Raw genomic sequence first — 72,089 nt, forward strand, 5'->3', positions numbered from 1 at the left:
TAATCGGCACACAAAACATGACATCAGCAGAGCCACTGACTGAAGTGTTTACCTGTTGGTGATGATACACCTGGCCCAGCAGTTGTTCTAGTTTCAACAACCTCAGGACCAGTCCCTCACCTCGTACCATGCTGTTTCTGCATGCTAATGGCGGTCATTCACGTTGGTCACATTTCTTATTTATCTCCATGTTGTCTATATGCAGACAGTATTCAGTCTCTTTGATCCCCCCTTGAACAGACTCGCACATAGAGTTTTGTTCTCTCTTCCAGAGTTGAGCTCCTGGTTTTGTCGTTGAACCACCATCAGCTCATATAGTTTACATTTGTTATAACAGAGATGGCTTGTGGTGTTGTCACAACTGGTACAGAACAAAAAGTATGAAATGCCAATGCTGGAAGCATGTGCTGCATGCTAATCCAGGCAGAAGCAGCGCCATTCCACCATACTGGAACTGACCTCTTGTGAAGATTCCCAAAGTTGACAAATGGGAATCTATGGATAACAGTCTGCACTGATTACCTTATCCATTATGCTGAATGTCAAAGTCCTGGGAATTGCATAGTTCCTTGTATAAGACATCATTATGAAGCAAGGAGTACCCCATGTGACAATCTCCAATTATGGAAAAGTTTTCCATTTGAAGCTAGTATAAAAGGTAATTTCACTTTGCAACATCACTCACAGGGTGACAACTGCCTACCATCCACAGACAAATGGCTTCACACAACACTTTCATAAGACTTTGGCGGATTGGGATACAATATTACACATTGTGACATTCACATATAATACAGCAAAGCAAGACACTGCATGCTTTTTTTTCTGCTTCACAATTGCAAGACCAAATCAACAATGGATACACTGTTTCCATTTTAACTAGACAATGCACAGGTTGACTGATGATGCAAGGCAATTGGCTCACATTTGGACCCAGGGTGCCCAGGAGCAGGGCAGAGAGCACTATAGCACCAAGTACAGGTCAATGACATACAGCCTGGGATACTTGGTGTGCATTTTTATGCCTGTGCAGAAAGTGGGACTATCAGAAATGCTGCTAAAGAGTTACTTTGGGCCACATCTTATCCTTCGTTGCTTGTCGTATGTCACATATGAAGGATTATGAAGCTTCATCAACAAAACAGAAACACAGAGACAATGTTCATGCCCTCAATTTGAAGCGCTATTACAGTCCAGAGGCATAGATCAACAATGTGGTATTCAAGGAAACTGAAGAAGCACTTGACATGAAGGGTTACCTTTGATGCTCATCGCAATGAAGAGGATGTAACAGCACTACCACAATGTGATGATCCACCAGCGCTGCCATACAGAGTACCGTTGACAGCATCTAGATGCACGGTGTGTTAGTCAACTCCAATGATAATTTCACTATTTCTCCAGGAGAGGGAGTAATGCCACAACTGTGGTGCATGCAGTGTGGCATAGTGGGTAGCGTCACTGGCTGGTGTGTGGCAGGTTGCCAATTTAAGCCTAACCACCAGCAATTATTCGTTATTTAGAATTTATCATTTGAAGGTTTTTGAAATATCTTATATTTGTAATATTTGCATAGTTTAGAAGATTCTATGTTTGTACAAATGGCTGCACACTCTGTTCAGGAGGTAAGTTCTATTCTTGCTGTACATTGGTGTTGGTGATAAATGTGCTTTCAGTACTAACTGATGAACTACACTGACAACGCCGCCTTTGGATTTGGATCCGATTGTGCTTTTTACATGACAATAAGAACTTATAGTTTTGAAGGTCATCATGATTTTCCATTTTTCAGATGGCTGTGTATGAGAAATTTTGTTTTATTAAACTCCTTGGTATTTAAAATGTAAAATTAATAAAAAACAATTTATTAAAAATATGACTCATTTTGGCATCTAAGAGGAGGACACCTTCAGATAATGCATCATCTTGCTGAAGATGATGACATTTGAACAGCTGTGCTGACCCCAGTCGCAAAACTGCTTGTGGTGTAATGTTTTGCATTCTCTTCCAAATTTCTTGAATCAATTTTCTAATAATATTTTAAAACAATAACAATTAAAAATATCTGATACGTATGAACTGTCTTTTGTGTTGTCCCCATTCTCTTTTATCAGAAATAGTAGCCCCTCCCTCTCCCTCTCTGCAACAGCCCAAACTCATTTGATTTTTTTATCTACTTTGTCAGTTTCTGATGATGTATAAACATTATTTTTTCACAACTTTTAATGAAATGTTATAATACTATTTATAATAATAATAATAATAATAATAATAATAATAAACATGAGAATTTTCACCTGTTCCAAATATTTTCTAGATTTACCTCTTTTGTTCTGAATCAAGTCTGATACCTGCAGTGATCTGAGATTTTTTTGAAGACTCTAATATTGTATTTATTTTTGGGGGTTTCAAAAATTGTTACAAAATGGTATCGAGTTGATTTCTGGTTGAGGCATGAAACTGCACTGTGTGTATCCTCACAGGTGAATAAATATCAGAGTTAAAGTTGCCCAACTGTTCTTAACTTTATATTTTAAGTGTGTTAACTGGAAACTTTTTGTATTAACATGTAATGAACTTAAGTGTCTTGAGTTGTAAACAGTTATTATAAATACTATAATCATTGTTCTGCATATGATTTGGGGGGTTGGTTTTACTGTAAAATGAAAGAGACAAAGCTGTAAAAATATATTATATAATACAATACTGCAACATGTACAAATATTAACAGTTACACCAGAAAATACTGAACCTATACTGAACTTATGATTTGCATGATGTGTAAATGAAACTTTAAAACATCCACTCTGGCAAGAATCCAACAAATTGCGTAACCATGTACACAAATAAATGTGGCAATGACAGTCAGCTTCTAACCTTCCGATTTTAATTAAACTGACATGAAACCTAGACAAATATCACTTATTTTTCTGTCATGTGACGCCAGTCCACTTTCAGTGGCATATACATGAAGTATTAAATTTTACTTCAAGTTAGTATGAGTGCTACAGCATAGAAAAACATTGCACGATTGGTGATGTACATGAGCATAACCTTGCATATTAAGTTTTCAATTTCATTGCAGTTGTGATGAGTCAAATTTTCATTTAAATACTCTGACTGCATGTTTCAAATCCAGTATTCTCTTAATCTACCAGCAACTCTGAAATTATTTATAATGCTATTTTCTCTCATCAACAAAGAAAACTGCTGCACACTTCTTATACGACTCCTAGCAATCCCAATAATGGAAAATTTTACTTAAACACTGTTTTACAGAAATTAACAGCAAACACACTTCAACACGCAGGCCATCCTCACCAGAAAATGCTGGATCCATTCCATTAAACTGGCAGAAGTATCTACTTTTATAAAAATAAAATGCAATGATGACACAGTGAGAAACACAAAAAATTTTGCAGTAAACATCTTATAAAAAATATATTCACTTTACAGATGAGCATAAAAAAGTAGAAAATATTTTCACATAGCCATCAACGTCATGGTTTCTGTGTGTAATTCTGAAATGAGCATTACAGCTTTGATTTTAGCTGCCCCATTAATTTTTCCAGTTTAAGAGCTTTCTGCATGTTTCCTGTGATCTTCAATTTCCCAGACATGAATGCAGCTGCTGGCTTTAATTTTCCTGAAACAACATTTTCTTCATGTTAAACTCTTTCTGGAATAACACAACATGACTTTTTTTATCTCCACATGGAAAACAGTGTGATTACACAAAGATGAGAAACATATTCTAATAAATATGATCAACAACAGTTGAAAAAAGTTTCACTCTTTCTTTTTCCAACACTAATTATTTCAAACAATGTAAAACCAATGATAGTGTGAGAAATAAATTAAAATGCTTTCTTGAGTTCACTGCTCTTCACCGATTTAAACCAGATGATACACAGGAACTTAAACTCCCCCTGTTTCATTTTGTAATCATGGATGAAAATTACTTGAAAAACATTGAAACAGCTCCACCTGGTGCAGAGTTGCACAGAAGGTGCACAAGGGAATACCTGGAATGGAACCTGGATCAATGTCATCATGTTCTCATCACCAAAATGGGCAGGATTTGTTTTACGTGCGACTGTCCTTTAAGTGTGGGGCCGCTACCCAGTCGCTAGACAAACAATTTTAAATATTTAACAAAAGTAATGAGAAGCAGCAAAGAAGCTACGATGGGGGATTGAATTAACAGCCATGAGTAGGTAGCTGCCAGTATGGTGACATGTAGATCACAATATTGAACATGCAAAGGGATTGCGCAGAGGTGACAGCTGAGCTCAGCGGCAAGGGGTGCCACGAAGCTGTAATCTTGTAGCAAGAGGTGTGGTGTCACCACACTAGGCAGAGTGTCCCTATGGAAGTGAATAGCACACTTCATACACTGGAATCACATTATAGATACTTATATTGTTCTAAAATGACCAGTTCCAACAGTCTTCTGTTGCCATCTTCTGATGTTATGGAACTTGTCAGAAAAGTGACATGTTACACTACATGAAGTCAAAGCAAAAAAGGCACTCCACACATACACACAATTTGATCAGTAACACATAGCTGACAACACCCTCATACCATCCACTCATATCGGTGTCAGATATGACTCTCCCAAGCTTGCAACATGACTTGGGTGCTGAGGGGCCGTCTCCCGAGTGGAGCACCATTGCAGCACAACACAGAGTGCTGTTGACATCAATGGCCATGGCCTACAGAGGCTGCTGGCATCTGCAGTGTAAGGCACCAGCTCCGCAGCATCAGGCAGAAGCCCCTGCCCACTCATCAGCCCCAACCAGAGTCAACGAGGAGAGTCATGCCTGCCTCACTATGCCGTGTATGAAACTCAACAAAAGTTCTATGAAATCGTTTACAGTGTTTGCCCTTGGCTCCATGGCATGTCACCACCACTCACCACCCGACCGCTTCAAAAGAGTGTGGAGGTGGCAAGGCCCTAGCTGTCATTTTCTTCGCAATATGAAGAGCTGCAAGAATTGTGTGTGCAGACTAATTCATGGAAATACGTTGAGTGGAGGTCCCATCTGTCTGGTTCTGGGTAGTGAAGTACACAAATCCAGCACTATGCTTTCTCACTATCACTACTGTCACCAAACCAGCCTCTCTCCACAATGCTTGTGTATGTACCAAAAACTACTTTCTCTCCACATGAATGTGTAATCAAATCATTCCACAAATACAAGTGGGACTGTCCAATCTCAGTGTCGCTGACTCCACAACGAACAGCTTCCTCTGTGAAATGCTGGGTGTGGAAAACATAGTGCAGAAACTTACGAAGAAACTGTACCTCCCGAGATAACTGCATTTCCTGAAGACAACTGTCTTGCAGACTCCTTATGCAGATCTCAAGCCCAGTTTCAGGTGTAATCTGTGATTTACAATTATTGCACACTTTTATTTCCATTTCAGTTTCTTCCAGACTAATGCTTAGCTTTCAGACACTACTTTTTTGGTCACGTATTTGCACTGACATCCAACAAATATATCCAAAATGACAACAAATGAACATAATAGTAACAAAGATTTGTCACCCTTTGAGAAATGATGTAGATGTCAATGTAATTGGCATAGATCACAAGAGAAAAGAATGAAGACCTTTAACAGTTGAATGTTTTTCCTTAAACAGTTCCTTTAATGTGAAATTCTTTAACTTTCTATTTGTGAAATTTAAGTAAGTTTTGGTAGCCCTCTGATACAAATTAAGATATCCTCAGCAAGAATTGATGAATAAACTATTTTAAAATATTTATCTGTAACTGACCTGAAAACATATTGTAAAAATCAGCTGCATCCATTGATAAAATCGCATCAGGATTTGAAGCTGGCTTGCCTTTTCCTGCCGCCCCATTTCCATTCTTCAAGTCTATATGCCAAACACCTTCCTCAGCACCTATTAAAAAAAAAAAAAGAAACTGCAGCAGCTACCTTTTCTTATACATAAAACGTCAATCAAAAGTTACAGAGAGCAATATGGCTGTAGCTTTAAAGTGCCATAAGACATACTATGCTAATGAGTTAAAGGCTGGTATGAGTGTAGATTACCAAATTTTAACTTTGTATAATGCTGGGTAGAAAAGTCTCAATATGTAATTTAGACTCAATGGACCTAAAATCAATAATCACAAAAGATCTTTTGCAATTAAATTTTAAATCATGCAGGAACAAAAAATAATGTATACAGTTCACAGACAATTCAGAATATGATGAATTTGAAGTTAATCATTGATGCACATATGATCAGTAAATGCGTGCATGTACAGAAGTAATAAATCAGGATGGACAGTCTGCAAAATGACCATCTATGTTGTTTTGGGACATGATAAAGAAAATGGTACATTCTAAAAGTCACATTAGTGACACAGCAAAGACAGGATGTTATACTGTGGCAAGTGGTCCCAAAATTTCCTATTCAGTGCGACATTTTATAGTACATGTTAAATGAATTACTTTTTTTCAAATGGCAACTCTTTCTTGAGTAACATTCAGAATCACTTTCTAATAGTATGGGTTTTGAGTATGTAACAGAGTAGAAGCAGTGTAAGAGCTGCCGAAGTTGATCATTCCCATGATTAGGAAATATAATTTTGAACAACATATTTTATACAAGTCATAGCTGAAGTAGTTTCAGGCAGCAGACTACATACACTGAGCTAGCTTATTTGGCTTACATGTGGAAGTACACACTGGTAAATGTTGCTGGTAGGGCATGAGCATGTTAAAAACCACATGAGGCACCTCATCCTGCTTCCCAATAGGCCACTGTTAAGCAAGTTATAGAGGTATTCTTATGTGGGAGGATGTTTACATGGGAGTAAACACACATAATCTCGCACATATTTAGTGGTAATACAGACAAGTGACATAAAATGGGATTAACATATAATATCGGTATCAGAGAAAGTGAATGGATGTCTTAGATTTGTTGGGTTGAAGGTAAATGTAGTGCATTTGTAATGGAAATCAGACTCAAAACACTAAGTGTGCCCAATTTTATTATTTTTCTAGCATTTAGATCCCTTATCATGTACACATGACATCAGACATTGCCTAAGTTCAGACATGCACTGCTAATAATTGTAGAAAGTCTGACAAGCCCATATGAAAATTAAACAAATGTTAGGGGGAAACAAACTGAAATCTTTGGAAGAAAGGTGAATTAGTTCGTGCAAAACACAGTTGGGTAGTAAATTATTTGAGGGAGACTAAACAACAGTTCTGCTACCACCATCATGTATGTCGTGCGAGGATCAAGAGAGATTAGAGCACATACACAGTAAATACACACAGACATGTTTCCCTCTCTAAACACATAAATCCAACAAGACAAAAAATTAATACCGGTATGACATACACTCTGCCGTGTACAGTACAGTCACTTGTTGAGAATACATGTAGATAACTGACTGGTGAATGATACAGGAACAGACTACTGATTGATCATATGATGTGCACCTTCAGCAAGGCAATGCACCCTTCTATTGCTTCTAATCTGTGTAATAATGGTTTGAGAAAAACAATGCAGGTGAGAGCTATCCTCAATCCTATTGAGTATATCTGGGATGCTACTGAGCAAGAAGTATGAACTATCTGTGAATTGAAGGTAGCAGCAAAGTGATCATTGATCACAATTTTTTCCCAATGCTTTCAATGTTTCGTGGAATCCACCGCTTTCAATGTTTCGTGGAATCCACCACAATAATTAATTACTTGTATTGTCAACAATGTGTGTGTGTGTGTGTGTGTGTGTGTGAGAGAGAGAGAGAGAGAGAGAGAGAGAGAGAGAGAGAGAGAGAGAGAGAGCGCACAGGCCTGGATCAGAAAAGGGGGGGAAAGGGGGGGAAAGGGGGGAAAGGGGGGGAAAGGGGGGGAAAGGGGGGGGAAAGGGGGGGAAAGGGGGGGAAAGGGGGGGAAAGGGGGGGAAAGGGGGGAAAGGGGGGAAAGGGGGGAAAGGGGGGAAAGGGGAGAAGGGAGGGGCGGGGAAAGGGGGGGAAAGGGGGGAAAGGGGGGAAGCGGGGGGGAAAGGGGGGGAAAGGGGGGGAAAGGGGGGGAAAGGGGGGGAAAGGGGGGGAAAGGGGGGAAAGGGGGGGAAAGGGGGGGAAAGGGGGGAAAGGGGGGAAAGGGGGGGAAAGGGGGGGAAAGGGGGGAAGGGGGGGGAAAGGGGGGGAAAGGGGGGGAAAGGGGGGGAAAGGGGGGGAAAGGGGGGGAAAGGGGGGAAAGGGGGGGAAAGGGGGGAAAGGGGGGAAAGGGGGGGAAAGGGGGGAAAGGGGGGGAAAGGGGGGAAGGGGGGGGAAAGGGGGGGAAAGGGGGGGAAAGGGGGGGAAAGGGGGGGAAAGGGGGGAAAGGGCGGGGGTGGGGGAAAGGGCGGGGGTGGGGGAAAGGGCGGGGGTGGGGGAAAGGGGGTGGGGGAAAGGGCGGGGGTGGGGGAAAGGGGGTGGGGGAAAGGGGGTGGGGGAAAGGGGGGAAAGGGGGTGGGGGAAAGGGGGGAAATGGGGGGAAAGGGGGTGGGGGGAAAGGGGGGAAATGGGGTGGGGGAAAGGGGGTGGGGGAAAGGGGGTGGGGGAAAGGGGGGAAATGGGGGGAAAGGGGGTGGGGGAAAGGGGGGAAATGGGGTGGGGGAAAGGGGGTGGGGGAAAGGGGGTGGGGGAAAGGGGGTGGGGGAAAGGGGGTGGGGGAAAGGGGGTGGGGGAAAGGGGGTGGGGGAAAGGGGGTGGGGGAAAGGGGGTGGGGGAAAGGGGGGAAAGGGGGGGAAATGGGGGGAAAGGGGGGAAAGGGGGGGAAAGGGGGGAAAGGGGGGAAAGGGGGGAAAGGGGGGAAAGGGGGGAAAGGGGGGAAAGGGGGGGAAAGGGGGGAAAGGGGGGAAAGGGGGGGAAAGGGGGGAAAGGGGGGGAAAGGGGGGAAAGGGGGGGAAAGGGGGGAAAGGGGGGAAAGGGGGGAAAGGGGGGGAAAGGGGGGGAAAGAAACTGCCTGTGTCTCTCAGAGGAAGGTGCTTTAAGTGACTTACGGGAAATAGAGAAAATCTAAATCTTTATGGCTGTACAGGAATTTGAACCAATGTCCTCCTGAATACAAGTCCTGTGCCTTTTCACTGTGCCACCTTGTTTGATAACAGGGAGATCAACGAATTTTTATAATATTGTCTCTGATGGAATCTCACACACACTGCACAAGATTCCCAAAACAGGAAGTGTCAGTTAAATGAGATAATACTCAACATCAAGGGCACATAGTACCAATTTGCTTATTATCGACACATGGAGAAGATTAACACTTTCTTTTTGGTGTTTACATCATGAAATACTTGTAGTAGTGAAGGGAAGTTCCTTTAATCAAAAACTAAAATCTGAAATAATAATGATGATAAGGAAAATGATACTACTATGAAAATATTAGTCTCAGCTATAAAAGCCAATGTTGTACCATCTCACAAGAATTTGCAAATTGCATTATGAAACCACCACACAGGTGCAGTAAGGATAATATCCTTCATTAACAACTAGTTTTGATCACTCCGACATCATCTGGCTGAGAATAATTGTAAGTACAGAATTCTGTGTGTGTGTGTGTGTGTGTGTGTGTGTGTGTGTGTGTGTGTCCGCGAGAGTGCACATTTCCTGAATATAATATGTGACTGGCATCAGCAAACACTGATTAATCATATAAACTTTTTGCGGTATTGTATTGACAGCATAGTCACTATACTTAATGCCCATGGATTTCCTGTGTCAGTAATTCCTGTACCGATCATTTATGCCAATCAGAATCTGATACCTTGATCCAAACCAGGTGTCTATAAATTGTATAATACATACAGCAGCTTTTTGGTGGCTTCATGGTGACTTTTTCAAACACCACACAAATGTAGTGAGCAAACACACCAAGGTCCCTGACTGCTGTACTATATATAGGCTCACATTTAAGTTTATGAAATCTATATGTGAAATATATGCTGACTATACATAGGTACCATGTGCCCAAGCGCCTGACAGGTACTGCATACAAAATACCCCCTAAAAGTACACGACAAAGATCTTTGTGATAGGTCTTTTGGTGAGAAAACTGTTTCCCCAACATTCTTCCACTATGTGACCACTACCTTTTCCCATCCTCAGATATACATGGACAGTCCATCATGCATTTCTTCAAATAGTCTCTCCTTGGTATTTGACAAATGTATCTCAAATACGTGATTTGCTTTAAAGGGCAGAAATTGAATGACAATGTGACTGTCTCTCTAGGTATGACTATAACATGTTTACTTGCAGCAGCATAACACAATGCAGCTGTACATTTACTTTCTGTAAGCCCTTCAGAGTTTTGTCATTGTTCGCTCATATTCTTCAACACACTATGAGTGTGCATGAGTTACTACTGTTGTCTGGTCTGTAAATGATGGGTAATCCCGTGTGTGTGTGTGTGTGTGTGTGTGTGTGTGTGTGTGTGTGTGTGTGTGTGTGTGTGTGTGAAGAGCTACAAACATGTGCAGTCAAGAAAACTTGACATCGCTATTGCACACTATCTACTCAAACGAATCCGGACACCTGTTGGTGGGCATTAACATGGGGTGTGTCCACCCTTCGCCTTTATGATGGCTTGAACTCTGCTGGGGACACTTCGAACGATGTGTGTAAGTCTTCCTTTAAAGCCGAAACCAGATAAAGTGGTAATGTTAGACACTTGGATCTGTAGTGAAATCGATGTTCTAACTCATCCCAAAGGTGTACCATTGCATTAGGATAAGGACTCTTGGAGGCCAGCCCATTTCAGGAATGTTATTGTCCACAAACCACTGCCTCACAAATTGTGATTTATGACAAGGTGGCATTGTTTTGCTGATTCCCTCACTCATTGTCTCTAAATTGTTCTTCTGATGTACACAGCAGACAACACTGCAAAACGTGTTCATATCTTTCTGCATTTAGTATTTTCTTAAATGCAATAAGGGGAGCTCATCCTAACCACAAAAGACACCCCCACACTGTAACACCACCACCTTTGTACTTCACTGCTGGTACTACACATGATGACAGAAGACATTCTCCAGACATTCAGCCACACCCAGAACCTTCCATCAGATTGCCACACAGGGTATAGCAGGATTCATCACTGCAAATAATGCATTTCCAGTTATCAACTGTCCATAGGCATCACTCTACACCTGCCTCCAGCATCACTTAAACATTGACTACAGAATTGCTTGGCTTATGAAGAGCTTCCTTTTAACAACCAACTTCCACAATGGTTGATGGTCCCTGTCCACCAGTACATGAGGTTCGCCTAGTTTCAGTTTACCCGTGGTGGTTCCTTTGCATTTCCACTTCACAATCACATCGACAGTTGATTTGGGCAACATTACAAGGGTTGAAATATCACTGATGGATATGTTACTCAAGTGACATTCAACAATTAGTCCAAATTCAAAGTCACCAAGCTCTCCTGACCAAACCATTCTGCTGTTACTACTTCTCTATTGATCTACTGACAACATAATACTTCCTGCCTCCTTTTATATTGACGGGTCTGCCTCTAGTGGCATCTAGTGATCAATTCCATGGTATGTGTTACGTACGGGTGTGCAGTTACTTTTGATTTCTCTCACACAAACTTCACCTTTTCTTCCTTGTAATATGGGAAGAGATAATATGATTTGATCTCTGTGGCACAAATCAAGAACAAACTGTCCTTGCAATATTCTGTTCAGTGTTAATGTGGGAGTCTCTAATGTGTTTAGGGAGAAATGCATGAAGAGTTCAAATCAAACTGTATTAATAATACAAAATGGGAGAAGCATTATAAGTCAAGAGCTAATACTGAAGTTCCCTTGTTTACATTTTGGAGGTGGAAATGCTATTAAAGATAAAGTGAGAGTTTTGGAATGTTTGTACAGCTCAAGAGATGAATAAGAAAGTAGTTACTAAATAACTAAAATTATGGCACTCTGGAAATAATGCCAGATGACACATATAAAACAATATGCTGCTGAGAGATGATGGTTTAATTACAATTAATAAAGCTTGATGGAAATTATTACAAAAGAAATTTGCAAAATTATTCACAGAACATTTGAAAAAGATGACAATTTCAAAAAACTGAGCAATGTTGTAATTTTTTTGCTTCACAACAAAGGAGACAGACATGACATAAAAGAACTTTGGATCTATCCACCTCTCAGTAATGTACAAGATATTCAGTAAAAAGACGTTACCATGACTATAGAAAAAACTGGATTTCAAACATAGAAACAGGTTGGCTTCAGAAGGTTATAAAATGGAGTAATGAGTTTTAATTAGCAATTTGCCTTAATGTAAAGTTTAAAGAAAGCCATTTCATCAAAGTCCATACTAACTGACCTTGAGAAACTATGCCTTGCTTTAACATACTGTAGCACTCAAAGATTTGTGTAGGTAACTAGCTGCAGCTGTATACATGTAAATTTATTCTTGACCAGTTTCAGTTATTTCAACCACAACCAAGTGAAAGAAAAATTATGAAATCTGTTGGATCAAGAATGTATATTGCTCATGGAGATACATTCATATACCAATTGTATTATACATTGAGGTGACAAAATTCATGGGGATAGCAATATGCACATATACAGATGGCAATAGTATCACATACACTTGGTATAAAAAGGGCAGTGCATTGGCAGAGCTGTCTTTTGTATCAGGTGATCCATGTAAAAAGGTTTCTAATGTGATTATGGGTGCATGATGAGAATTAACAAGCTCTGTTAATGGAATGGTGGTTGGAGCTAGATACAAGGGGCATCATTTGGGAGTTCAATATTCCAACATCCAGTGTAAAGGGTGTGCCGAGAATACCAAATTTCAGGCATTACCTGTCACCACAGATAACACAGTGCCCGATGCCTTCTAATGACCGAGAGCAGCGGCATTTACATAGAGCCATCAGTGCTAACAAACAAGCAAGACTGCACGAAATAACGACAGAAATCAATGTGGGACGTATGACTAACACATCCGTTAGGACAGTGTGGCAAAATTTGGCGTTTATGAGCTATGGCAGCAGATGACTAATGCAAGTGCCTTTGCTAACAGCACAACATAATCTACAGTGCCTCTCCTGGGCTCATAACCATATCTGCTGGAGCCTAGAGGACTGGAAAACTGTGGTCTGGTCAGTTGAGTCCCCATTTCAGTTGGTAAGAGCTGGCGCTATGGTTCAAGTGTGGTGCAGCTCCCACAAAGCCATGGACCCAAATTATCAACATGGCACTGGTAAGCTGATGGTGGCTCCTTATGGTGTGGGCTGTGTTTACACGGAAAGGACTGGGTACTCTGTTCCAACTGAACTGATCATTGACTGGAAATGGTTATGTTCGGCTACTTGGAGACCATTTGCAGCCATTCATGGACTTCATGTTTCCCAACAACAATGTCATGTCAGTGGGCAACAACTCTTCATGATTGGTTTGAAGAACATTCTGGACAATTCAAGTGAATGATCTGACCACCCAGATCGCCCAACGTGAATCCCATCAAACAATTATGGGACATAATCATGAGGTCAGTTTGTGCACAAAATCCTGCACTGGCGACACTTTCACAATCGTGGATGGCTCTAGAGGCAGCAGAGCTCAATATTTCTGCAGGGGATGCCATGTCACATCAAACTGCTTGACTACAATGGGCAAAAAGGAGGTCTGACAGGATATTAGGAGTTCCCAGTACCTTTGTCACCTCAGGGCAGTTTTTCTTCCAGTGGATGATCGTTGAAATAACCAAAATCAATCAGGAATAAATTTAAATATATACAGTTGACAGAAAAAATGCTCTTCTATAAACATTTTAATATTGTAAAGAATGTTTATGACAATGTTACATCTTCCACTACAATTTATAAGGATAGTGGAACATTCACAATTGAAATATCAGTCAGGCAAGTTTCCATAGCACCAGAACTATTCATTTGATCCATAACATGGGAAAAGGAGGAAGGAATAAAAGTTACTGGAACATAACAGAATGGCATTTGTTTTGCTAATGAGCTTTTTTTGTTTGGCTCTAGTGCAAATAAATTCAATAAGAATTGAGCTTTATAGTCAAAGTTTTAAAATAGGTCTGAAAATCAATTACAAGACTAAAATAATGTCTAATAATCAAGCAAAAACAAAACTAAACAAACAAATGGCAAACTAGGGCAGTTGAAGACAATGACTGCCTGGACGGCAAAAGAAATTAACAGAACAGTATTATTTATTTAAATAAAACAATTTTTAATATCGCAAAATTTTAGACCAGACTAAGATGTATAAAATAATTTCTCCTAGTCCCCTACTGCAACTACGAAGAGGAGGCTCATTGTGGAGAAAAAAAAGAAAAAAAATAAAAAAATAAAAAAATAAAAAAAAATAAAAAAAAATTATTAGACAGAAGTTAGCCCCCAGGAGTCAGTCCACAACTGAGCAAAAAGGGATTTGGCATAAAGCTGCAAATCTCAGTAAACACCCCCACACGACAGGCAAGAGATGATGTCTTGTGCCAATGGAAGACATGAAGGTATACCCATGTGATTGGTGAATTTAGAGCCATTGGTATACAAAACAGTGGCATCCCCGAACTCTCATAGGAGTGATGGAACAAACAATGGAAAACCATTGAAGCAAGGCAGGTTTTTGGACCTCAGAAGAGATTCATCTGAATCCAGTTCTGAGGAACTAACCAAAGAGGGGTGGTTGGAAAAGAAAGCGGGGAAGAGGACAAGGTGGCAGAGGGGTGAGCAGGGGAAGGGCTGGTAGTGATGGCATAGGAAACAAGTAGTTGGGACCACTGAACTGAAAGGGAGGGATCACAGCATCAACCAGAAGATTATCAACAGGGCTAGTGCGAAAGGCACCAGTGACTAGACAGATACCACAATGATGAATCGCGTCCAATATCAGAAGCATGGAAGGGGTAGCTGATATATAAACTTAACAAATATAATCCAGACAAGACAGAACTAATGCCTGATAAAGGTAGAGAAGGGTTAAGTGATCCGCACTCCAAGAAGTGAAGGCAAGGAAGCAGAGGACACTGAGTTTATGAAAGCAGCCAAATTCAGAAGGCGAATATGTGCAACCAAGTAAGCTTGTTGTCAAAAAAGGAAGAACCAGAAACAGAAGTCTGAGTCCGCAGTCAGGTACTGGGCATCAGGTAGAGCTCTGGATCAGGATGGACCATAGTACAACAACAGAAACATGCTACCCTCAACTTATGGAGAGAGAACTGAAAACCATGTGAGAATGTCTACATCTACATCTACATCCATACTCCGCAAGCCACCTGACGGTGTGTGGCGGCGGGTACCCTGAGTACCTCTATCGGTTCTCCCTTCTATTCCAGTCTCGTATTGTACGTGGAAAGAAGGATTGTCGGTATGCTTCTGTGTGGGCTCTAATCTCTCTGATTTTATCCTCATGGTCTCTTCGCGAGATATACGTAGGAGGGAGCAATATACTGCTTTACTCTTCGGTGAAGGTATGTTCTCGAAACTTTAACAAAAGCCCGCACCGAGCTACTGAGCGTCTCTCCTGCAGAGTCTTCCACTGGAGTTTATCTATCATCTCCGTAACACTTTCGCAATTACTAAATGATCCTGTAACGAAGCGTGCTGCTCTCCGTTGGATCTTCTCTATCTCTTCTATCAACCCTACCTGGTGTGGATCCCACACTGCTGAGCAGTATTCAAGCATTGGGCGAACAAGCGTACTGTAACCTACTTCCTTTGTTGTCGGATTGCATTTCCTTAGGATTCTTCCAATGAATCTCAGTCTGGCATCTGCTTTACCGACGATCAACTTTATATGATCATTCCATTTTAAATCACTCCTAATGCGTACTCCCAGATAATTTATGGAATTAACTGCTTCCAGTTGCTGACCTGCTATTTTGTAGCTAAATGATAAGCGACCTATCTTTCTATGTATTCGCATCACATTACACTTGTCTACATTGAGATTCAATTGCCATTCCGTGCACCATGCGTCAATTCGCTGCAGATCCTCCTGCATTTCAGTAGAATTTTCCATTGTTACAACCTCTCGATACACCACAGCATCATGTGCAAAAACCCTCAGTGAACTTCTGATGTAATCCACCAGGTCATTTATGTATATTGTGAATAGCAACGGTCCTATGACACTCCCCTGCGGCACACCTGAAATCACTCTTACTTCGGAAGACTTCTCTCCATTGAGAAGGACATGCTGCATTCTGTTATCTAGGAACTCCTCAATCCAATCACACAATTGATCTGATAGTCTGTATGCTCTTACTTTGTTCATTAAACGACTGCGGGGAACTGTATCGAACGCCTTGCGGAAGTCAACACGACATCAACCTGTGAACCCGTGTCTATGGCCCTCTGAGTCTCGTGGACGAATAGCGCGAGCTGGGTTTCACACGACCGTCTTTTTCGAAACCCATGCTGATTCCTACAGAGTAGATTTCTACTCTCCAGAAAAGACATTATACTCGAACATAATACGTGTTCCAAAATTCTACAACTGATCGACGTTAGAGATATAGGTCTATAGTTCTGCACATCTGTTCGACGTCCCTTCTTGAAAACGGGGATGACCTGTGCCCTTTTCCAATCCTTTGGAACACTTCGCTCTTCTAGAGACCTACGGTACACCGCTGCAAGAAGGGGGGCAAGTTCCTTCGCGTACTCTGTGTAAAATCAAACTGGTATCCCATCAGGACCAGCGGCCTTTCCTCTTTTGAGCGATTTTAATTGTCTCTCTATCCCTCTGTCGTCTACTTCGATATCTACCATTTTGTCCACTGTGCGACAATCTGGAGAAGGAAGCACAGTGCAGTCTTCCTCTGTGAAACAGCTTTGGTAGAAGACATTTAGTATTTCGGCCTTTAGTCTGTCATCCTATGTTTCAGTACCATTTTGGTCACAGAGTGTCTGGACATTTTCTTTTGATCCACCTACCGCTTTGACATAGGACCAAAATTTCTTAGGATTTTCTGCCAAGTCAGTACATAGAACTTTACTTTTGAATTCATTGAAAGCCTCTCGCATAGCCCTCCTCACACTGCATTTCGCTTCGCGTAATTTTTGTTTGTCTGCAGGGCTTTGGCTATTTTTATGTTTGCTGTGAAGTTCCCTTTGCTTCCGCAGTAGTTTTCTAACTCGGTTGTTGTACCACGGTGGCTCTTTCCCCATCTCTTACAATCTTGCTTGGCACATACTCATCTAACGCATATTGTACGATGGTTTTGAACTTTGTCCCCTGATCCTCAACACTTTCTGCACTTGAGACAAAACTTTTGTGTTGAGCCGTCAGGTACTCTGTAATCTGCTTTTTGTCACTTTTGCTAAACAGAAAAATCTTCCTACATTTTTTAATATTTCTATTTACGGCTGAAATCATCGATGCAGTAACCGCTTTATGATCGCTGATTCCCTGTTCTGCATTAACTGATTCAAATAGTTCGTGTCTGTTTGTCACCAGAAGGTCTAATATGTTATCGCCACGAGTCGGTTTTCTGTTTAACTGCTCAAGGTAGTTTTCAGATAAAGCACTTAAAAATATTTCACTGGATTCTTTGTCCCTGCCACCCGTCCTCGACGAAGTGCGCTGGATGGCACCCCGGAGCTGTCACTCAACAGGGATCACCAGGTGAGAACAAGCTAAAATACAGAAATCATCTACACACAAAGCAGGGGTGACCAATGGTCTAGTGGAAGCCACAAGTCCATTAACAGTGATGAGAAAAAGAAGGAAACTTATTACAGAGCCCTGTGGAATGCCATTCTCCTGAGTCTGCAGAGAGCTGAGAATGGCTCCAACCCAAACTGGCAATAAAAATCAGGAGGGGGAGCCCTGAATACCCCACTCATGGAATGCAAGTAAAATGTGATGGTACCAAGCTGTGTCGTTGACCCTAAGATCAAAGAAAACTGCAGCAAGATGGTGACACAGAGAAAATGTCTGCCAAATTGTGGTTTCCTATCGAAACAGATAATCGATTGGTGACTGCACCTCCCAGAAGCTGCAGTGGTAAGGAGATAAAAAAATCTGGAGATTTGAGGACCCAACTGAGCCAACAAGCCATCATCTATTCAAATAACTTGCAGGGGACATTGGTCAGACCTACTGGCTGGTAACTATCAAGGAACAATGGATCCTTGCTGGGCTTAAGACCAGGAACCACAATACTCTCTCTCCATAGAGCCAAATATGGTTAAAAATATGGAGGGGATATTGTCATTGTGGAGGACTGAAGTGTTGAAGCAATAGGCTATGGATGCAATCAGGACCATGGGCCGAAATGTGAATGGAAGAGAGGGCCTGAAGGAGTTCCCATCCAGTAAAAGGTTCAATATAGGATTCCACCTAATAAGGGGTAAAATATAAGTGGGGAGCTTCAGCCTCTGTTTCCAGAGGAGAAAGGTGGCTGGATAGGAGGCTGACACTAATGCTGTTGCAAAACGGGTCACGAGGTGTTCCTTGAGAAGTGATAGATTCTTACAAAGGCCATCTTGAAGCGCAAAGCTCAGAAAAGAAGACTACCACTGACAACCTTTGACAGTGCGGAGAGCCGTGCTCCACCATTAAACCGGTCAGCAATAAACAGGTCCCATCAAGCAGGGGATGGCAATGCCAGTAGCATGAATTATCTCATCAGACAGAGCACGAATGACTTCAACAGTACAACCTGACAAAGGTGGTGTATCCAAGAATAAAAAATGGCAAGAATGCACATGCAGTTTTACAACACTACAATAATTATTTGATTATGACATAAAAAAAGAGTCAGTTTTATATTGTTTAATCTAAGGTCAAGGCAACTTACCTTTCACTTCAAATTGGAAAACTGCATTCGTTTTAGAAACTAGTTCTGGTCCCATACTGTGACGAATTGCATTAAAAATTTTTTCTATTTGGCCGCCTTTCTGTGTTGAAACAGATAATTTATGTCCACCTTCTTCTGGGTTGTAGTCCAAGAAAAAGTCTGGCATTAAATTATCATTATTTGCTAAAAAAAGAGAGAGAGAGACACGTTACTAACAACACAAATGAAAGGAACACATTTTACTACTTTTATTAATTCTGTTGGCTCTCCCAAACTTATATACATCTCCAACATAAAACTGAACATAAATACGGCTCTCAAGCATTCAAGAATTGTTGCATCTCCATTTATTTCAGAACTGATTCTCAGAAGATACCATGCAGTAACCACTTAAGCCTGTGTCAGAAGAGGCTCAAACCCTATAAAGGTTCACACACCATATCACTGAACATTAATTCACCATACAGGACAGTATGGATGCTTTTTTATGATATGCCATGCCCCTTTTACATACAGGATGCAGTGAACCATCATTAAAAAGAAGACTATTTTTTTGCAAGTCAATGTACTTGAGTCACAGTCAAAACTTGTTGGGCAATACAGGACAGCACCATCAAATTGGCACATATACATTAATTGAGTGAAGTAATTTACAATATTATTTCTAACAGAGGCATATAACTAACCGCATGTAACAAGAGAACTATAATCAGGCCACAGCAACAGCCTGTCAGCTGGTCACTACTACCTATACTGAAACCTCAGCAGAAATAGCCACAACTGTGTCAGCCATTTCCAGGAGCCATTGGCCAAATCTGTGACACTGACCATCTGCCACATGACAACAGCTAGACTCTGGTCAGTGGAATCTGATCCACATTACCAAGGGACACAGAAACATAGTCTCTTCCACAGAGTCGGCCCTGGACAGTTGTATTTAAATGTCGAAGTCCAGCCCCATCATCATCAGTACAGCTGGGCCATACGATGACACAGCCCGCAGCAGCCATTTCTGTAATTATGATGCAGCCCCAGCCACCTCATCTGGGCTGTGAGCTAAGGGCTGCTGTCGGGCTGAGGCCGGGCAGCGAGCACTCTCTCTGCTGCCACCTCATGGTTCTGGCTGCACAGTGAGTTCCAGCCAGATCCGCGCCCAACGTCAATCTTCTGCCTCTAGTTCCGTGTTCATCACCCAAGTAACCACACTGTGTATGTGCGCCTAGCCCTGGCTACTGGCTGCCTTTTTACTGCCCCATCATCACATCTCGTGCTGCCGGCGTGTCCGTGCCATCCTGCTCGGGTCCAAGGGACACCACCACTGCCTACTGCAGATACACTCCTCCGAATTAGTGTACGATTGGAACGAGGAGTTTTGGCAACAGATTGGTTGCCTACATCACCTTCTTCTCCACCCACCACCAGCAGGGAGCCACTCGTGCACACCTTCCCATTATACCCCAATATATTATATTAATGAGTTTTACAGCCCGTGAAACACTGTATGATAATATTAACTACTATAATAGCAGTGGTACATAATTAAACAAGTACATACTAGTGATGTACAGAGAGAGAGAGAGAGAGAGAGAGAGAGAGAGAGAGAGAGAGAGAGTTGAAGAGCTTCAACAGGAATGAACTACTATACTGGCTAGATATAAATACAATCACACAGAAAATGCTCATTTACTTCTAGGCACAGAATATGAGTAAAACCAGAAGCACACCTTTGTTTAAATTAAGTGATCTCTGGTTCCTGTGGCTAGATTTCCATCACTGATATCCTTCATAGCTTCATTTCTGCCAGTAACTAATCTTATTTTCCAAAATTCCCAGAAGCACTCGTACAAAGTGTGTTGGATTAAAACCCACTGAGAAAAGGAGATTGTTGAGAAGATCCTACATCCTTCTAGGATGAATTTTTCACTCTGTTTAGAAACTTCAGATATTTCTCTGCAGTATCCTTATTTCAAGGAGTGCTAGTGCTGCACGGGATGCCACAAAGCCTTTGTGACATTTAAGAAATATGAGACAGCCAATGACGGAGCTTTGGAAGTATGTTGTGAATTAAGCCCGGGTAGCTTAGTCAGTAAGACCACCACCCATAAAAGGCTTGTGTGGTGGTTTGGATCTTTATTTAAGATTGTTCAGTCAGAGTTTGAATTCACAAATATGTTAACTATAGTGAGGAATGCTAAACTGAAGACACTGTTGCTAGGAACTACTCATAATTTCCAGATGTTACCTTCTCAGAAGAGCCAAACAAGATATCACTACATACTACACAGAAATTGCATGACCACGATGTTGAAAGCATATAAATTCTACTCATACATAAGTAAACAGATAGTTTTTTCTGCATATCATTAACAAGTGATAACGATGTACCATTCATTACAATTCATAAACTGGCTAGCCAAGTAAAAATGCACATTCAGAGAATACAAGCTTCATTTGTAGAAGAAAAGGGGAAAGAATTCACTGTAGCAGTATAACGTTGGGGGGGGGGGGGGGGGGCGGATTGGAGTGAAAGAACCAAATGAGGTGGTGCACTGGTTTGCACATTGGAGTTTTATTCTGAAAGAGTGAGATTTAAATCTCTGCTCAGCTAACCAGCTCTAGGTTTGATATGGTACATCTAAATCGTGTAAGGAAAATGCCATGACAATTCCTTTGAAAAGGCACCGCTAATTTCCTTCTCCATTCTTGTTAAGCCAAATATCTGTTCCTTCTCCAATGACTTTGCTGGCAACATAATGTTAAACTCTAATCTTCCTCGGTCTAAGGAGTCAAAGAAAAATCTTAATTCTAATATTAATACAACACTTTTACAGTAGTAGTAACTTCCTTTCTATTATATTTCTAGTATCAGATGTCCAACATTTAACATAAATTTCTCTCTTGAAAAGAATGTAATCAATGCTTGCAACATACAAATGCACACCTTCGCATAAATACCATAATAAGGAAAATTAGCAAAACTGTAAATGTTTTAACACTATTAAAAAGATTTTAAAATTTAGTTGTTGAAACTGATGTGTTTCACTTACCTGGATCAACAGCATATTGTTTAAAATCTTGAATGCCACATTCTCTTAAAATGTCTTCATCAATTATAAAGTTTCCTGTAAAGGTTTTTGGGTCTTTTGTCATTATTGCATAAGCAGCATCTGCAACAATTTCTGGTTTCCGCGAGTATCTTCCTGATTCTGGGCCACTTAGCATCTCAATAGCAGCAGTATGAATTGCTGGAACAAAGTTATTTGGCAATTTGTAAAGCACTTTAAAACTCATGAATAGTTTTATGTTTATGTCAGCTTGTAAAATGGCTCAAAATAATCAAACTTAAATCTGTAGCACAAGTGTTGAGTCACATACACACACACACACACACACACACACACACACACACACACACACACACACACCTGGACCCCTATATTGTGCAGGTCGAACACACAATTGTCATCATGGCTTAGAGAAAGAACGATTTTCAAACAACACAATAAAAAAATGTGATTCAGTGGACTGAGTCAAACACAGATCATTTGGAATAAGACTTCAGGTTAGTGTAGTCAGCAATGGAAATTCCCTACAAATTGATACTATGTGCTGGAAAAGTGCTCAAATCAAGATCTTCAGTTTCATGCACATTACTCTTACCAACTGGACACCAAAGTACATATGTAATCCTGACTCAGTACCAGAGATGCTGCCAGACTGACTGTTGCTCAAATAGCTTAACTGCCCACAAAAAACAGGAAATCTATGTTTGGGGTCTGGTATTACAGATTTCCAATTGTCATAGTATGCTCATTAATTATTTTATTTACAGATTGAAAACATTTGACATCTAAGACACTGATTAAGCAGAATGTGTTGATCATTTGTTATGCCACTGTTTCGACAGTTTTCCTTTTGAAAATGATGAGAAATTTGATTTTTGGTTAATTTGTTGCAACAGCTGAGAATTGATTGTAATCCTGAAAATGAATTTTAATTTAGTGGAACTATTTCATATTTTCTCTAAATTTGCAATTCGTTAGGTCTGATACCACTGTCGCACAAAGGATGAAAAGATGGAAGTACCTTAGAGCTGGTAAGCTAGGACACGAGGTCCTGGTGTGGAAGCCACTGGACATTTAGAACAACAATTTAATAACAAATCAAGTTACAAACAATTTGTCACTGAGCTACATTTATTTTAGAAACTTTCCCCTAAGTTAAGTTTACGAGGCCTACCCCACTGCAGCCATTACTTTTGTTAAAATTAACATATAATGTATAAACTTATGGGCACTAGCCTACAAACTAATTTTTTTTCCACACCAGCTAAAAACTACGGAGACCACGCCACTGCAGCAATTACTCTGTTACACAACATATGCTGAATATTAAACACTTTAAAATATTTAGACTTTCCTCAATATGCAATTTACAGACACCAGCCCACAACAGCAATTACTCTTTCTGGAAAAAGAATGTATTGAAATTTCAATGATCTTACAATTAGCAGTTCATTAGAACAGTTGCCTTCGGAGAACGAACTGGCATATACACCTCATGCAAACTGTCGGACCATTAACAGTGTATGACGTACTTTGACAAGGACCAAAATTCAACTCCATTTACAAATGTTACACCCTGGGGCAGTTACTACCACAGTAGTAACAGTTTTACACAGTAATTCTCAAATGAGTTAACCACTACTAACCGATAGTGGCACGTATTTGCTAACTAGACATACACATTCAAATGCATTTATAGGCGCTAACACCCTGCTGTCTGTTCCAATGATCTTTTTTGCCATTAACACACTGTGTCCTCTATTCTTCAACTTGCAACAAAAGTTGAAATACAGTCAGGTACACTAACACACTGTGGCAGTTACTCTCAAAGTAGATACAGCCTTATACTGGTTATTCAAATGATTTTTTCAGCCACTAACACACTTTAACATCGATTCTTTAACCAGCTTTAAAATGCTCAAATATATTTACGTGTGCTAACATACTGTGGCAGTTACTCACGAACCAATACAGTTTTGTACCAACTGTTCGAATAAAATTTTTTGACACTTAACACTATGACAGTTACGAAACCAAAATCAAGGAGACAAACCAACAAAGAACCATTGGAAACCTCCAAACCCTGTAACTGGCTTTCAACTGGACAGAGAAGGATACTTAACTTAGTGTATCTCTGAAGTTCTTGGCTCATAGCTGGTTGTGCCAGGGTCCTGCCACACTAACTAAATTGTAATTCACAACTATGACAGCCACTGCCACTTCCTCTCTGTCACTTCACACACCAGGCCCCAATTGACAGTATGTTGCATTTCAAATTGGTGAGTCGCACAAGCAACTGCTTCCACTGTCTGTCGCCAAGCAACTACTGCTTGCACCACTCATAGATATTATCACCACGGTCTGTTTCCTAGCCAGCACCAGCAAATCTCTGTAACGCGCATCAATAATAGGGACATAGCAACAGACATGCAAAGTTCTTTTATTTTTTACTCACTTTCATCTTCTTTGTGTGAAGAAGGTAACTCGTGTAATAATTCACAGATTTCATGAAAATACTTTAAGAAAACACTGGACGAAGAGAACCACTGAGATTTTGTACGGTTAAGGAATATCATTTGTAACTGATAAGGAAAATATTTGGCACATAGTGAAATGCAAGTTGTAGCTATCTGTTAAAATGTGTTTCTGCTTGCCATTGTGGAAGTTTACGATAAGGGGTGAGGGAGGGGGACTTCACAATAATGAGGATTCATGTTAGATAATAAAGAAATACACCTGCAAAACAGATTTTTTTCCTGATGTAGATGATTAAGTAAAGATACTAGAATCTTGAAACATCATAACCAATTAAAATTGTGTTCTCGACTGGCAACTAACCCAAAACTTTGCCTTTCACTGGCAAGATATCAAATGTTTTTAAGCCGTAAGTAAAATAATTAAAGAATATGCCGAGATAATTGAAATTTTATGATATTGGACCTCTAACATGGATTTCCTGCTTTTTGTGAGCAATTATGCCATTTGAGCACTTGGCAGTCTGGCAGCATCTCTGGTATTGAGTTGAGATTTTTTTCATGTTGGCATCCAGTTGGTAAGAGAGCACTGCACATGAAACTGTGCTACCTAACCACACTACCAGGCCTGACTCAACCTACTGTTGCCACTGATGGTTCCACTAATGGTTCCCAATACAGTCGCTGCCGCCACCACTACTACTACTCCTGCTGCTGCTGCTGCATGTTATCCCATGGGCTACATCCCACTGGAGGAATGGACTGTGTGGATTATTGTGAACTACCCTATCACTAATTCGAACTGAATTAAATGCTCTGAAATGAAGCGAATGGTTCCATGGGAGTGAAATCAATGAAGACAGAATGACATGAAGTGCTATTGATGCAAATTGTTAGATATGCTGAACCTGCATTGCAATTAACATGTGACAACTGAGAAAATTAGTACTGTCAGTGACAATGAAAGTTTGAGTCAGGCTTTCAGGCATGGTTAGACTGTTCAATGGTTAATGCAACTAACTGCTCATAATAACCAGAAAATATGAGTGAATACTGGTCAGGCACAAATTTTCTATTGCCACTACATATTGCAAGTTCAATACAGCTTAAATGCTTGTTCTGATATCATTCCACAACACTTCATATCCATTCATTTCATGCCATCAATTCATCCACTTCATTTCACAATAATTTATATTCTAAATGAGGGTTCAGGGCTGTATTTATGTAGCTTTAGAATACAACACTAGGTTTTCATACTCTACTTCTACATCTACATAAATACTCCACAATCTATTGTACAGCATGTGGGGCGGTGGGTATCCTGTAGCAGTACTGTCCATTTTCTTTCTGTTCCATTCGCAAATAAAGCGAGGGAAAATCTAGTCTGTGCAAGTCGCTGGACGAGTCCTAATTTCACGTATCTTATCTTCATGGTCATTACACACAAAGTACATTGGAGGTAGTAGAATAGTTCTGCAATCTGCTTCAAATGCCAGTTCTCTGGATTTTCTCAATAGTGTTTCTCAAAAAGAATGTTGCCTTCCTTCAAGAGATTTCCATTTGAGTTCCTGAAGCACCACAGTAATACTTGGGTGTTGTTCAAACCTACCAGTAACAAATCTGGCAGCCTGCCCATGAACTGATTTGATATCTTCCTTTAATCAGACCTGTTACAGATTCAAGACACTCAAGCAGTACTCAAGAATAGGTCACACTAGCATCCTATATGCAGTCTCCTGTACAGGTGAACCACACTTTCCTAGAATTCTCCCAATAAACCGAAGTCAACCATTTGCCTTCCCTACTGCAATCCTCAAATGCTCATTCCATTTCATATTGCTTTGCAGCCTTACACCCAAATATGTAAATTACAAGACTGTGTCAAGCAGGGCACTACTAATGCTGTATCTGAATTTTATTGGTTTGTACACTCCTGGAAATTGAAATAAGAACACCATGAATTCATTGTCCCAGGAAGGGGAAACTTTATTGACACATTCCTGGGGTCAGATACATCACATGATCACACCGACAGAACCACAGGCACATAGACACAGACAACAGAGCATGCACAATGTCGGCACTAGTACAGTGTATATCCACCTTTCGCAGCAATGCAGGCTGCTATTCTCCCATGGAGACAATCGTAGAGATGCTGGATGTAGTCCTGTGGAACGGCTTGCCATGCCATTTCCACCTGGTGCCTCAGTTGGACCAGCGTTTGCGCTGGACGTGCAGACGTGAGACGACGCTTCATCCAGTCCCAAACATGCTCAATGGGGGACAGATCCGGAGATCTTGCTGGCCAGGGTAGTTGACTTACACCTTCTAGAGCATTGTCCTGTTGGAACAGCAAGTTCCCTTGCCGGTCTAGGAATGGTAGAACGATGGGTTCGATGACAGTTTGGATGTACTGTGCACTATTCAGTGTCCCCTCAACGATCACCAGAGGTGTACGGCCAGTGTAGGAGATCGCTTCCCACACCATGATGCCGGGTGTTGGCCCTGTGTGCCTCGGTCATATGCAGTCCTGATTGTGGCGCTCACCTGCACGGCGCCAAACACGCATACGACCATCATTGGCACCAAGGCAGAAGCGACTCTCTTCGCTGAAGACGACACGTCTCCATTCGTTCCTCCATTCACGCCTGTCGCGACACCACTGGAGGCGGGCTGCACGATGTTGGGGCGTGAGCGGAAGACGGCCTAACGGTGTGTGGGACCATAGCCCAGCTTCATGGAGACGGTTGCGAATGGTCCTCGCTGATATCCCAGGAGCAACTGTGACCCTAATTTGCTGGGAAGTGGCGGTGCGGTCCCCTACAGAACTGCGTAGGATCCTACGGTCTTGGCGTGCATCCGTGCGTCGCTGCGGTCCGGTCCCAGGTCGATGGACACGTGCACCTTCCGCCGACCACTGGCGACAACATCGATGTACTGTGGAGACCTCACGCCCCACGTGTTGAGCAATTCGGCATTACGTCCACGCGGCCTCCCGCATGCCCACTATACGCCCTCGCTCAAAGTCCGTCAACTGCACATACGGTTCACGACCACGCTGTCGCGGCATGCTACCAGTGTTGAAGACTGCGATGGAGCTCCGTATGCCACGGCAAACTGGCTGACACTGACGGCGGCGGTGCACAAATGCTGCGCAGCTAGCGCCATTCGACGGCCAACACCGTGGTTCCTGGTGTGTCCGCTGTGCCGTGCGTGTGATCATTGCTTGTACAGCCCTCTCGCAGTGTCCGGAGCAAGTATGGTGGGTCTGACACACCGGTGTCAATGTGTTCTTTTTTCCATTTCCAGGAGTGTATTTCCTATTCATCCACATTAACTTACAATTTTTTTGCAACATTTAGAGCTAGCTGCCATTCCTTGCACCGGCTAGAAATTTTGTCTAAGTCACCTTGTCTCATCTTACAGCCACTCAACTTCGACACCTTACCATACACTACAGCATCATCAGCAAACAACCGAAAATTTCTGCCAAATCATTTATGTGTATACAGAATAATAGCAGCCCTATCACACTTTCCTGCGGCGCTCCTGACTGCATATAAGACACTGGTGTGACCTATTCTTGAGTACTGCTGGAGTGTTTGCGATCTGTAAGAGGTTGGATTAAAGGAAGAAGCTGAAGCAATTCAAAGGCACACTGCTAGATTTGTTACCAAAAGGTTCGAACAACATGTAAGTGTTACGGAGATGCTTCCGGAATTCAAATGGGAATCCCTGAAGGGGAGGCAATGTTCTTCTCAAGAAACTCTATTGAGAAAATTTACCGAACTGTCATTGGAAGCTGACTTCCAGATGATTCCACCTACATACATTGCATTTAAGGATCATGAAGATAAGATAGAAGAAATTAGGGCTCATGTGGAGGAATATAGATAGTCGCTTTTCCCTCGCTCTATTTGCGAGTGGAAAAAAAAAAGAGGAAATGACTAGCTGAGGTACAGGGTGCCCACCATCAAGCACCGTACAGTGGCTTGCGGAGTATCTATGTAGATGTAGAGGTAGATGTAGATGCAGATGCAGATACCCTCATCTTTATTGAACACTCACCATCAAGGACACATTGCCGGATCCTATTGCTTAAAAAGTCTTCGAGCCGATCGCATATCTGTGGAGCTATTCCATATACTCTACCTTGTTTAACAGCCTGCAATGGGGCACACTGTTAAACACTTTTTGGAAATCTAGAAATATGGAATCTGCCTGTTGCCCCTCATCCATATTTCACAGTCTATCACATGAGAAAAGGGCAGGCTGAGTTTTGCATGAGCAAAGCTTTCTAAAACCATGCCAATTTGTGAAATAAGATTCTCTGTCTCAAGGAAGTTTATTATATTTGAACTGAATACACTCAAGAATTCTGCAGCAAACCAATGTTTAGAGATATTGGTCTGTAAATTTGTAGGTCCGTTCTTTTGCCTTTCTTGTATACAAGAGTCGCCTACATTTTTTCCAGTCGCTTGGGACTTTGCACTGGGCAAGAGTCACAATAAATGCAAGCTACGTAAGGGGCCAATGCTGTAGAGTACTCTTTGAAAAACTGAACTGGGATTCCATCTAGACCTGCTGACTTATTTGTTATCAACTCTTTCAGTTGTTGTTCTACACCAGGGATGTCTATTACTATGTCATCCATACAGGTGTCTGTTCCAGGGTCAAACGACGGTATGTTTGTATGTTAACTGTACCTGCTCTGATTATCACCAGTGCATAGAAAAATTTATTCCTTTTTGGGTGAAACTATCATGATAAAAAGTGTCATTTAAGAATTCTGAACATATTAGTATCAGTTTATTCATGTTTAGTGTTAAGTTTACGAAGTAATATATAGCTGCTAGTCTACATTAGGCTTAATTTCCAGATAGTTAATCAGACACTATATTATGCATCTTATATTTGTTATTTCCAATGAACACATGAACACTTTCTCACAAATAACTTAGGATAAAAGACTTATAAGGAAACATAATAGAAACAAAGTGCAACTTGTTTAGTGTTTGGGAAGCACAAACAATAATTGCTCTAGCTAGTGTAATATTATTTTGCCTTTTAATTTTATTTACAAGTTATGTAGTGGTGTGAATAAAATCTGTGTCAGCTTCAACACAGCTATAACTAAAGGACTTAATACACAGCAACCTTCATTTTTAATCATGAGTATTCACTGTATAATGACTCGCAAATTTCCATTCACTGTCTTGAAGTGTAAGTCCAGGTTTTCATAGGCTAGGAAAGGAAAACTGAGGGCAGGTCTTAGTTGTGCTTGGGTAGCTCAGTTGGTAAAGCACTTGCCTGCAAAAGGTAAAGGTCCTGGGCCCGAGTCCCAGTCCAGCACATGTTTTTAATCTGCCAGGAAGTTTCTTATAAAACACTTGCAATGTACTGTAGGTAAGCCATAATTTATCCATTGTACATCTTTATGTACATAAATTCAGGCTGCATAGTTTGTGTTCACAAAACTTTAAAGTGATCAGTCAATTGACTTAATTTTGATGACCAATATTACATTCCAATACCAGTATTTTATATTCCTACTGGAGTACCATGTGGTATATAAAGGGGACAAGTTGTTGGCAAAAATCCCACAGTCGTTTGTTCAAAGTCTTAAATGTCAAAAGTTCTTCACCAAATGCTTTGAAATTTTGTCCATCTTTTATATACTTGTTTCTAAACGTATATAATATATAAATAAATATCTAATACATAAAAGGGAAATTTCAGTCATTTTGATTGCAATTAAATTCTTTTGCAACACCTGTCCAGAAGATTATACTGCTTTTTTTTTTCACATTGCAAGCAAGGTTTCAGCATATTCGAACAAGCTATGATTGTGGGGAATAATACTTGCAACATACACCAACATTCCTGACTAACAACAGCCTCTTACTCTGTCCCCTATCACCCATCTATCCTATGCCACCACCAATCGTGAGCTTTCTTAAGGACATTTACATATTCTTATGCATTTACATGACATTTCAGTTCATTTTTGTTATGCAGTATCAATACTGCAGGGAGAACAACTTTCAGTGAGTCTTCACATTCTCTAAAAACCTGAAGTGAGTATTTCAGGCCACTTCAAAATTCAGAAATAAGAAATCACAAAGCAACATTTCCTTACCTGTTTTTGGCCACAGTGCATTCACTGCTATTCCATCTTCCTTAAATTCATCTGCCATCCCCAAGACACACATTGACATCCCATATTTGGCCATAGTATATGCAACATGGTTTTTGAACCAATGAGGAGACATGTTCAATGGTGGACTAATATTTATTATATGAGGATTTTTGCTATTCTTCAAGTATGGCAAGCACACTTTTGATCTGAAATAAAAGCGACATATGGTCTATACATATACATATGCATGATATATTTTTTTAATGAGCTTTATAATAGAATCCAGTGTACCACATTATGTGTAACATTGAAATTAGTAAAAATTCCCCAAATATCTCATTCTCCTTGAATCATCTCCTTGACCATCCATGGAATATACTAAACTGAAGAAAATATATTCCCTAAACAAACGACTTGTCTCATAAATTACTGGTAGTTCTGGTTTAATATTGTCCAAATGTCAAGTTACAAGTCCCAAATATTGTTTATGTGACTTTCTGCTACTTGAGGGCTCATCTATACTGTGAGTTGTTAATTATAGTCTTTATTTTGCTTACATGCCTTGCTTACAAACTGGAGATGTTTGTCACATAAAATGTATTAAATGATTAAATTATCATTCCATTCATAAGTGGTGTCCATCATCTACATCAATATGAGATGTGACCCTCCACGGGCACAAATACATTCTTGTATTCATTGTGGTTTGGTAACAAAATATCAGTTCATGAAGAGTGCTGGCTGAGGAAGATATGAAAGTGTATATATATTCCATCATCACATTCTGAACATTCTTCATGCTGTTTATGGCGTGAACTGCAATGTGGGGTCTTTCATTATTCTGCAAGAATATGCTATTTGGTACCATGGTCATAAAAGGTTTGACAACAAAGTTTAACATTCTTGTCACATATTGGTATGCATTCAACTTCCTGCTGTCATAGCCAATAGCTTCCTGCACTTTGATTCCAGGAATTGGAGAGGTACAGGTCTCAAGAATCACTGGCTGTTTCCTGTAACTTTTAAATAAATTATCTATGAACTTGTTGACACTGGACTGAAAACTACAAACAGAAACAAGATTGATAACTTGAGTACACAGTATTACCATTCCACAATAATATTTAATAGTTAATTATGAACCAGCTTTTAGCTTCCAAGGCCATTGTCAGATAAGATGCATTACTGAAAACCACAGTGTGTCATTTAGTTTCCCAGTTAACTCTGCTTCTACACAATGCAAGTATGTGTAGTTGTGACATGGTGTCGGTGGTAAATGACATATGGTATCCCAACATCTCAACCCAGTTTCCAGAACATGTTCCTGACAGTGGTTACACACTGCCTGTAACCTCAGTTACAATACTGGCACTATGTAGTTTGTGTGCACTACGTACCCATACAAACTCATGTTGCAAAATATAAGGTCTTCACTCTATACTAAATTCTCAGAACTGTGCAAGACCTTTACTTGCATTTACTGTTTATGTATGGATATGTATACCAATCATATCAAGATATGTATGCTGTCAGTTGGCTGTAGTTATCATTATTAAATGGTTATCTGCTAACGGATTTTCACTGAACCAACTTAAAACACAACACAGCCAATTTTTCTTTTACTGCACAAGACCTCACCACACTGTTAGAAATAATGCATGAGACAAAATCAATAAATGAAACAGAATATCCTAAATTCTTGGGTTTTTATATTTACTGAATTAGAATTCAAATGTTGCAAATCATGTTAAATGTCTCACACTGCAAATTTTTCCCTACGGATAATAGCAGTCTTTGAAGATGACAATATCAAAAAGATAACTTACCTCTCCTATTTTCATTCACTAATTTGTTTTGGCATCATATTCTGCGGAAACTCTTCAACGATGAAAGTTTTTGTGCAAAACATTTTGGCAATTTGTGGTTGGATCTTATGGGACCAAACTGCTCAGGTCATCAGTCCCTACGCTTACACACTGCTTAATCTAACTTTAACTTATGCTAAGGACAACACACACCCATACCCGAGGAAGAACTCTAATCTCCAACGGGTGAAGGGGGGGGGGGGGGGGGGTTGCACGGACTGTGAGAAGGTGAGGTGAAGGTGCCTCAGACCGATTGGCTACCCCGCGCAGCACACACAAAAACATTAATAAGGGCAATATGTAGGGGGTCCTCACTACATCGTCTGCATAATGTTAGATCTATTTTTTTTAAACTTCAAAAAATACTTACACCAAAAATGTGCCTCTGGTATTTATCTGATGCATAAGGTCATATCTCTTCATTTCTGTATTAAGGGTCCCAGTAAGTGAAATTGCACTTGCATTATTTATCACTATGTCAATGCCTCCAAATTTTTTAACAGCTGCTTCTACAGCTGAAATTACTTGCTTCTCATCACGAACATCAACAATGCACGGTAGACATTTCCCTCCTGCAGCCTCAACTGAAAATACAGCACATCACTACACATTTTTTCACTGTGCACAATACACTTATCCACATCAACAGGCCGAATAAATGTTGCATAAAAAAGAGGAAATGTGTTTCCCTGAAAACATATCATTATTCAGTATATTTTAGAGCTACACAAGAAAGTCAGGATTAGGAACTGCGTTACTGAATAATAGAGTATGCATGACACATTCATGTATTTATTATTTATACATTTGCTACTTACCTAAAAGTAAAAAAAAAAAAAAAAAAAAAAAAAAAAAAAAGTGTGTCATAAAGGCCATTATTTTAATAATTTTGCCAGAATACATCACTGAATACTGAACACTGTTCTTTACACAGAACTATGTTCACAGTAGCATTCATTGTTTCCTATATTAAATACAGGTATAGTAGTAGTACTCATTAAACGTGCTCCATCTCTGAATGAGATGGTCTGCATTATAACCATGTATGGATGACTTTAGCCATCATCAATGGATTCCACTTTTTTTTCCCCCAACCATAAATTTCTTAGGATGGGGAAGAGCCACAACAAAGTCATCCTGCATCCCTACCATCATTTAGCACAGAGAAAGACACTTACAATTTCCATTGCTTTGGTATGTGTCAGTGTTTTATTCATGCTACAACAACAAAATGCCTAATACATAAGTAATTCATATTTGCAGTTGTCTTAGGACTTTATTCTTCAGCAATGCATCCAATGTGCAATGGCAGTGCACATGTATGTATGTTTACATGGAGATTCAACAGAGTATAAGCACGATACCCAATAACTCAAATAATACAGGGTGGTTATAATTAAACTTTTGCTACTTGAGAGGGCCCACATGAAACAATGATTGTAGGACAATGAAACTTTGTGGAAACATTTTTAACAACATGAAGAAAACAAATAATGAATAAACCACTGAAAGCAACTAATTTTAATTTCCACACGAGGTAGCATTTGTTAATTACGTACCAGGTTACAAATGTTGCTCAATGTGATGACCATCAGCATCCATGACAGCCTGGGAGTTTATACAGACATCATTTCGAAATTGTTCACAGCACTTTTCGAATTGTGGACCACGGAATATTCAGCTGTTATGACATAGCTCATGCACCACTTTAAGATCATACATTGAGTCCAGCTTTCTCAGCCATGGCAACAGTAACTTCAACAATTTATGGCACAACTGGCCATCAGCCTCTTTCAGGAGCAATGGCCAAATCACCAATTAATTCAAACTTCTGAATCATTCTTCACCCCCCAATCTTGAAAGCCGTCCTCTCGGTATCCCTTTAATGCATCGATACTTGAGAAGAGCACCAGAACTATTGCTGCTGTTTTGATAAAACAACTTTATGAGTAAGGCCGAGCTCACCTTGTCCAGATCCATGTTGACTGTCTGCAACTGTAATGCACACTATTGCTTGTGTTTCAACACTATGTCATCGTAGCAGTACTAGTGCCAAACAGCAAGTCTTGACACTGACACCAATAACACCACAAACCCTGTACTGCACAGTCTGAGCATTATCTCTATAAAGTTGGGTATCAATATGGTAAGTAATTTTCTATCTCCACTGGCTCAAGTAGTGAAAGTTTATTATTAATTAGGCAACGGCCTTGCCGCAATGGATACACTGGTTCCCCTGAGATCATTGAAGTTAAGCGCTGTCGTGCGTGGCCGGCACTTGGACGGGTGACCATCCAGCCGCCATGTGCTGTTGCCATTTTTCGGGGTGCACTCAGCCTCGTGATGCCAATTGAGGAGCTACTCGACCGAATAGTAGTGGGTCCAGTCAAAGAAAACCATCAGAACGACCGGGAGAATGGTGTGCTGACCACACACCCCTCCTATCCGCATCCTCAACTGAGGGTGACACGGCGGTCGGATGGTCCCGATGGGCCACTTGTGGCCTGAAGACGGAGTGCCTCGAGTGCTTTATTATTAATTAACTACAGAAGGTTTATTGCTGAATTCTCAAATTTAGAGGGGGACAGCAGTCAGCTGCAAAAATTCCATAATTTATTGCAGATCTAGATTTTGACAATAACAGTCATCATCGGTGCATTACCAGAAGAGTCATGTAAGTACCAACATGTTGATGTTTGTCATTTGCCACAAGTTTATGTTCCGACATGTTTGCCCCTATATGACTCATCTGATAATGCACTGATGATTATGTTATAGTCTAAATCTAGATCTGCAATAAATTATGGATTGTTGCAACTGACTGCTGTCCTCATCTAAATTTCAATGTTCAATGGTTACTGTGCACACAAGCATCCAACGTATTTCAATTTAGTTAATCGTGAATTGTTTTCTATTTACGCAGCAGATAATACCAACTAAAACTTGGGAGCAGAAAAACCATGGGCTGGAAGGACAATAAGTTACTTATCTACTCCATTTTTTCTGTTTTCTTCCTCTACTGTGTCATCTTGCTTCTGTTGTCAGTCAACAGAAATCGGAAGCCTTTGGTCAAATTTGATTCGGCACCTGCTTTTGCTGACATCTGAGATCCTACGATGCCATATTGAACAGCAGCAAGAACTCCACTGTTGAACATGATTGGGTTGTGTAGGCAGCAGCTGTGTGAATCAAGTGCACTGAGGCCTGTTCCACAATAATAGTATTGTTATATACTGGCAGGGTCTTGTTGGCAGAAGGTAGACACACAACAGGTAGAAGAATTCACATTTCTCTTCGTTTTAATTCTTGAACTACATTTTTCCTCTTTTCCATTCAGTTTTTGCACCTCCTAGATGTCAGCCCATTTGACAGGGACCTATCTTGCTACCACCTCAACATGACCCAGATTAAATCCCTTCACTTATTCACAGTCAAAGCACTTTTTGTCATAATAATAATATGCAGATAGAGCTATTTCATTCAACTGTACCTCGCAATCAGTCAATACCTTAGTGCACATTTTTATACTTATGTCCACGGTTGCCATTTAGGTTGTCTTTCTCATGAATTATCTTCAAGAAAACTACGCCACATTTTAATGTTGCCAACTATTTCTTTTCTGTAGGAAATGAAGTAACAGACCCATCATAAGCCTTTGGATGAACTGTAAGCAGAAGCTTCTGCAGCCGTTGTCACAATGAAATTCTTCTGGGTATGTGACTGAACTGTCAATGTGTAAAATTCTCTAACATTTTGCAAATGGGCTTCCTCAGGGTGTTCTTGATAATTCGTGTACCCACAAGAGCCTTATTGAGTTTGTATGAACTATTCAAAACAAAGAATTTTACAACAGCACAGTATTCTATTTCAAAAAAGGCAATTTTTATCGTCAACTATAAGGTTGGTTTGATGTACTTCAAACCTGTACTCCAGATCAATGTTATTGTGCAACATCTGAAACATAAAAAAAGTAATATACCACTGATATCAACATTCTCTCTATAGCTAGCCAAGCACTAGTCACATTGTTCTCATTATTTTATAATGTTAGGAAAGTTCTCCAACATAATAATGGCAGATCCAACAATAGTGCTCAGCTGAAAACTAAATAACCTCCTAAATGACACCTGAAATGCTACTAATATACTTCAACATGCTGTGTCAGGTTATCCCATATTGGCCAAACGGCAATGTTAAAAAGCGGTAATAAAACTTGGTTAATGCCACGAGAGGATAGTACTTTGTTAAATGCATGATAAACCTGTGTGCAGACACAAAAATGCAAATATAAAAACCACAAAATTTGACAACAGATGATGAATTTATTTAAAATACAATGTAAAACTTGCTGTGTGAAATGACTAAGTAAAATGAAAGAAGAATATACTATGGTATATGAGTAAACAAGACAAGTAATTGTGGAATTTAAATGCCATTACAGCCAATCAATAATAACAAACCTACTGCACTAGATGATATACTTACTACACTTTTATATTGACAGCATTCTGAAAAGGATACATTGCTACTCACCATAAAGATGACACGTTGGGTTACAGACAGGTACAACAAAAAGACTGTTACATACTGAGCTTCTGGTCAAAGCCTTTGCCAGAAAAGGAAAGAAAAAAACACACACATCAACACAAGCACACACACCCCTCACGCACACACGACTCCCATCTCTAGCTGCTTTGGCCAGACAGCAACTGCTGCATTGAGCAAAAGCAGCAGTTTGCAGTGGGGCAGGGAAGGTGGAGGGATAGGAGGGTACAGGTGGGGGAGAGAAAAGCCGTGCCTGGCAGAGCATGCAGCGATTAGAAGGTGGCAAGACAAGGCTGCCAGGTGCAGCATCAAGAAGCTTTGAGAGTAACAGGGAGCGGAAATGAAGAGGAGCAGAGGGAGAAACAGACTGGTGGGTGTGCTGACAGAGAGCGGTGCACAATGATGGTGAGGGGATGTAAAATGGGAGGAGGTAATAGGGAACAGGGGGCAGAAACCATTGGGCAGAGGATGTGAGGAAAGAAGGTTACTATAGGTTGTGGCTTGGATTACTCTGGCATTGGAGAATGTGTTTTAAGGATAACTCCCATTGGCACAGTTCAGAGAATCTGGTGGTGGATGGAAGGACCCAGATGGCCCGGGCTGTGAAGCAGACATTGAAATCAAGTGTGTTGTGTACAGCTGTATGTTGTACATTTTGCTCTTGGCCACAGCTTAGCAGTGGCCATTCACCCCAGTAGACAACTAGTCGGTAGTCATACCAATATAGAAAGTTGTGAAATGATTGCAGCAGAGGTGGTATATGACATGCCGGCCTTCACAGGTGGTCTGGCCTCTGATGGGGTAGAGTAAGTTTATGACAGCACTGGAATAGGTGTGCTGGGTGGATGGATTGAACAGGTCTTGCGCCTGGTTCTTCTGCAGATGTATGATAATCATGGTAACGGCTTGGGACTGGGAGTGGCATATGAATGGACAAGGATACTGAGGAAGTAAGGTGGGTGATGGAACACTGCTTTAGGTGAGGTGGGAAGGATCTTGGGTAGGATGTCCTTCATTTGAGGGCATTATGACAGATAATCAAAGCCCTGACAAACAATGTGGTTAAGTTGTTCCAGTCTGGGGTGGTATTGGATGACAGCAGAATCACATCCTTCATCAGGGCTTTGATTATCTATCCTCATGCCCTGAAATGGACACCTACCCAAGATACCACCACCCCTAAATTGATGTTCTGTCACCCAACCAACCTCTGCAACACTGTAGTCCGTCCCACTGTCACTACCAATCCCAACCCCTTGCAATTGGGATTACACCTCTGTGGAAGGCCCAGGTACTTCACCTGCCCAATCCACCCACCCAACACTTTCTCTTCCAGTCCTGGCAGTCTTATCCTACTCCATTAGAAGAAGCTCGGCCATCTGTGAATGTGGCCATGTCATATACCAGCTCTACTATATTCACTGCACAACTTTTTATATTGCTACAACTACAAATCAGCTGTCCACTAGGATGAATGGCCACTACCAAACTGTTGCCAAGTGAAAAGTGGACGACCCATGGCACAACATGCAGCTGAACATAACATGCTTGATTGCAATGCCTGATTCACAACTTGGACCATCTGGATCCTGCCCTCCACCACCAGTTTTCTGAAATACCCAAATGAGAGCTGTCCTTACAACAAATTCTTTGCTCTTTAAATTATCCTGGCCTGAACCTATGATAACTTACTGTCCCTACAGCCTCCACTCAACAGTTTGTGCCCCATCTGTCCTGTCACCACCTCCCAAATCACATCCCCTCACTGTGTGCTGCTCTCTGTCAACACACCCACTGGTCTTTTCCCCCTCTCTGCTCCCCTCCGTTTCTGATCCCCATGTCTCCCTTCCCTCCTCCACAGCCTCCTGACGATGCAGCTGGAAGCCTCTTCCTGCCATCTTCTAGTCCCTGCATGCGCCACCAGACAGCACTCTTCTCTCCTCCACACATACCCTTCTAACCCTCTACCTTCCCAGCCCCACTTCAGATTGCTGCTTTTGTTCAACACAACAGTTGCTGTCTGGCCACAGTAGCTGGAAATGGCAGTCGTGTGTGTTTTCCTTTCTCTTCTGAAAAGGGCTTTGGCCAAAAGCTCAGTGTGTAACAGTCTTTTCATTGTGCATGTCTGGAGCTCAATGTGTCATCTTTATGGCAAGTAGCAATCTATCCTTTTCATAATATTGCTCATATTTCAACCTTGTCTTTCCATTTTCTTGTACACTTTCACATTGGATACACAAGACAACTGTTTCCACTTATTAATGCTGCTAGTTGTATGTTGTTGGAATAACAGGTTCTATGTCTGGCCTGGGGTGCATCAGTTTTTAAGAAAGATGGCACAACAGATGCAAAAAATGGAGACCAATGCATCTACCATCAATTAGTTGCAGAGTCCTAGACAAAAATTTCTTCCTAGGAATCTGTGCCAAACTGACTATTAGGTAGGTGATCACAATGTTTGCGTGATTAGCGTGTATACCACTAGATTCATTAGATACCGTAAGCAGTGGATGTAGATTAAAATTCATAAAGGCTGGCACATTAACAACTATTCATGAAGGACTGGCTGCTAACTCAATAGTCCACAAGGTAATGTGTGAACAGAGTTAAGATGGAGTAATGAGTAATATGAGGGTGTGCTGAAAAGTAACACCTCTGAATTTTTTACTTGAAACTCTTAAAGCTTTTTAAATAAAACAAATGTTATTAACATTTGACATCTGTATTCTTAATGTCATACAATTGCTGCCCTCTGCACTAGGGGGCTCTGATTTGTAGCATGTAACATGACCATGTGCAACATAACTACGTCAGTGCATTAGAAACAGCATGTCTGAACTGAGTTCCCATACAGAGAGCACCTGCTCCTTCAGCATGACAATGCCAGACGACATGAGTGCTGTGACATCTACAGCAATCCAACATCTTGGGTACATTGTCATGTCATCCTCCAAACAGTTCTCACATGCCTCCATCAGATTTTCATCTGTTTCCAAAACTTAAAGGGCTCTGATAGTGATTAAGTAGTACAAGCACATTCGAGGTTGTCTCTCGTTGGAAGAAGTGTGTTCGTTGCTATGGTGACGGTTGAGAAATAAATATGTAGAATGTTAATTTCACTTGTTTTATTTAAAAAGCTTTAAGAGATTTTGCATAAAAAATTGGCTTTGTTTACATGGACCACTGACTTGCAATGGTTATGTTCAGCTACTTTAAGACCATTTGCAGCCATTCGTGGACTTCATGTTCCCCAACTATGATGGACTTTTTATGGGGCCACAATTGTTCACGATTAGCCTACAGAACATTCTGGCCAATTCAAGCCAATGATTTCGCCACCCAACATGAATCCCATTGGACATTTAATGGGACATAATCTAAGAGATCATTCTGTGCACAATATCCTGCACTGGCAACACTTTCACAATTATGAATGGCTATAGAGGCAGCATGGCTCAGTATTTTTGCAGGGAACTTCCATGACTTGCCGAGTCCTTGCCACATCGAGTTGCTGCACTATGCTAGGTAAAAGGAGGTTCACCTTGATATTAGGAGGTATCCCACCACTTTTTGTCACCTCAGTGTATAGTGTGCGCAATGACAGGGAGAGAAATGAACAGTGTGGCCTTTTATCACTATTACATAACTTATTTGTAAAAGAGTATTGTATACTAGGTGTAAACTTAATGGGGTGCCACTGTTTTAAACAGAATGGCCTTGTATTCACGAGGGTAACGGCTCCAGTCTTCAACCAGCCATCCTGATTTAAGTTCCCTAAATTATTTTATGCAAATACCAGGAAGGTCCCTATTATAAGGCCATAAGTCTCGAAATATCTGTACATGCAAAGTACTTTAATTTTGTTGTTTTCAAACTCTAATGTGTCCTATATCTTTGTAAAAGAGATTTATGGATAAATACCACCACCAAATTGTTTGACTTCACATCATTTAGTGATTCATCAAATTGTACCAAAGATATTTTTAATACACTCTTGCTGTCAATTTTTCGTCTCCTCCTGCACTTGACAGAAGCTCCCTAAGTGCACTCCACAGACTGATACGTTTTCTCTTTCCTAGAATTACTTTTAAGCTACCTATGAGAAATGTCAATTAATTCTATAATCATATTATTTCCCAGTTTATGTGTGTGTGTATATATTGCAATTTTCAGTTCACCTTCATTTGTTTTCTATAGTGGCCACTCTCACCTAAAGATTTTGTTCTTTATTATATTCCACTCCTCTTTTACTAATTTACCCCAAGAGACTGTTTCAGAGGCTACTTCTGAAAATTTCCATGTTATCCTTCTCAACAATGTAGGAAAAGATATATTACTACTTACCATAAAGATGACATGTTAAGTTGCCAACAAGCACAATTAAAAGACACTTACACAGAAGGTTTCAGACACATCCTTCGTCAGAAAAAGAGAAAGCCACACACACACACACACACACACACACACACACACACACACACACACACACACACACACACACACACACACACACACACAGTCTGGCAGCTCGGCATTCTGGCCCAAGCCACTGGAGTTGGGGGTCATATGTGCGTGTGGTGTGCTTACTTGTGTGAATGAATGGTGTGTATTTCTCTTTTTTTATGAAAGCTGTGATCAAAAGCTTATGTGTAAGTCTCTCAATGGTGTGTCTGCTACTTAATGCATCACCTGCATGGTAAGTAGCAATCTATCTTTCCCTACATTGTTGATATGGCTACTTGGAGTTTCCATTGTTTAATTTTATCCTCTTCTTTCATAATTCAACAGTAACTCACCTCAAATGCTATCAATTTCTTTACACTTCTGAATTTCCAACGACAGTTTAACATTATAAGCTTATGAATTTCTTCCGAGTCTGGAATTGTGGTTAAGTACTTATAACCTAGAGATACTTCAGTTGACACCTCTCAATCTTTTACAAGTGTACATTCTTCTCCTGATATGACACTATTTCACCAACAGCTTCAGATGTAAGCATATAAATATCTCCAACAGTTGTTGGCAATCATGTTAGAGGCTTTGTTGTTCTATAACTCAGCAGGAATATCAAAGGTCGATTTGACTTTGACACGCGCTATTGTAACTTACTGAAATTATTGTTCTTGCACCAATGTGACACGATTGTTAGCTGATTTGCATTTCCATGAATTTCCCAAATCATTACAGGCATATATCAGGCCAATTTGCATCAAGGTTGTGTGTACCACCCTCCATATTCCCAGCTCATTATTAGTCATTTGAAAATTACTTACACAGTTGCATTATTATCAATAACAACAAGAACAACAACAATAAACAGTATTTAATAATTAATTTCTTAATGTAGACACATATTTTGTGGTCATGAAGTAATATTACTTGAGGGGAGTGTCAGGAGGAGGGCCTTTATCAGACCAGTGACTGGTAAGCTGCAGCCTACCTTTTCATCTCAGACTAGCACTTACAACCAATGGCGTTAACTCTTTATTCTAGTCTGGAACCACAGAAGTCAGTCTCTCATGTCTTGACCCAAGCCCTATAACCCTATCCCCTTAATAATAACTAAAATATATATTATTCATTAAGGAAGAAAAACACTAGTTTTGATGATTGGGAGTGTGTGTGTGTGTGTGTGTGTGTGTGTGTGTGTGTGTGTGTGTGTGTGAGAGAGAGAGAGAGAGAGAGAGAGAGAGAGAGAGAGAGAGAGAGAGAGAGAGAGAGAAAGAGAGAACCCACAAAAGTTCTGCTCCATTTTCTCATGATATGGAATTGGTAGAATCACATTTTCAAACAATGGTACAAATTGGCATTGTTTTAAAAAATTAATGAAATCTTAGTTGTACAACAGAAAAATTAACAGATATCCATATCATTTTCAGTCTCAGATATGTAAACAGATGTTTCTGAATCCTGATACCTTCTTCACCGTGCCGAAGGGAGGGTGCGAATCTGTCGTCTTCCAGACGAACAGCTCCTTGACACCTGTACTGCGAGATAGAGAAGCTGGCATCAGCTCCATTAAGCTCTGGGGAACATTCGTGTGGGACCTATAGGTCCAGTGGAGCTCGTAAAAGGCACCACAATGACCACGGAGTATTGTACACTGGTTGCACGCCACATATAGCCCTTCATGATGATCATGTTTCCCAACGGCAGTGGCATTTTTCAGTGAGATAATGCGCAATATCCCAAGGCCAGGAGTGTGATGGAGTGGTTCCATGAACACAGTGGTGAATTACAATTGATGTGCTAAACCCCCACCCCCATCCTCAAATCACCATATCTGAAGTCAATCAAACACATTTGGGATGCTCATCACACCCTCCCAATAATTTACAAGGGTTAAGTAACTTTTGTGATCAACAGTTAAGAGTACAATCCCCAAATGTGTATCTTCTCTCTGCCTTGTGTTCTACAGGGTGACAATTATTGAATTACAGAGAAAAAACATAAATTAGTTACAAACTACAGCACGCACACACTTACTTTAACGTGTAAACATCACTAACTATATTTGAATTTAGGTTATGACATCACTGGTGATGATGTGGCACAGACAAATAGCGAAATTCTGCATGACCTGCTGAAGTGTCTGAACATCGAAGCTGTCGATGACCACCTGAATGGCTGTTTTCAGCTCAGCAATGGTTTTGTGGTTATTGCTCTACACCTTGTCTTTAACACAGCCCCACAAAAAGGAGTCACATGTGTCCAGATCTGGAAAATATGGTGGCCAATTGAGGTGCATTCCAGTGGCCCCCAGGTACCCCAGACACAGGATGCGGTCCCCAAAGTGCTCCACCGAGACATCAAACACACTCCTGCTTAGATAATGGCTATGAAATCTTTTCCGAAACATTCATGTACCATTCTGTACTTACGTTGCTACCAAGGCATACAGCACCGATTGTTTTGTGATTGGACATTGCACGCCACAGTCACCAGTTGAGGATGAAGAGACTTCTCAATCACGAAATGCAGATTCTCAGCCCCACAAATGCGCCAATTTTGCTTTCTGACAAAGACATCCAAATAAAAGTGGGCTTTGTCACTAAACCAAACCACGTTCACATCAAAGTCCTGTTCGTCAATTGTGTGGACAATAGTGTTGGCAAAAAATAATCACTGTTTCATGGCCCTGGGACTTAATGGCTGATGGGTTTGAATTCTGTATGGGAAGAGATGCAGATTTTCAACAACAATTTGTAGCAGTGTCTTGTGATTGATTCCCACCTGGTGTGCAGCTCATCTGCTCAGTTTCCTGGGACTGGTTTGAAACAACACAGCATGTCGTCTTTATGTTTTCAGGTGTGTTGTTTTCAGCTTTAACTCAGTCGCAAACTTCTTTTGAGCTGCAGTTGGGCTGTTATTGCTTGCATAGTAAGCCTTCACAAGCGCTATATGCTCAGCACATTTTCATGTGCAAATTGCCGACAACAACAAAGCATGTGTGCATGCGCATACTAATTCCCATCAATCCCCATCACCAACCATGCAGTTTGAACATCCTAATGCAAACCATTCAGAAGTTATGATTATTTTATTTAATATAGTTCAATAATTGTCACCCTATATAAATGGGAAGGGACGCAGGAAGTTTATTTTATATAAAACAGTGATGTGTGTGCACTTCTTCACACCTATATAAATTCTATGTAGGCTTGCTGCTTCCAGTATGTTCTCAGAATGACTTTCTCCAACAAGATCACACTTGACAAACACACAGTGAAAGTCACTTTTTCTCTGTGGAAGAAATTGAACATCAGTATATAAAATCTAATAATCCTCCTTTTAATGCATGGAATACAGCAGCATTCACAAAACTGTTGTGGTACAACAAAATACCAGGAAATTACACATTATGCTACAATATTATAAGGTGCAGAAATTTCATAGTAGAACATGCCTTTCATTTAGAGAGGTTTATGGTTAACTACAAAGATAACAGACTGGATCATTAATAGACTAAATGGTATGGGCTATAGATAACAACAACAAATTAAAATAAATTTTGCAAATAGTCAAGGAAATCTAAAATTAGCATAATGATAATTATAAATTAAATTACCTTCCTCAGCTGCACTGTAAATTGTGCCAGGCAACTTTGGGTGTGGCTCACTAGTTTTGGCAGCTATTACAACATTTGCACCATCTCTGGCTGCTTTTATTGCTATCGCCTTTCCTATGCCCCTACTGGCACCTGTTATAAAGAGAGTCTGACCAACCAGCTTTCTGCAAACACAGAAAAGTAAACATTTTATAATTAACTAACTGTCAAACAGTAAAGACAAGGTAACACAGACAGGTAGAAATATTGTCACTACAATATTTAAAAATAAGAGTCTGTACAAAAATTGAATGTCACTGTTTATTTTCCTCTTCCCTTGTTCAGCTGTATCTCTTCACTTCCTAGATTCATGGGTAATACTGTGACTTAAGTCCTGAACAGCCCCATTTCTTCACATTCTTTTCTCTCTTACCAAATGAGAGCTACCCTAATGGCCTTGCCAACTCCTGCTCAAATGCATCAGTCTGCTGCCAATAAGTAAGTAGAATTTTTTTGTTTTATTTGGTTGCTAACACAGGTGAAACTCATTTGAAATATGGAAAGCCACTGCATCCATAACTAAGGAACCAGCTGCCCAAGTTTACAACAGATTTTTCTCTTGTTTCCACACACTGGTTGAATTATACTTCTCACTATCTTTTAAGTGTAAGAGTGTATGTGCAACAGCTGCCTCCACTAAAAAATACAAAAATCTTGGTATCAAACATCCCAAGAGTCAAGTTAAGACACATATGCTGTCAAACTACATCTTAAATTTCCGGAATGAATTTTCACTCCACAGTGGAGTATATGCTGATTTGAAACTCAGTAGAGCACTTGCTTATGATAGGCAATAACACCAATTGGTAAGCTTCTGCTTCATAATACTGATGAACTCTAATGTACTACACATAAGTGCTTCTTTAAGAGCAGTTATGTAGTTATATTACTGCACTGATAAATAATACCCACAGTAACAACACTAAGCTAAAAAAATAATCTCGCTTCATTCAATATGTTGTGCAGAAGCAAGATGCTTTAATGACAATGACAAGCCCAAAACAAATTACATAATGCAGAGTAAAGCAGAGTCAATTCACTGTAAGAGGTGATTGTTGTTGTATGCTAAAGTAACAAAATTTTGTGAGTTTTGCTGTGGAATGGTATGATGCAGTAAAAGCTGAGTATTTAACACAAAATATGGTAACAGAATATAAGAACCTTGAGAACTTTATTCCTTGTCAAAGCAACTATTGTAATAAACAAACTGCGCATTACTACAAATGTGGACAGAAAACCACATTTAAATATATGGACTTGAAAGAAACAAGTTATGTAATCCTTCCTTCAGGAGCAGTGCATAAGTGACATATCTAGTACCAGCACAGAATCAACACCAGAAATAGGAATTTGGAGTGAGGGGTAACCAAAGAGAACTACCCATCTAACAGATGTTTAAATTTGTTGTACCACTATTCTTTTGTGATGTAAGTACTTTTTTCCTAGCTCAACCATTAAACTTCAAAAGACAATCCTATTACAATATAGACAAGATATCTGCATGGCGCAAAAAGAGGCCACGGACTTTAAATAATGAAAAGTGTGAAGTCATCCACAAGAATACTAAACGCAATCTGCTAAATTTAAGTAACATAATAAATCATACAAATCTAAAGGCTGTAAATTGAACTAAATATTTGGGGATTACAATTACAAATAACACACTGGAACAATCACATAGTTAACATTGTGGGGAAAAACAAAACAAAGACTGCAATTTATTGGCAGAACACTTTAAAAATGCAGTAGGTCTACTGAAGAGACTGATTACACTACACTTTGTCTGCCCTCTTCTGGATACTGCTGTGCAGTGTGGGATCCACATCAGATAGGATTGATGGAGAACATCAAAAAAGTCCAGAGCTGGTCATGGGACCGGTGCCACAGATATGACACGCGAACTGGGCTGACAATCATTAAAACAAAGGCGTTTTTGTTGCAGCAGGATCTTCTCGTGAAATTTCAATCACCAAATTTCTCCTCCAAATCAGATTATATTTTGTTGGTGCCCACCTACACAGTGAGAAACCATCATTGTAATAAAATAACAGAAATAGCATGGAGACACTTAAGTGTTCATTTTTCTCTCATGCTGTTCAACCTGTGCCAACCAATTCCTAATCAGCAATCTGTGTGGCGAGATCCTGGGATAAATCCCAAATGCTTTAATTTAAAATGGCAGTTGCTGTTACAATGAGACATTTCATAACATTAACAGCAAGAACACTGACATAAAATGAGAATGGGAGAGGAAGCGGCATAAGTAACAAAATGAATTTACTCTCCACAGTCAACATGAAAATACAGATGATCCTGGTACTACGTGTTTTATTGCCTTTCGCAGTTGTTGCATGAAGCAGCACTTCATTAGATGGAGCAAGAAACACAGTTTACTCACCTCACTCGTGTGATTTATTTATTTACTTATTTATCTCTTGTTCCGGTGATCCATGCTGTGACACTATCACAGGATATGGAACGTGGTTGTGTGAGCACCCCTTATTCATCAATTACTTCAACGTCTTTCCTTACCATGATGGCATCCCACTAAAAGGCAAATGATAAGAAACATAACATGGAGGGGGGGGGGGTGGGGGGGAGAATGGGATAAAAAAGGACTTCCATACAACTTATCCCATAATACACATACAACAATGCAGACATAATACTTTATTAGCAGAAAAAAGTCAGACTGCAGTTGTGGTCTTCAGTTAGAAGACTGGTTTGATACAGCTCTCCACGTTACTCTATCCTGTGCCAGCCTCTTCATCTCCAAGTAACTACTGCAACCTACATCCCTCTGAATCTACTTACTGTATTCAACTCTCGGTCTTCCACTACGATCCCCCCCTCCCTTCCCTCCAGTACTAAACTGGTGATCCCTTGATCCCTCAGAATGTGTCCTACCAACTGATCCCTTCTTTTAGTTAGGTTGTACCACAAATTTTTCTTCTCCCGAATTCTAGTAAGTACTACCTCATTAGTTACATTATCTACCCATCTAATCTTCACCATTCCTCTGTAGCACCACATTTCGAAAGCTCCTCTTCTCTTCCTGTCTAAACAGTTTATAATCCATGTTTCACTTCCATACAAATACTCCATACAAATACTTTCTGAAAGTGCTTTCTGAAACAATCTATACTCTATGTTAACAAATTTTTCTTCTTCAGCAATGCTTTTCTTGCCAATTCAATTTACATTTTATATACCCCCTACTCTGACCATCATCAGTTATTTTGCTTCCCAAATAGCAAAACTCATTTACTACTTCAAGTGCCTCATTTACTAATCTAATTCCCTCAGCATCACCTGATTTAATTTGACTACAATCCATTGTCCTTGTTTTGCTTTTGTTGAAGTTCATCTTATATCCTCCTTTTAAGACACTTTTCACTCAGTTCAACTGATCTTCCTAGTCCTTTGCCATCTCTGACAGGATAACAATATCATCGGCAAACGTCAAAGTTTTTGTTTCTTCTCCCTGGACTTTAATTCCTATTCCAAGTTTTTCTTTTGTTTCCTTTACTGGTTGCTCAATATACAGATGAATATCATCGCAGATAGGCTACAACCCTATCTCCCCATTGGAACAGCTATTTTTCCAAAATTGGGAAAATGTGTAAGAAATTACAAAAACTACAGGTGGTTGCTCAGTGTGTCACTATCACATTCACACAACAGAGAGTCATTAACTTTGTCACCCCTAACATCACACACAGTTAGAACCAAGACATTTAGGTTTAATTCAAATGTCTGACATTGCTTCACCAACTTACAACTGAACTGGCACCTAAAGGTTGAAAGTTGTGAGTTGGTGAAGCCAACAAACACAAATATAAAATCTTAGTTGTGGTGACACAACGAAGGCCAACGTTAGGTCACGTTGAAAGGTGACAGTTCTGTTTCAATTTGGCAAAGTGGTATAGAAGGCTTCAGGTAATCCTCTGTATTGTGTTGATTATAGGCCTACATTATAATTGATTCTAAGGCCCACTTTCAAACTTGCACAGTAAACTTCCTGAAATGATAGTTGAAAATTTGTACAAGGTTTGGGATTCCTATCTGGATCTTGTGCATTTCACAGGCCGCCATCTTACCATTCAGCTATACAAGTATGCCTTCTGGCACAACCCATATTTTCAGTGTCACACTACATTCCCTCTTACATGCTGAACTTTTACTCAGTTTCAGGTATGTTTTATTAACACATACTTTTTTCAGCTTAGGGATCTTCAATTTTCCTCTAGCACATTTGGGGATATGGCAGTTCCTTGCTAGAGTTCTTTCCATTCAGATTTTCCCAATCCAATAATTAGATCTAATGCAAGCTTTAGCTTTGCAGGGAGATTACATTACAGTCTCCAGTCAACAAGGTCATTAGAAACAAAACAAGTTCTGGTTGGGAAGAATAAAGAAGGCCATTCCCCTTCAAAATACTCATCCTGACATTTGTCTTAAGCAAATTAGGTAAACTATGGAAAACTTAAATTAGCTGGCAGGGGATCTGAACTGCTGTTCTCCTGAATGCTCATCCACTATCTTACCACTACTATAGCATTATGCAAGTAGTTTTGATACACATGTACTCTACAATACTAATATGAATAAATATTTACCTGGGCTGTTAGTACATATTTTGCTGAAACTGAGTCAAACCCTTTTGTAGAATCCACAAAGCCCTGGCAAAGCACTAATTCATATTCAATGCTCCAGTCCATCATGCATGGCTTACAAGTGGTCCATTATGCTGTATCCACTTTTAAAGCCAGCTTGTTTCCTAACCTGAAATGTCTATAATTTCTTTTTGTGTCTTGTCTGCTTTCTTTAAAGTAAATGAGACTAATCACAGCACAGTTCTAGTTTTGAGGCAAAGTATTCTTCAGCCAAGAACCTGTAAATAAGTCTGAAAGATCCTTTTCTGTGATTTTTTCCTTCAGCTGTAATCATTTACTTTAAAATATTATTTGTCATTAACACGTTATCTTTGTACATGTGCAGCCACTATGATATTAAAGATGCTGAAAACAGAAGTTATTTTAAAAACTTATGACAATTATTTTGTGATCCAAAGTTTACTAGAAATTATGGCTGGACTGGAATACCCGACAAATATGGCAAGACACCAATAAAATTATCAGCCCATCCCTGACATGGTACTATTTCTCCATTCAAGTAAGAACAAACAGGATTTGATTGTATCATTAGGCTGACTATCAATTTTATTTCAGTACATGTTAAATGTATATTCCAAATGCCAGGGTTGCTTCTGAAACATACAAGGGTGTTTGTAGCATCTGTATGGCATTTATTATGAATTCGAGCTTTATGTTATCACTGAGGTCTTTTTGTTTTCGTATTTATTACAGAAGCATCTCTCCCCTCCTATTTCTATATCCCTCTGCAGCTGCTACTGCTGCCACCACTGCCACCGCCAGCCTCCCCATCCCCCCCCCCCCCCCCTCCCTCCCCGGCCTGACTACAACCAGGAACACTCAGTTGACAGGGCTAATAGCATACCATCATTATAATATGTTCTGAGCAATGTACCCAGTAATGTCAGTAATAATATTCCTAATATGCAACTCAAAACGAAATTATAGGATTCTATCATTTTGACATAACAGTACTAAACTTGACGGCTTGATCGTTACATTCTAGGTCTCCTACATGGGATACAATCATATAAATTTGACCACGATTTGATGATACTGAGGACAAACTCAAGAGTTCATTAACAAATAGTCATACACTTTGACTACAATTAAATTTTGCAGCGTAAAACTGAAATAACCAAGCGACAGATGAACGGCAGAGACGCAAGAATTTCTTCATTTATTATTTTAAATACGAGATGCTGCCTCCCTTTATACCACATAGCGGAACTGTGCATCGCACATTTTTTTAAGATACACAAATAATCTTTCCAGTAACGATCATGATACTATTGTTGCAATGAAAATATTGCAAACCAAATACAACGATTTAATAGAATTAATCGCTTGTTTTATTCACGAAATGAGCTTTAACACTCACCCACTGTTCATCGTGTCACTATACACGTACTTCTAACACACTTGAACCTAGGTACAAACTACAAAGGCCAATGCCCAGGAATGTCAAAGTTTGTCGGTAACATAAGTAAACCGTACGAAAGACAAAGTAGCTTTATTTATCGCATGGAACCACAGTGTAGTTTCTGTCGGTTCCATGCGATCTCGACACAAAAGTGGCTCACAAACGAAAAACATACTCGGCAATATAACGATTAACCACCATCAAATGTTCCGTAGGATCAATAAATAACACATTAAGTATAGTGAAAAAAGTTTACAAAAGAAACAGCATAGATTTTTGTGGGTAATCGTACTTCGCTGTCTGCATTTTGTGGAAGTTCCTACAATTTTTTTTACTTCTCTCACGCTTTTGCTGTATGTCTATGCATATGTGACAGAGCAACTCTGGAAGAACGCTGCGTTACTTTGTTTTAGCTGTGTTCTCTTTGTCCAGAACTGTAGCTTGCCTCAGTGGATTGGAGTTCATAAATTTAATATCGGTGTTGTGGACCTACGAGGATTAATATGCTACAGGGATTAATATGCTATTTCTCCCCATGAACGTGTGATGTAGTCATGATGAACAAGAGATTGTCTGTCGCTGTTAAATGGGCGTTAATGATCATGACACTTCTGCTACATTCCTAGTGAAAGTCTTCTCGAAGAACTCATTCTAAGTACCATTATGTATGGATGCTAGATAATTAATGTCATCAGCAATACGTAGCGCTATAATACGTCATTTATTTCTGGTGCCAGAATTCTATAGGCATAGTCTGGATTATTTCAGATCCATAAGGAGGAGACCATTCAGTATGTGGAAAACGACAGAACACAAAATTGCAAAAGCGGAGATGCTGGGTTCCAGATAGGCACAACAAAAAAGACTCACACAATTAAAGTTTCGGCCAATAAGGCCTTCGTCAATAATACACACGCAAACGTAACTCACACGCACAACTGCAGTCTCAAGCAACTGAAACCACACTGCCTGAGACTGCAGTCGTGTGTTTGTGTGTGCCTATTGTTGACGAATGCATTAATGGCAGAAAGCTTTAATTGTGTGAGTCTTTTTGCTGTGTCTATCTGCGACTCAGCATCTCCGCTATATGGCTAGTAGCAACTTTCCTTCTCATAATATTGTTACAATCCATCCTGGATTTTCCATTGTTCAAACTTACAAAAGAATTGATATGCTAATACTCCTTACACCGATCCTAAATGAGATGGTCTTCAGGCGTGTGGGAAAAGTAATGTATAGGGGCCTATTTAATCTCTCAGGTTTTCTCGGCGCGATTGATAAATGTTGTCTTTACGGGTGTCCAGCTGAGTTTTTGTTCCCATTTTGTGCACAGAATTTGGACGATCTATTTAATTGATGAAAGGAGAAAATATAAAAATGCAGTAAATGAAGCAGGCAAAAAGGAATACAAACGTCTCAAAAATGAGATCGACAGGAAGTGCAAAATGGCTAAGCAGGGATGGCTAGAGGACAAATGTAAGGATGTAGAGGCTTATCTCACTAGGGGTAAGATAGATACTGAATACAGGAAAATTAAAGAGACCTTTGGAGATAAGAGAACCACTTGTATGAACATCAAGAGCTCAGATGGAAACCCAGTTCTAAGCAAAGAAGGGAAAGCAGAAAGGTGGAAGGAGTATATAGAGGGTCTATACAAGGGCGATGTACTTGAGGACAATATTATGGAAATGGAAGAGGATGTGGATGAAGATGAAATGGGAGATACGATACTGCGTGAAGAGTTTCACAGAGCACTGAAAGACCTGAGTCAAAACAAGGCCCCCGGAGTAGACAACATTCCATTGGAACTACTGGAATACTCTCTTTCAAATTGTAAAGGTGGCAGGGGTAAAATACAGGGAGCGAAAGGCTATTTACAATTTGTACAGAAACCAGATGGCAGTTATAAGAGTCGAGGAGCATGAAAGGGAAGCAGTTGTTGGGAAGGGAGTAAGACAGGGTTGTAGCCTCTCCCCGATGTTATTCAATCTGTATATTGAGCAAGCAGTGAAGGAAACAAAAGAAAAATTCGGGGTAGGTATTAAAATCCATGGAGAAGAAATAAAAACTTTGAGGTTCGCCGATGACACCGTAATTCTGTCAGAGACAGCAAAGGACTTGGAAGAGCAGTTGAATGGAATGGATAGTGTCTTGAAAGTAGGATATAAGATGAACATCAACAAAAGCAAAACGAGGATAATGGAATGTAGTCAAATTAAGTCAGGCGCTGCTGAGGGAATTAGATTAGGAAATGAGACACTTAAAATAATAAAGGAGTTTTGCTATTTGGGGAGCAAAATAACTGATGATGGTCGAAGTAGAGAGGATATAAAATGTAGACTGGTAATGGGAAGGAAAGCGTTTCTGAAGAAGAGAAATTTGTTAACATCGAGTATAGATTTAAGTGTTAGAAAGTCATCTCTGAAAGTATTTGTATGGAGTGTAGCCATGTGTGTAAGTGAAACATGGACGATAAATAGTTTGGACAAGAAGAGAATAGAAGCTTTCGAAATGTGATGCTACAGAAGAATGCTGAAGATTAGATGGGTAGACCACATAACTAATGAGGAAGTATTGAATAGGATTGGGGAGAAGAGAAGTTTGTGGCACAACTTGACCAGAAGAAGGGATCGGTTGGTAGGACATGTTCTGAGGCATCAAGGTATCACCAATTTAGTATTGGAGGGCAGTGTGGAGGGTAAAAATCGTAGAGGGAGACCAAGAGATGAATACACTAAGCAGATTCAGAAGGATGTAGGTTGCAGTAGGTACTGGGAGACGACGAAGAAGCTTGCACAGGATAGAGTAGCATGGAGAACTGCATCAAACCAGTCTCAGGACTGAAGACCACAACAACAACAACAACATCCTTCGGGTGCTGCGAGTTTTGCTGTTGAAGTCGGGTTCACATACGCAACAAAGTGTCGCCACACTTAATGGCATTCTGCAGTTGTATGTGTCAACTCCCCAATTTCAGTAGCGCTACTTAAGAGACGCAACTTTTTTATGCCCAAAAAAATTTAACTTGGTTGTGCTTCGTTACGCCACTTTCCTTCCTTCATTGCTCCCTGGTGGCTTTATTTCAAAATACAATCATTCTGTCAGTGTTAATCGAGGAGTAATAGTTGCTGTACGCCATTCGATTTCACTGTGTTTTTCTTTTTTTTCATTTTATTATTGAAAGAAGTCAAAACAGTGGTCATCGGGTTGGCTTTTGCAGCTTCTGGAAGTACAAGAGGAACAATCTACGTTTAATTTTAAGTAGCAGTGTGCGTGTGTGTGAAACCATTGATGATATAACCCCCAATCTTGAACCGTTTTTGGATGAACAAATAAATAAACTTAATATGCAACCAAAAAAGCACGTCCTATAAAATTCGTGAATTGTGAAACCAAGCACTTTGTAAATTGTGGATTATACGCGGGAAATAGCCCCCGAGTGTAATGTGGCAGCTAAGAATTAGTTATTTGAAATGCCTAGATCAACGAATACAATAAGATTTTAAAATATTAGAGGAGTTACGTGTCTGCAGATGATATGTACATCTTAGCTGTTGGTTAGTTTGCCATAGCAGATAGCATTTTCGTCTTCGAGTATTATTTCTTTTATAAATGTGTTTGTGCCCCTGATTTATCTTTGAGCGAAATCTATTTTCGGATCTAACATTTAGGTTTTGTCTTCCTTGTTTTTAACTGTTTTCACAGCTCTACTCCCATAACCTGCACTATAACGTAGATAGCCGTCCATATGATTTCAGTTGGTGCAATGTTGAAAGCTATGCAACTTTGTAGAATTTGCGGCGTCCTGTGTGAACGGTAGATCACGGTACCACTACAGACAGCCACAAGCTGTGGCATCACATTAATTGCCTATGTGAATCTGGCTTAAGTTGTGTGTCCACTAGCAAGCCAACTTCTGCAGGTCGCTTACAAGTCCTTTGACATGCAAACATGCAAAGCAAGTCGATTCCGCAAGTTTCGTCAGGTTGCAGAAGTGGCCCCCGCAAGTTAGCGCATACAGTTTAGTGCTACTTGCTGGAAGTTTTCGTCAGCTTGCTGAAGTTTTGTTTTGTGATCATATACGAAAATGTCAGTGTTGATGACGAAATTCGTGTGGAATTGCGAGAAAACTCAGTTGTTAATACAAAAAGTGGAATGCTTCCCAGGACTCTGGGGAAATAAAGCACATAGACTTCAAAAATATAATTTAAAAAAACTTCGCTTTCGAAAATATTGCGGCAGATTTCGGTACAACAGACGCCGAAATACGAGAAAAAATCAGAATTTGCACACAAAACATAGACAAGAAGTCAACAAAATGAGGGAACGAGAAAATGGACAGAGTACATGTGATGTGTACACAAGTAAGTGGCAATATTTTGATCCACTGACATTTATGTTTCGCCCATGCACACTCAAGGAAACAATAATTTGGCAAGTGAAACAAATTTAACGAATAGTATTTAGTACTTTCATTAAACATGCATATGTATACTAACTTCAAAAACTCAGCGAAATTTTAAACATGTTGGTATTTTCAGTCTACTTTCCCTTCTGGTTAAACAAAGTAATCTGTACATTCATTTCGCAGTTTCTTGGTTGACTGTGGCTGGTTATATACGTTTAGGATATCCAGTGGTACATTTCTTACCACTCATCTGTCTTTATGCCATTCCCATTGAGTTTCGGAGTCTCAAACATCAAATGTACCATGTGGTATATAAAAGTATTGCTACTCTACTCTGTCATTAAAAAAGGGTGGAGACCACAAGTTGCAGTGATATTTTTCCTTATTTTTTTTCTGGGTTCAAAAGAGGTGGAGTTTTTAATATTAGTATCTGTGTGGAGATAGGTCCAAAAAAGTGTTCAGATACACTTCTTGCTCTAGAGAACCCTTAATTAAACACTCGATTTTGCATTTGCTGGCCTCTTAAATGGGCGAGGATTCATAATATATAGTTAAATCAAATGCACAATCAGCAACACTGATCTATAATCTGAACAGTTCTACCTACCAAAATTCGAGGAACTGGTAAATTCAAAGTATTATGCTCAAGGCATTCTGACAGTCTACAGTTTTTGATCACTGTCATCCTGACAGTTTACAGTTTATAAAAACTCCACCATCAGATATTCTACCACTACTGCTTGCATCAACGTATAGAACTCTATAGCAGGTCCAACCTTTGTTGACAGTACAATGCTCATACTATCTGTCCCTCATAACACAGCACACTGTATTGTTTCTTAGGAGCCTAAATGACTGCATGTTTTCTATCCTAACACCACTGCAGTCTGGAAAATCCCATCTGTTTTCAAAACCGTTAGCAATCTGTAGCCATCCTTCTTCTGCTGAAATTACCTTCAAATATGGAAATAAAAAATAAATCTGAAATTTACCCATATGAATAGTAAGAAACATACTACATTATGATATTTAACATAGGCAACAGACATAGAAAACAAAAAAAAATGAACATGAAACTAATAGGCCTACTATTTTGGAGGAAAACTATGTGGAAACAGAAGCCTTGCAAAAAGGCAGAAACTGACACACTCAGATTCTGATTCTCTTTTGAAAAAAACCCTGGAAATCGAAGTCTAATGACGAATTTCAAGTGTTTGGTTATTATGTTTGTTTCAGAACTTAGAGTATTGTTGCAAGTAGCAAATAAAAAAAGTTTAAATGTAAAATCCAAGGAGCAACTATGTAAACTTTGGCAGAGGATAATGCTTGCAATGTAGGGATATTGGAAGACAAAAATTGTATTCCTGAAATGTACACTCCACTGATCAAATAGGTAATTTATGACCCCATCGAAGTGGATCATTCACAAGGTTATAGTTTTGAAAATGTTCTGCTTTAGTGAATTATTTGAGTGAGCTTACGAAATATAACATTTACATATTCTCTTTTCAAACACTCATATAGAGCCACACAGCAGTAAAGGACAATGTGAGAGATCATACACACAAGGACCAGAAAGAGATATGCGAGGGAGTGGAATGAATCTCCAGAAAATAAATAAGTACACATGTAGTAACTGAAAATAAATATTTCATATGTTTTCGTATGTTCACTATCATACATCTTTGCTGTTATTTCACAAATCCCCACTCTCAAAAATGTGTATAAAGGCTGTGCAATTCACACAAGGTATCCCTTTGAAGCATGAGGGAGGTGATGTTTAAAATGAATTAAAATAAAATACATTAAATGGTGGCATTGGACTTTGTCCATGGTGCTGTCAGTATTTGGGAATGGGAACAGATAGCATGCGACTGTGTCCACATCCAAAGAGATATAGCAATATATTTAACATTATATTGCTAGTGCTTGAGGAAAATCACAAGCACAGTATCTGGAATGAACTACATGCATCAAGGTGAAATCAATAAAAAGCACACACATTTTATGATTCAAAAATTTATTATTTCTCATCCAACTTAAAAGTAATTTTACATTTTCATAAGCAGACACAACAGCACTATATTCACACATCTTCTTCTTGAGTCGATGGAGAGCTGGACATCTGTCGAATACAAGGTCATGAATAGCAGCAAACTTGAAGATTTGACACATCCATGAAATCTTCTCCTACCTCTTCATGTAGATGATGGCATCCATGTGGTCGAATAATTTAAGGGAAGTCACCATATATTTGTGGGGTATGCGAGGATCATCCCAGTGAATTCCATGGTAGAAATCTGTTAAACATTTTGCACTCTTTCGTGTTTCAGCATACTTCACATCCCTGAAAGACCTCAGTGATGCAATGTTTGCTGAAAATGTCTCTATTATTCCAGCACATTCTGTGTATGCTACAAATGAGACATCTTTAAATATGAACTGTCTATGCTCGTCATCATAGAAACCCTGAGCGCCAACATCCTCCTCCTTCTTCTTCAGCTCTTTCATAGTAGGAAGCACAGAACCTCGCATACATCCAGTTGCAGAAGTAAACTGCCATATGTGTCGAATTCTGAATTCCGGTAGATTCTGGCATTGGTTAACTTGCAGTTGTCGAATATAGTTGAATCAGCTGCTATCTTACCCCTTCTACACAGGTGATACAGTGGATAGAACAGTTGCAGAGTACAAACGATTTACTGTACGCATACCTCTCAAAATGCTATATGGGCCACTTTGGGGACATGAAGCATATTATTATGAATGCTAAACAGGAACTTTCATTAGTGAGAAAACCAACAAGTTGAATATTTTGGTCCACAATACAGAACATCAATTAGTCCAATGTCTGAACTGTCACTGGAAGGTATATTGCATTGGTTTTTAAGAGGTGGAGTCTCACCACGCCCACACTGGCATTATAGCCAACACAAAAGGTCTACTGCCATCTCTGTGTAAGGGCTAGTTTTCATTAAAGTGAGGTCTTGCAGGATGTGGTACTGCAATGTTTGCGTATGTCTGGTTATGGTTAACCATTAATATGCACTCATCTGGAGATAGATTGGGACGAAAATTGAACAAAGTGTAGCGGTTTGAAGGGCAGAGGGAGAAAAGTGTCAAGGCAAGTGCCAAGGGGAAAAAATCTCTACAATAGTTGGGTCAGGTAGTAAGAGCATTAGCAGACAGGTAACACAAGGATAGGTTAAGTTAATAGTGGTATCATGCAAGCAGACACCATGTCATGCCATTTGTTGGTCATACGAGATCAGTTCATTACAGTTCGGCAGCACGGTTATAACACTCACTTGCCATGGAACAAGCTAATGTTACCTTCTGAGAGGATTTAGAATTTTGACCACGCATATGTCTAATGGACAAAGGTATCGGATTATAATTTTGAATATGGTGAAACTAACAGAAAAAAACTAAATGTACTTTAACCTTGGGAGTTAATGAAAGTGGTTAAATCATAAATTAATGAAAAATGAATGGTCCCCATCCCAATTAGGCACATTAATTTGGAAATGTATGTTTAAGAAAATTGAATATTGGTCACTGAAGTTACATTCATTAGTATTTCCCTTTGAATAGTGCACAGGATACAAACTGGCACAGTGCACTCTGAATTGTGTTTAGCAGCATTACTAATAACGCACACACCAGTAATTATAGAAAGCAAATTTGCGCCAAGCTCATATTAATGACAGCTACACTCAAGATCATTTCTTAATCAAATACTTAAACGTTACTGCATGAAGTGCAGAACTAAATTTGGACATGAGGGGCTTCTATCTTAACTAACACGAAAAAAGCAAATAAAGATAAATAATATCATAAATACACTGTTTAAACTCCTCTACATATATCAGTCTTCCTTAGCAGCAGTGATAGTTAAATTTTTTCTAATAAGTGGAGAATATGATGGGGACCCATAAACCAGTATAGTTTCACTAGTCAGGCTCTATGATTATTCCAGTAGAAAAGACTAATTCAATCAAAGGTAATCATTCACTTCACTTGGAGTAGTTCATAATTTACTTTGCAAGACAATAAAATTCAAGACTGAGCTTAATTAACTTCAGAAAAGGAACCATTCATCATACAAATCAAAACCACACTATGTTAAAATGAGCTTAACTTATTTGCCTTTTTATCATCAGTGAAGCAGGTATTTAGACAATAAATTTACATAATCTTGAATTGTATTCCTACAAAACTATACTTTGTAATAAACTAATGGTACTTTAGCAAAACCCTATCTAACTTCACTTTTGTGGTTTTAACTTTAAGTTTTGCTACTCCTTTTACATTATACTAAAAATCATTTTTAAACTCTTGAATGCAAGAATTGTTCATTTAAATCAGGATACTCGGCTTTAGTAGCGCTTAGGTGAGGACCCTGCATAGGATAGTGATCATGATAGAAAATACGGTTCTGGAACAAACTTGTTTTTGTGATTATTACTATTATTATTATTATTATTATTATTATTATTATTATTATTATTATTAAAACCATACACAAATTAACTGGTCCATGCACATATACATTACTGAATGTATGAAGTTAGTGAAGCAGTGGTGAAGATTGGTGGCAAGCGACATGGCGGCTAACTGTACTCACACATCTTGATGTTCGTATGCTCTGTAAAATCTCTTCTGGGCGTCGGATTTTCACCACGTTAGAGCCATTTCTTTTTGCCGAGAATACCAAAATAATAGCCAGATCCACATCTGAGGCAAATCCTTTGTTCAGCAGCTTCCAATTGCCTCTCTTAGCACCATCGAAGTGTACCGTGCTATGGCTAGCTACATACTGCGTACCGTTCACACCAAAGAGTTGCTCAATTCGACAGCCAAACCACCTTTTACATCGCGGCATACCACTTTCGTTGCGGAGGGACTTCCCCACATCTTTTATACTGTATATCACAAACACAAGTGCCCTAAGCATGAACCAGCTTTCAATAAACATTTTTTTATGAACATACACATATTATAATAATTTATCATTTTAACAAATCATTTTGCTTTTTTTCATATATACATACAAAACTCTAATTTTCCTGCCACAAGTCAAGGAATTTAAATAACAAAGAATACACACTCCATAATTGCAGGTACACAGGTACGTTATATAAACCTACTTCTAATCGATATAAGTGCTACACGGTGTGATGCTGTGAGAGCCCTCTACCACGCTGCGTCAGTGGTGACTGGGTGCGTGGGAAGGCCCAGTCAGGTCGACCAATCGGTGTCTGGTAGATGTGCTACGTAGCCAAACGACTGGAGATGTATAGTTGTGCAGTGGCACTACTCCTCCGTTTGCTGCACTGACAGTATCGGCGACGGCCGCAGTTGAGTCTCCCCTGTGTAGCAGATGACGTAACCGATACCCTTGAGCGCCCTGGTTATAGGAGCAGAGCAGCTCGAAGCCGATGGGTTTCGGTGTTTTTGCGGCGGCACTATGTTCTCCTTTCGTGTGTCTGTCGCGCTTTTGCCGGCTGCTCCGTGGATGGGAGCGGCGGCAAGTGTCGTCCCTTCTCCTTTTGACTCTGCGCAGAAGTCGCGTGCCAGCTGTGAGCGGAATTTCCGCAGCTGGCTGCATGCCTCCTCCGTCTCCTTAGACAGGGTGACCTTTAAGAGTTGCATCCGTGGCGGCTCTGAAGGCCACTGTCGGCGTCCCCTGCCACGGCAGCGCTCCGTGCTCTCACCGGCGGACGATCCCCCGTGCCACTCCCACTAAAGCGGTATTATTCCGCCCTCCTGTGGCCCCGGAAGCTGTCTTCTCGCCTCTCGATTCCGTCTTTGTCCGGCGGCTCTTACGACACCGTCGTCGTTTCTTCTCGGTTTGCATTTTGTCTGCAGCGCAGCCACCGCTGGCAAAGGCCGGGCAGCCGGCTCCGGTGGCCGTGCGGTTCTAGGCACTTCAGTCCGAAACCGCGTGACTGCTTCGGTCGCAGGTTCGAATCCTGCCTCGGGCATGGATGTGTGTGATGTCCTTAGGTTAGTTAGGTTTAAGTAGTTCTAAGTTCTAGGGGACTGATGACCTCAAATGTTGAGTCCCATAGTGCTCAGAGCCATTTGAACCATTTTTGAAAGGCCAGGCAGCCACGCGAGTTTTCCACATGTGGCCTGCCACAGCGAGCCTCGTCTCGTAGTCTGTCACAGGCGTGAGTGTCGTGCGCGCCAACGCATTTGACGCAGCGCAGTGAATTGTGGCGGTGTTTAGCCACGTACCCCTCAGCTTGGCATCTAAAGCACTGGGACTCAGAGTGGATGCCGAGGGGGAGATCTTCGGCAACCACAGGAAAGCCTAAGAGCTTCCTTAGTCTGGTATCGCGCGCCGCGGAATTTGAATCCCTGCCAGACGTCATGGACGTCGAAGGCCCCTAGAGGTCTCTGCACCATCGCGCCGTAAGGCTACGTACACATGATAGCGTCGCATCGCGCGCTGCAACGAGCGTCAGAGAAAGTGGCGTGTACACACGTACGGCGTTGACGCCGTGTTGAACTCCAGTTTAGCCATTGAAGTTGAAGAGGCAGCATGTCTTTGGATTGTGCACGGCAGGCTTAAAAAACGGAGACGAAGGCAAAGACAGTACTGAGTACATCCAATTTTACGTGACAAATTAACTCACGGATCTTTTGTAACTCTGTACCCAAATCTAGGAAAACATGGGCCAAAGTTTTTTAATTACTTAGGAATGTCGATTGCGTCCTTTGACGATTTATTGAACATAGTTCATGATGACCTGGCACCTAGTGGGAACTACGTTAGGGATAGTATTTCACCAGAAGAGAAACTCGCAATCACATTGAGGTAAGTTTATTTATAAACTGATATTACATGTACGGTATAAATTATTGTATATAAAATAACAAATTAACAAGACATCAATTTAAAATTTTTATTCTTTCTTAAAGTAAAGAGAATCCTTCAGTTTTAGTACAAATCCAATATTTCACAACTTTGTAGAGAAGTGCAATCTGCTGGTGAGGCGGCCTCTTGTGGTCGTTGTGGGGTCTGAGTTGCATGTGTTGGAAAAGCTCATGAGTGTACCTGGCCATATTGTATATTTGGCAATTGTTGATATTCAGACCCTGCTTGTGAGGTGACCGGTACTTGTGGAGACTGAGAAGCTTGGGCTGGAAAAGCACTTGGCTATACTTGGCCATGTTGCATACTGGAGAATGGTTGGTAGTGCACAGGTCCACGTGTCTCATTAATCGCAGTTGCGTTGTAGAAATCTAGGGCTCTTTGTATTGTTTCAAGTAACTGAATTTTCGTTCTAATTTTACCGTGTTCAGGCACTTTCTTCAGTTCCTTGTACAGAGAGAGACAAAAGAGTTTGTGCTCATCTTCGTTATTTTTTTTCCATTTCTCTTTGTTCTCTTAGCAAAATGCTTTTGTTTAAAATGTCCGAAAAATGTCTATCAACTGGATTTAACTTAATTTTTATCTTACTTACTGGGTTTTCGGTACTTTGTTCAGGCCTGTTCAAATCGTCAGTAGCTGCTTCCTCCTCCTCCAAGATGACTGTTTCCTGGCCATGGTCAGACAGATATTACATCCAAATAGGCTTCGTCAGTAGTTACATATACAAATGTTTATTTGTATGTTAATTATTCAATTTTACACATAATTATTCGCATTATGCTCTATTATAAGTAATGCTATTAAATAGTAACTGCTTTAACTTACAACTAAATTTAGAGTCACAAGGTAAAACAGTTACTTATGTGTAACTGTACTAATCTACTGTGTAGTTTAACCTTAATATTAAAGTTGCCTCTTACCAAGAATTTTCTTCTGTTCCCCTGAACAACCCTCTTCATCAAACAAATCAACCAATTGCTGCCACACTGATCTTTTTAATACTCTGTTCTTGTAGTCCGCACTTCCCATATCCCATATCGCAGGACGACTTGTCACTTCTTCAATGAAGATCTCAGTGTCAAACGTACACTCTTTGACATAAAACTCGACCGGTGGCCGGCCGCTTCAGAGGCTAAGTCCGCGCCGATCGCGACATGGGACAAAAAAACCTGGCTAACTCGGTAATTCTCTAAGTCCGGTTATCTGCACAATCTGGCAACAATTTCAGACCTATCCCGTTTTAAACGGTGTTAGACAGGTCTGCATCGAGTTGCAGAAACACGTGCCTTCCTATCTACGTATCGGAGGCTGCCGTGCCATTATAATGTACGACGGCCAACCTCCGACCTGTTCCGGTTGCGGGAAAGAAGGTCACCTACGGTCTGAATGCATTCAACGACGTGTCGCGCAGCTCCCGTTGTCGGAAGCGTCCGTCGCACCCACGATGACCGCCCTACCGGTAACTCACGCAGCGGCTCTTGCCACGTCTACAGTTTCGCCCAGTCCGTCGCCCGGTCCTTCCGATCGGCACGTCCCACCGTCCCAGTCACCTATGGACGGTGCGGACGTCCCACCTGACAACCTTGCCGCCGAACAGGCTCCCGCACCGGACGCTGAGGAGAACAGTACTTCTTCACAACACCTGTTTGACAATTTCATTGTACCCACCGATGCATTCAAACCAGCTCGACGCTCTTCCTTGCCGTCGTCCGACACTGAGGAACACGTGAGCAAACAACGCTCGCCACGTAGGCGCAAACGCCGTCGCCGTTCACCCACGGGCTCTCAAAGCGTCGCCACCCGCGACGACGAAGACGACACCCAACCAGCCGACATTTCCATGCAGAAGTCGGCGGACAACTTTCACGATGAACAAGAGATTTCGCAGGACGGGACCACTATGGAGGTCGCCACGCACAATGCAACGATCGGTGCGCCGGTTGAGACGCCTGTCTCCCCGACGACAACTCCAGATCTCTCTCACCACGACGCAATTCCCATGGACATTGGATGGACCCATGGCACAGGAGCATGGGCCGACGAGATTGAGCAAGATACGCCCCCTCCTCCGGATGAGTTGCCTCCGCCGGACAAGGCTGCCTGTTAACATCAAAAGCGAGGCACTGCAGCTGATGGGATGGGACTTCCTGCCGGTGCCGCCCTCTTACTTCCCTTGGTGATGGTAGATGCGCGTCCACCATCACTGAAACAAACGTACCGGTTTGCCACGCTGAACATCAATATGATCGGCACTGATCCCAAGCTGCAACTCCTATGTGACATGCTTCGGGCCTCTGACGTCGACGTCGCCCTTCTTCAGGAAGTACGCGTTGCCACACTACCACCAGTCTACGGCTACGATTCATACACGTCCACATGTGATCAATCAGGGCGTGGAGTGGCTTTCTACATACGCGATGGAATCCCACTCAAGGGCACGAAAATCCTTCCCTGTGAAAGAGGCATGGCTGTTACCATCTTCGACACGTGCGTCATCAAAATCTACGCTCCGTCTGGCTCCTCGAGCCGTCGGCAGCGGTCCACTTTCTTCGGACATGACGTGACGCCCCTGTTTTCTGGACTCTATGATCGCCTTATCATGGGAGGCGATTTCAATTGTGTCCTCCATCCGCAGGACCAAATGCCTGGTTATTCGCCATGCCCGGCGCTTCTCACCTTAATCGGAGATTTTCATCTAGTGGACGTTTGGGAGAAAATTCATGGCAATACCCCCAGTTTTATACAGTACATTCTGTGAGCAAACTGGATCGGTTTTATGTCTCTGCCCACCTTGGCAATGACGTCGCCCAAGCTGAACGGTGGCCCCTTGCATTTTCGGACCACTGCGCCGTCATTTGCTCCCTGGCTCTGCCACCTCAGTCAGTGTGGCGCAGCAGAGGTTACTGAAAGCTTAATACCTCCCTCCTTTATGATCCACACTGCCAACAATGTATTGCCACTACATGGGCGTCTTGCGAAAGACGCCTTCCGCAGCACACATCCACATTCCATTGGTGGCTCAAATGTGCCAAACCTGCGCTCAGAAAGGCCTTCATACAATGTGGCAAGGAAGCAGCAGCATGGCATCGAGACATCACAAATTTTCACTACGCCGTCCTCCGTGAGCTCGATTCGCTCCCTCCATCACCTGACACCCATAGGGAACAACAACGTACTAAAGCTCGTCTCCTCTCTCTTCAACGTGCACGACTGCATGGTGTCGTGGTGCGTTGCCGACGACAAGACCTCCTCCACCACGAAACCCCATCCACAATCCATGCCGCATCCGACCATAGTCGTCGACGTCGACTTTTCGTCCCCAACATCTCGACCTCCGATGGTGTTCACCACACAACACAGGCGGCGGTGATGTATGCAATCACCGCAGAAGAGGTGGTAGATGCGATCAACAAGGGAGGGTCTCATGTCTCTGCATATCGCCCCCTTACACTACTGAATGCAGACTATAAAATCTATGCACACCTCTTAGCAGCGCGCATACGCACCGTCTTACCTACGGTTCTTTCACCTGAGCAGACTGCACGTGGTTGTGGGGCCACCTTACAAACAGCCCTAGGAGAATGCCGTGACCTCATTGCACTGGCGTCGGTTTGTCGCCTTCGTGCAGCACTGGTATCCGTCGATTTCACGAGTGCCTTTGATAGCGTTCGACACCCATTCCTCCTCATGGTGGCGACACATATGGGTTTCCCATTACTTTTTGTCGTTGCCATTCGCCGGTTACTACTTCCCGCGGTCTCGATGGTACAAGTCAATGGGAGGCTTGTAGGACCGATTCCTATACGCCGCTCTGTACGTCAAGGATGCCCTATGTCTACTTTACTATATGCCATTGCACTTGAGCCCCTCATCACTGGACTTACCTCTAGACTGCAGGGCCTCACTTTGCGTGACTACACCTTTCACTCTAGGGCTTATGCGGACGATCTCCTATTTCTCACGTGCTCCTCCACGGAACTCAATGACGCCATCCAATGGATCCACCAGTATGGACGTCTTTCTGGTAGCATTCTTAATGTCCGTAAATCGACTATGATGCACATTGGGCGCGGCCTCCCTGCTATGGTGCCGAAACCACTCACAGTCAGTACCACCCTTCGTTACTTGGGTATCGAATTTACGAGCTCCACGCCCTGGCATACCGGCGGCATTTGCAGTCGATTCGGCACCATGTCCGCGGCCAAGTGCACCGTAACTTAAACCAACTACAACGTGTGTCCTATGTCAACATGTATGTAGCCCCTAAACTGGTACACGTCGCCCAGATCCTCCTAATGGCGTTGCTCCTTGGCCGCTGCATCCAATGAGCCTTCGGATATTTCGTGTCAGCAGGGGCACTTTTCAAAGTCCGCTACAACACTCTAACATTGCCTCCTGCAAAAGGTGGTCACGGACTCGTCAACGTGCGGGCACGATGTTCTGCACTCTTTGTCCACACTCTGTTGCGGCACTGGCAGGGGTCGGTTCCGTCCTTAACACGCAGTCTCTTAGATATCCTCCGACCAGCTTCTCTCGATCCACCGATCAATGTGGCACCTATTTCTCCATTATTATACCACGTCGCCAATTGTTTCATAGAACTCAGCTACGTTCGGGCCGATCTTCCAGTCACCCGTCCTCCCCGTATAAAAGATTATTATCGTTTGTTTATGCTGTCCAACCCTTGCGACCCCATGGTGCTACAGCATCCTGACATTAACTGGCGCACAGTTTGGGGGTGTGTGCATGCACCCTTTTTACCGTCGTCTGTGTCTGCACTCTGGTATGTTTTAGTTGTTGGAAAATTCCCGACTAATAGTCGACTTTACTGCATAGGACTGACCACCTCCCCACTCTGCCCTGACTGTCAGCTCGAAGACACCGACGAACACCGTCTTACGTGCCCCCTGAAACAAAACGTATGGCTCGTCATCCAACGAATCGTGGGCTTTTACCTCCGTGCCCCGCCAACGAAGGTAACCCCAGATTTCCTGTTGTTGCCCCAGACATTTCACTACCCTCTTGCTAAGCGCCATACCCTCATATTGATTCGAGGACAGGCTTTAGAATACCTCTTTCAAAGTGGTCCGCATACAGTCCTTGACTTCTGGTACAAAGCTGTGACCTCGCATAGCACCCTCACCCGAAAACCATCTTACCGACAAACTTTTGCCGGTTATCTGCGCAGCGTCTTTCTTGACCCCCCTCAAAGTTGGGGTGTACCATGCCTACCTGTCACATGACGCAACACCCTTATCCACGTTCCCATGCATCGACAAAAAAAAAATTAAATTAAATTAAATTAAATAAAGGAAGAAGATAGAATATGTTATATTTTGTTGTATTTAATGTTTTTCTTTTTAATTAATTTATTTGTTTTTTTGCTTAACTAACAGTCATTTGTATATGTTTAAATGGAATGGTACCATGAAGAACTCTTGCATAGTGAATATATATGTACTTTTAGTTTGTTCAATACAAATTATTAACAAAAAAAGAAACAAAAAAGGATATGTTATATTCTGTTGTATTTAATGTTATTCTAATAATTTGTTTACCTAACATTCATTTGTATATGTTTAACTGGTACCTTGAAGAACTGTTGCTTTGTGTATATATACATACGTACACAGAACTGCCAACAGTGTAGGATGCAGAAGCTTAAATAGGAAGTGTTCCTTTCCACTTGAGCTATACTATTGCGCTATCTGATTGTAGGAAACGTCGTTCAGTCCAAAAGAAAAGCTGTAACTGTTTGTCTCTCAGAAGTCAAGACCTGGACATATGCATGATCTCACAGTACTGTGAAATCCAAAAGTTCTGGAGGAATAGTTGTCGAGCTCTGGAGCTGTTATAGCTACGTGTCAGCTAGTAGTGTAGATAAGATGTCGTGAGTTCGAATACATTCAGTGCTACATTTTTTGAAACGCAATTCTGCTGTCTGCTCAAGTTATCAATCTAATGGAACTTTGAACATAATTCCCTTCACTTCTCAACCCAAAGTAATCGCATGTGGAAAAAGGACTAACTACTGTGACATTTTGTTCTATTCAGGTTTAATAGACAGCAGGCAGCAGATGCATCTCGAAGATGTGTAGGGAGAGCGCATCGTACCATAATATGTCAGAAAAGTATTTTCTACATCAGCTGTTGTGTGGTAGTGAGATTTTATCCTTCTTCAAACTTTGTTTGACAGCTTTAACCCAGAACAAGTTTTCTACATGCATGTAATCAATAAACTGCATGTGCATTGTCAGACTGTCACAGGTAGCATCAGAGAATTCGCATATATCGTTGATGATTAATTTCTCTCTCATGTTTACTATTATTTTAACAACAGTAAAGGAAACCATACGAAAATTGTGCACGGTATTATAAGAAATGAAATAAAACTAACCACGATAACCTTACGACAAAAGTCCGTTTTAATAAAACCGATTATCTGTACACAAGCGTGCCTCTATCGACACGAATAAGTAAAATACTACTCACTTAGATTTTGATTGGGTCTGTGTTTAATTGGTATGCTGTATCATACTCAAGAGGTATGCAAATGTGGCACTTTATAAATATAGTTACGTATTCGTAGAAACCCAAAATTCGCGTGTCAGCAGCGGAAAGAACCGTTACCTGTTGTGCAGCATTGTAAGTTTTTCAACATTGCACTATGAGCCGAAAGTATTGTCTAGCGATTTCTTTATTGATGTTTGATCCGACTGCTTGTAGCTCTTTCACAGAAGGGATAAAAACATTGCAGTCAGTGAGACTGGAACTGCGTACAATAAAAGACGCTTTTTTTACCGGTTAGCACGTTACCACAGAGCTGGCGAAGAGGTACGGGCCAAGCTTCCTCTTACGACAGGAATAGTGCCTAGAACTCGTAAACCGCTATTTAAAGGTCGAGATTAATTGCGATTTCCACCTGCAACGACTTTCCTGGGCTGAAAACCGTAAATTTACAATCTTTTGTTACACTTCAAGCGATAGTAACTCAGATTATTCAATGGAAATGACAGGTAAAATCAAGTGAACTTTGAGGCTTAATTCCGTGCACACCAGGAAGTAACTCGTCGGTCACAGAGGTGACAAACATACGTTGCCTTGTTGCCAAATCTCAGTTACAGTACCAGCAGGAAGAAGACAAACCGATGTGATCCTACAGCGGGCTGGGATGTGGCCATAGCTGGTGTCTCCAAGTCGCGGCTGCTACGGTCAGGAATACGTAATGCGTCTGATTCGCATTTCTGTATCTAGGTTCACGGGCTGGAGCGTAGTTACTAATAATACTCCGAACTGACTGCAAATTAAGCATCATAAATTAGTAACTCTCATTGTTGTTTTAATATTTCTTTCGTAAGTGTACTCAAAAGTAAGAAACTCATTGACAGTCGTTTTCGTGCCTCGCCGATAGTCGAGCACAACAAACAAACAAAAATATAAAAGAATGTGAATGTGTGTGTGTGTGTGTGTGTGTGTGAGATACAGAGAGAGAGAGAGAGAGAGAGAGAGAGAGAGAGAGAGAGAGAGGGGGGGGGGGAGAAATAAAAAAGAGTGAGAGAGAGTGTAAAAAATTGTTGTAAAGAAATTGAATCATGGTATTCAAAGAAATCTTTCATGAAAATGACACATTCCACATTATTACGAAATGTCGTATTCATGATCTATGGAACAAGAATTAATGTAATGTAATCTAATCTAATCATATGATATCCTATTGATGACTAGCCATGAAGAGTCATGAATTACCGATATTTTTGCCAATACCAGTAACCAAATATAAACCTGAAAAGAAAAGACGACAATATTTGTAATAAACAGTGAATCTTATCAAGACCCTTTCGTCCCTGGTATCTAACCACGAAAGATGTCTGATATACCTCCATTATGAAGTAACAAAGTGTGCATGCATTTAAAGATGAAGTGCGTGATGTGAAGTTCTGTGACGGAGATTACGAACCCAACACGTAATCGGATTGTTAACTAAGAAAAATCAAATGGTACGTATCGTTTTTTCTTACGAGCCGCTAGGTGTCTGAATCTAAAATAAGGATACAAACTTTTGTGCCTAAGCGACAATCGAACTGCACACTTACCGTACATACACGAATATAGTTTAAGTACCAGTCGCTTACTCACAAACAGTAAGATGTGTGCATGTTTGACCAGAAATAACGACACCTGTTGCGATTGTTACCAACACATGAACAGGCATTAAAAATGCGTTTTAATTTTCGCTAGCAGGTGGGTGTGCACTTGATAAAGCTTGAAATGAAATTATGAATATTTTTGTACTGGATCAGGGTTCAGTCCCACATACTTACCTTTCGAGGAGACCAAGAGAAGATTGCAGTCTTGGGAAAAGGAACGAAATGATTGAATTATACTGTTCCAAGAGATTCAGATCCTCGAAAGAGGAGATACGAATTCGAATCACAGTCCAGCACCAAATTTTTCAACGTCTCTAGTTCAATCAAGTACAAGTAAAATAAGAGCACTGTCTCTCTAAATGGATATCGGTTCATCAAATAAAATAACATTTTCTAATGTAAGTAAGCTTACTGGCGACTATGTTTCTGTTTACCATGACTTCCGCTATGTCATTTCTCAACGTAAACCGGCTCTGCCCAGTTGGTAATGAAGGAACGTGATGTTTAATGCGGATTCTGGATTATAACGTCTTTCTCTTGAGGTTCCCAGAGGTAAAATAAATCTGTGTGTGCCTCTTAAAAGTAAATGCCTGAACCCACGCATTGCACCTGTGATAGTTCGTTCCATCAGACCATTGTGGCCACATTTCCCAGCCCCAGGAGCGTGCTGTAACGGATGATGTGCTTAGCTTACAAAATTAGTCACAGTGGAAAAAATTCGAGTTTATTAAATGGTCAAGTAGAAGCAAGCTTCTGACGCAAAGATTATGCTATTCTCACGTCAGCAGGGTGTAACGACTCTTCTAGGCATCACAGGCTGGATGTGAAGCCATTTTGAATTTTCACAAATTTAGCAAATTTCTTAGTTCGAGAAAATCCACTGTGAAGTGTGAATTTGCCGGATAATTCGATTATTACTGTTATTATTACTATCATTTTATTCATACCGTTGCTGGAACACAAGTGCTTGAAGATCATTTAATGCATTTTGATCACTAGAGAAGTAGTTTCCCAAGAACAGATTCTTTCCCTGTCTACGGAATCCTTTTCATGTTAATATCAAACATCAGCATTCACTCGTAGATTACATTAAAACTAAAGTAATTGACCAAGACATTTGATGACAACAACGCGCTGCCTTTCTTCATTTACTTGCGCCTAGAAATGGCTATCGAGTACTGACAAACCAAAAGGCAAGAGACCTTACTGCCTTCCGATATACGTCGCTGTCAGGTCTTCCACATGATTTGGTCGACATGACCTGTTTCAAGTTGTGTATGACAGACAATGTTTTAGAAAATCTATTGTTTCCCTTTGAAATAAACAGAAGTATTTTCATTCTAAGCTGTCCAAGTACAAAATTTTCGCAACATTAGTTCAAATTTAATATTTGCTTCTATAATGTAGGAAAGTATTTCACAGTTGCAAAACTCGCATCCGAAACATTGACCTTACACTCATTCGCTGACCATAAATTCTAGCTCAGAGTGGCACCAGTTTAAATAACCTAATGTAGCGAAGACTGTTTGCCAGTGCTCT

General features: G+C 40.7%; 1 protein-coding gene across 2 annotated transcripts; it reads right to left on the minus strand.

Moving 5' to 3' along the window:
• Positions 1-2,677: 2,677 nt before the first annotated feature.
• LOC126298686 (hydroxysteroid dehydrogenase-like protein 2) lies at positions 2,678-51,511 on the minus strand. Of its 2 annotated transcripts, none has more exons than XM_049990122.1 (8): positions 51,405-51,511; positions 44,996-45,159; positions 32,753-32,966; positions 30,518-30,723; positions 21,884-22,081; positions 18,837-19,019; positions 5,786-5,914; positions 2,678-3,646 (listed from the first exon to the last, which is right to left on the minus strand). In XM_049990122.1, exons 1-8 carry the CDS (start codon positions 51,416-51,418, stop codon positions 3,534-3,536), a joined length of 1,221 nt encoding a protein of 406 aa, XP_049846079.1. In that variant the 5' UTR covers positions 51,419-51,511; the 3' UTR covers positions 2,678-3,533. The 2 variants fall into 2 exon arrangements, with proteins under 2 accessions (XP_049846079.1, XP_049846080.1); XM_049990123.1 differs by lacking the exon at positions 51,405-51,511 and adding an exon at positions 51,071-51,287.
• Between the last annotated feature and the right edge of the window lie 20,578 nt (positions 51,512-72,089).

This window comes from Schistocerca gregaria, chromosome X (genome assembly GCF_023897955.1).
Source record: "Schistocerca gregaria isolate iqSchGreg1 chromosome X, iqSchGreg1.2, whole genome shotgun sequence".
NCBI classification, from domain to species: domain Eukaryota; kingdom Metazoa; phylum Arthropoda; class Insecta; order Orthoptera; family Acrididae; genus Schistocerca; species Schistocerca gregaria.

Bases quoted from the DNA above. Each gene is read 5' to 3' on its own strand.
- LOC126298686 (XM_049990122.1), bottom strand. The intron at 32,967-44,995 runs GTAATTTAATTT...CTGTATTTTCAG, and splicing joins TTACAGTGCAGCTGAGGAAG to TTGAGGCTGCAGGAGGGAAA. The intron at 30,724-32,752 runs GTAAGTATTTTT...CTTTTATTTCAG, and splicing joins ACCAGAGGCACATTTTTGGT to ATCAAAAGTGTGCTTGCCAT.